At 44.0% G+C, this 60,526-nt stretch overlaps 3 protein-coding genes and 1 long non-coding RNA gene across 5 annotated transcripts; 1 reads left to right on the forward strand and 3 right to left on the reverse strand.

Annotated features, from left to right (window-relative positions):
• Window positions 1-33,962: 33,962 nt before the first annotated feature.
• LOC120968494 (uncharacterized) lies at window positions 33,963-35,044 on the reverse strand. Its single transcript, XR_005763025.2, has 2 exons — window positions 34,520-35,044; window positions 33,963-34,272 (listed from the first exon to the last, which is right to left on the reverse strand). It is a non-coding gene; the product is annotated as an uncharacterized lncRNA (long non-coding RNA).
• Window positions 35,045-37,336: 2,292 nt separating this feature from the next.
• LOC109772373 (uncharacterized) lies at window positions 37,337-42,853 on the forward strand. Its single transcript, XM_020331058.4, has 5 exons — window positions 37,337-37,488; window positions 37,565-37,854; window positions 37,969-38,229; window positions 39,544-39,774; window positions 41,327-42,853. Exons 1-5 carry the CDS (start codon window positions 37,407-37,409, stop codon window positions 42,644-42,646), a joined length of 2,184 nt encoding a protein of 727 aa, XP_020186647.1. The 5' UTR covers window positions 37,337-37,406; the 3' UTR covers window positions 42,647-42,853.
• Window positions 42,854-43,298: 445 nt separating this feature from the next.
• LOC109772379 (uncharacterized) lies at window positions 43,299-45,767 on the reverse strand. Its single transcript, XM_020331063.4, has 3 exons — window positions 45,586-45,767; window positions 44,028-44,246; window positions 43,299-43,842 (listed from the first exon to the last, which is right to left on the reverse strand). Exons 2-3 carry the CDS (start codon window positions 44,211-44,213, stop codon window positions 43,660-43,662), a joined length of 369 nt encoding a protein of 122 aa, XP_020186652.1. The 5' UTR covers window positions 44,214-44,246; window positions 45,586-45,767; the 3' UTR covers window positions 43,299-43,659.
• A 1,726-nt stretch (window positions 45,768-47,493) lies between these two features.
• LOC109772369 (26S proteasome non-ATPase regulatory subunit 1 homolog A) lies at window positions 47,494-52,854 on the reverse strand. Of its 2 annotated transcripts, XM_020331053.4 has the most exons (13): window positions 52,528-52,854; window positions 51,885-51,948; window positions 51,689-51,794; window positions 51,479-51,590; window positions 51,224-51,392; window positions 50,951-51,085; window positions 50,536-50,864; window positions 50,312-50,447; window positions 49,972-50,220; window positions 49,673-49,893; window positions 49,312-49,570; window positions 48,354-49,124; window positions 47,494-48,123 (listed from the first exon to the last, which is right to left on the reverse strand). In XM_020331053.4, exons 1-13 carry the CDS (start codon window positions 52,677-52,679, stop codon window positions 47,818-47,820), a joined length of 3,009 nt encoding a protein of 1,002 aa, XP_020186642.1. In that variant the 5' UTR covers window positions 52,680-52,854; the 3' UTR covers window positions 47,494-47,817. The 2 variants fall into 2 exon arrangements, with proteins under 2 accessions (XP_020186642.1, XP_020186641.1); XM_020331052.4 differs by having other exon boundaries at window positions 49,673-50,220; window positions 52,528-52,852.
• Window positions 52,855-60,526: the final 7,672 nt, after the last annotated feature.

Here is a 60,526-nt window from a genome sequence, read left to right on the forward strand (position 1 = left end):
CAAAGGGCAGTCACAGCTATGATCAATGAGCATGAAGCCCCCAAATGACCAATACTGTGATAAGCCAATAAGGCAGGATACCCATGTTTGAACCGCGCATCATGGCAGCAGGTCCTCTTCGGCAACCTTTAATTTTCTAAGAACTCGAACCTTGCGAGAGATAAATTCCTTTTGAGCCAGAATTTTAAACCAGATATTGAGAGCTTTCAAAGCTTTGTGGGAGATAGATTTCCCTTGAGCCGGATTTTGAACCGGAATCTTTCCGGATAACCTGGAATTCTTCTATTGAGCCAAAATTTTAGGATTGTCAGGCACTTTTTTAAGCCGGAAATTTTCTGACGGCCTTCAAATTTTCACCAATAGGGCAGTAGCCTCCGGAGCCGGGTTATTTTTCCCTCCAATGACTCGGAGTTCTTGAATTGGCTAAGTCGTGTCATTGTAGCTCCCGAGTCTTAAGACGACTCGAGGAGTTGTCTTAAGATTCTCCATATTTGACCGTGATATAAACTGGTATGAGTCATTCAACAGCTCAGTGATATAATAATCCCTTTTGCAGTAGACAACTTGTCCTGCATTGGAGAACTTGCAAGCCAGAGTAATTGATCTTTTAAAGAAAGCAATATGTAATATCAAAATATACTGGATGGATTTCACCTGATATGTCAGGCCAGAAATTATCCACCGCGGAGTTGATGATCACCACGGTAAAGCTGAAATCAATCACGGCCGAGTCGGACGCGAGAGCAGACAGATGAGTCGTTCGTGGCGTTGTAAGCCGGTGCGGACAAGAGAGTCGGCAGCGGCGTTGATGTAGAATGAAATGCGGGGGCGACGGCTCACACGCGTGTCCGTCGGGCAACGCGACACAGACAAATACCAGTGCAGAATAATGCTGGCGCGTGCTCCCTATCCGCGATAATCACCACTTTTTGTAATTGTCCTGCATAAAAAACACTGCAGGCCAACATAATTGTTGTGGAATGAATTAATATATGTGATGAATAAACATAGGAAAAATAACACCTGATATTTCCATCGGATGACTGTGAACGCTGGTGTTGGATAATGCTGGACATAGCCAGGATGAAAAAATAGCATAGGTAAATGCCAATTTGATGGGACGTGAGAAGCACGTTTGCTTGACATCACGTGGCTAGCTTTGGCCGCTTCTTCTTCGCTAACTGCTCCTCAAGCTTCTGTGTATGTTTTTCAAAGGACAAGCATTGCTCCTACTTTGCCTTCAACGCGGGACGGAAACCGGGCAGCTCGCGGTAGCAGCAAGGCAAGTCCGCGACGGCGAGGCCGACAACGCGGGACCACGGTAGTTTCATGGGACGGCGCCTCACTGCAAAAGGAGAGGCGGACGGCGACTTCGGCGAGGCTGACAGCTCGAAGCCGCTTGAAGACGGCTGCTCGGGCGAACCAGTGTGAACGGAGCGAGGCCACTCCGGCGGGTCGATCAGGTGCGGCCGGCTTGAGGCGCGCTGAGATGGCAGAGGAGGCGAAGTGCAGCTGAGTCAGCGGCGGGTTGGAAAGTGCCGGCGCGGCGGGGGCCGCGGCCGAGCGACAGTCGGAGTCGCGCCCGGCGATGGCGGCTCAGAGACGAAAACGGTGGCAGAGTCCAAGTTCGTGGCCTCATCCAGTTCCGTCGATGGCCGATCAGAGACGAAAATTGAATCCGTATTGACGTGCGGTGATAGCTTGCCCCTGATGGATCTTCCTTTTCCTTGGTATTCACATGCCAAACTCACGTACTCCCTCCGTCTAGGTGAGTAAGTCATCTTAGGTTGTCCACCATGACCAAGGAAGAGGGGAAAACGAGAGAACTTAATGTTTATTTGCTAATTAATTAGCATTTCATGCAATGAACTAACCACTGCATGTCGTGTTTGGTAGTCTAAAGTCATTAAAAGCATGCACACCCACATCTCTTATTGGTTGATATGTCAAGAAACAAAAAACGAGGTAGAAGTTAATGCACCGCGCCTAAGTGTTTTGGGATTATTTGGTTTTCGTAAGATGACTTACACACCTAGACGGAGGGAGTAGTAGCTTTTCCTTCTTTAATTCTTGACTCCTAGTAGATTCCTTGTATGCACGTAGCAATCATAGTTGACAAAAGAAAAACCGATTTGGCTTCCGGTGATGTACTAGTCGAAGGTACACTAGTACTGTATTGAAACCATTGGGTTTGATGCTTGATGTGATGGAATACTTTTAACTCATCCACAGCCACCACCGTTGTTGCTTCTGGTTTCCGCGCTGGGGAGTAGCAGTAATAGTTCCGGTTGATGCCTTCAGGAATTTGAACTGTGTCTAATCAACAAAGAAGGTTTCGGACAAATTGACTGTCTTGGCGACTCAGATGAATCCCTTTTGCCCTTGGCTTCTTGCGGCGGTTCAGCGGAAAGTGATCTGGACACGACGGATCGCCCGGTCGCGTGTGACGGTGCACACAGAGGCAACCCTAATTTCTTTTCTTTGACTTGAATCTCACGGATCGTAAAATCTGAACTGATGAACTCAAAGCTAATGCAGATCCTTCTGAGCTGAGTCTTTCTATCCGGAAAATTGTGAATTCCTCAATCCCTGAGAGAGATCCCTTCAAGAACTCAACACCACCGTGCACAGGCCCCACGGTGGGCGCCAACTGTCATGGATTTGTCACGGCAGATGTCCTAGTGTAAGGACTTAGTCGTGAGGCCAACGCATCTATGTGGTAGCTTGAGAGAGGTTGATTGGGATGAGAGACGCGAGGCGGATCAACACACAAGATAAAGATTTTAGACAGCTTCGGGCCCCGGGAAACATCATCCGGTAATAGCCCTACATGTTGTTGGGGCTAGATCTCATTATGCTCATGAGGGAGTCGCCGCATAAACCGGCTCTCCTCTAGTTGTGTCTAGACCTCAAGATTATTCCACCTGTCACCCTTGGGGTGCCCTGCCCCTCCTTATATAAGTTGAAGGGGCGGGTTACATGATTAGTCCTAGTAGGATTAGGATTACTCTATTACAAGTGGAGTCCTAGTCTTGCTTCCTTTGTAAGGGAATATTCCTTATACTTTCTCTTAAGCCTGCCCACCATAACATGAGCCGGCCGTCTGGGCCTTGGGCCTTGTCGTCCGTCTGACCCACCCACCATGTTACTAATGGTCGCCAAGATCGGGTGGGTTACCCGTAAGTCGCCAAGCTCCGGGCGGGTCACCAGTGAGTCGCTAAGCTCCGGGCGGGTCATACATCCGGCCGGGTTACACCGCGGGGTATATCCCCGACAGAGGGCTTCTACATCAACCTTGCTGCCCTTCCGATGAAGCGTGAGTAGTTTACCACAGACCTAAGGGTCCATATCCAGTAGCTAGATGGCTTCTTCTCTCTTCGATTTTCAATACAATGTTCGCCTCGATGTTCTTGGAGATCTATCCGATGTAATATTCTTTTGCGGTGTGTTTGTCGAGATCCGATGAATTGTGTATTTATGATCAAATTATCTATGAATATTATTTGAGTCTTCTCTAAACTCTTTTATGCATGATTAAGATATCTTTTCATTTATCTTTGAGCTATCGATTTGGTTTGGCCAACTAGATTGGTTTTTCTTGCAATGGGAGAGGTGCTTAGTTTTGGGTGCAATCTTGCGGTGTCCTCACCCAATGACATAGTAGGGGTAGTGAGGCATGTATTGTATTGTTGCCATCAAGGATAAAAGGATGGGCTTTATATCATATTGCTTGAGTTTATCCCTCTACATCATGTCATCTTACTTAAAGCGTTACTCTGTTCTTATGAACTTAATACTCTAGATGCATGTTGGATAGGAGTCGATGTGTGGAGTAATAGTAGTAGATGCTGGCAGGAGTCGGTCTACTTGACAAGGACATGAGGCCTATATTCATGATCATTGCCTTAGATATCGTCATAACTTTGCGCTTTTCTATCAATTGCTCGACAGTAATTTGTTTACCCACCATATGCTCTCTTCAAGAGAGAAGCCTCTAGTGAAACCTATGGCCCCCGGGTATATTTTCCATCACATATTTTCATATCTATAAACCAAAATACCAAAAAATACCTTGCTGCACTTTATTTATATTTACTTTAGTTTGCCTTTTTTTATCTTTTATACCTATCTCTATTAGATCTCACTCTTGTTCGAGACTGTGAAGGGATTGACAACCCCTTTTTCGCGTTGAGTGCAAGTGTTTGTTAGTTTGTGTAGGCGCATAGATCGGAGACTTGCTTGTGCCTCCTACTGGATTGATACCTTGGTTCTTAACTGAGGGAAATACTTATCTCTACTTTGCTGCATCACCCTTTCCTCTTCAAGGAAAAAATCAACGCAAGCTCAAGAAGTAGCAGGAAGAATTTCTGGCGCCGTTGCCGGGGAGGTTCTGAAGGAAATATGCCCTAGAGGCAATAATAAAGTTGTTATTTTATATTTCCTTATTCATGATAAAGGTTTATTATTCATGCTAGAATTGTATTGATCGAAAACCTTAATACATGTATGAATACATAAACAAACACCATGTCCCTAGTGAGCCTCTACTAGACTAGCTCGTTGATCAAAGATGGTTAAGGTTTCCTAACCATTGACATGAGTTGCATTTGATAACGGGATCACATCATTAGGAGAATGATGTGATGGACAAGACCCATCCGTTAGCTTAGCATAATGATCGTTCAGTTTTATTGCTATTTGCTTTCTTCATGTCAAATACCTATTCCTTCGATTATGAGATTATGCAACTCCCGGATACCGGAGGGATGCCTTGTGTGCTATCAAACGTCACAATGTAACTGGGTGATTATAAAGATGCTCTACATGTATCTCCGAAGGTGTTTTTTGAGTTGGCATATATCGAGATTAGGATTTGTCATTCCGAGTACCGGAGAGGTATCTCTGGGCCCTCTCAGTAATACACATCATAAGCTTGCAAGCAAACGACTAAGGAGTTAGTCACAAGCTGATGTATTAAGGAACGAGTAAAGAGACTTGCCGGTAACGAAATTGAACTAGGTATGAAGATACCGACTATCGAATCTCGGGCAAGTAATATATCGATGGACAAAGGGAATTGCGTTTGTCATAACGGTTCGACCGATAAAGATCTTCCTAGAATATGTAGGAGCCGATATGGGCATCCAGGTTCTGCTATTGGTTATTCACCTGAGAAGTGTCTCGGTCATGTCTACATTGTTCTCGAACCCGTAGGGTCCGCACGCTTAACGTTCGATGACGATTTAGTATTATATGAGTTATGTGAGTTGGTGACCAAATGTTGTTCAGAGTCCAGGATGAGATCACAAACATGACGAGGAGTCTCGAAATGGTCGAGAGGTAAAGATTGATATATAGGACGATGGTATTCAGACACCGGAAGTGTTCTGGAGGGTACCGGTACATATAGGGTCACCAGAAGGGGTTCCGGGCACCCTCGGCAAAGATATGGGCTTAATGGGTCAAGGGAGGGACAGACCAGCCCACAAGGGGCTGGTGCGCCCCTCCACCAGGCCAGCCAGCCCTAGGGAAAGGAAAGGGGGCAGGGCAAGTCCCTCCTCCTTCCCCTCCTCAAGGGAGAAAGGAAAGGGGGGCGCCACCTCCCCCTTCCTTCCCCTGGCGCCTATACAAGGAAGGGGGCGAACGAGGGTAGGAGCCCAAGTGCGATTCGGCCCCACTTGGGGTGCCCCCTGGCCTCTCCCCTCTCCCTCCCACCTATATATATGAGGAGAGGGGGCACCTAGAACACACAACATCAATTGTTAGCCGTGTGTGGCGCCCCCATCCATAGTTTACACCCCCGGTCATATTCTCGCGGTGCTTAGGCGAAGCCTTGCGCAGATCACTTCACCATCACCGTCACCATGCCGTCATGTTGACAGAACTCATCTACTTCCTCGACACCTTGCTGGATCAAGAAGGCGAGGGACGTCATCGCGTTGAACGTGTGCAGAACTTGGAGGTGTCGTACGTTCAGTGCTTGATCGGTCGGAGCTAGAAGAAGTTCAACTACATCAACCGCGTTGTCAAATGCTTCCGCTTTCGGTCTACGAGGGTACGTAGACATACTCTCCCCCTCTTGTTGCTATGCATCAACTAGATGGATCTTGCGTGAGTGTAGGAATTTTTTTTGAAATTGCATGCTACGTTTCCCAACAGGTTCTACATCAAGCCTACCAAGTACCCATCATAAACTCTCATCTCTTGCATTACATTATTTTCCATTGGCCTCTTGTTTTCCTCTCCCCCACTTCTAAAACGTTTTCAGAAAAACACAAAAATATTTGCCTTTTTATTCGCCCTTGTTTCGTTTGCCTTTTCGTTTGCTCATGTGATTGATTGCTTGCTTCGTCATGATGTCTCTAGAAAATACCAAAATGTGTGAATTTTCCAATACTAATAATAATGATTTTATTAGTACTCTGATTTCTCCCGCCACTAGTGCAGAATCTTATGAAATTAATGCCGTTTTATTGAATCTTGTTATGAAAGAACAATTTTCCGGCCTTCCTAGTGAAGATGCCGCATCCCATCTAAATACTTTCGTCGAGCTATATGATATGCAAAATAAAAAAGATGTGGAGAATGATATTGTTAAATTGAAGCTATTTCCGTTCTCACTACGAGATCGTGCTAAAACTTGCTTTTCATCTTTGCCTAAAAATAGTATTGATTCATGGAATAAGTGTGAATATGCTTTTATTTGCAAGTATTTTCCTCCCTCTAAGATCATCTCCCTTAGGAACGATATAATGAATTTTAAGAAACTTGATCATGAACATGTTACACAATCTTGGGAGAGGATGAAATTGATAATAAGAAATTGCCCTACTCATGATTTAAGTTTATGGATGATCATACAATTTTTTATGCCGGATTGAATTTTGCATCTAGAAATCTTTTAGATTCCGTCACGGGAGGTACTTTTATGGAAATTACATTAGGATAAGCTACTAAACTCCTAGATAATATTATGGCAAATTACTCTCAATGGCATACCGAAAGATCTTCCAGTAGTAAAAAAGTGCACGCGATTGAAGAAATTAATATTTTGAGTGGAAAGATGGATGAACTTATGAAATTGTTTGCTAGTAAGAGTGCTCCTTTTAATCCTAATGGTATGCCTTTGTCCACTTTGATTGAGAATAATAATGAATCTACGGATGTTATTTTTGTTGGTAGGAACAATTTTGGTAATAACGCGTATAGAGGTAATTTCAACCCTAGGCCGTTTCCTAGTAATTCCTCAAATAATTATGCTAATTCTGAAGGAAATATGCCCTAAAGGCAATAATAAAGTTATTATTTATTTCCTTATTTCATGATAAATGTTTATTATTCATGCTAGAATTGTATTAACCGGAAACTTAGTACATGTGTGAATACATAGACAAACAGAGTGTCACTAGTATGCCTCTACTTGACTAGCTCGTTGAATCAAAGATGGTTAAGTTTCCTAGCCATAGACATGAGTTGTCATTTGATTAACGGGATCACATCATTAGAGAATGATGTGATTGACTTGACCCATTCCGTTAGCTTAGCACTTGATCGTTTTAGTTTACTGCTATTACTTTCTCCATGACTTATACATGTTCCTATGACTGTGAGATTATGCAACTCCCGATTACCGGAGGAACACTTTGTGTGCTACCAAACGTCACAACATAACTGGGTGATTATAAAGGTGCTCTACAGGTGTCTCCGATGGTACTTGTTGAGTTGGCATAGATCGAGACTAGGATTTGTCACTCCGATTGTCGGAGAGGTATCTCTGGGCCGTCTCGGTAATGCACATCACTATAAGCCTTGCAAGCAATGCAACTAATGAGTTAGTTGCAGGATGATGTATTACGGAACGAGTAAAGAGACTTGCCGGTAACGAGATTGAACTAGGTATTGAGATACCGACGATCGAATCTCGGGCAAGTAACATACCGATGACAAAGGGAACAACGTATGTTGTTATGCGGTTTGACCGATAAAGATCTCCGTAGAATATGTACGAGCCAATATGAGCATTCAGGTTCCACTATTGGTTATTGACCAGAGACGTGTCTCGGTCATGTCTACATAGTTCTCGAACCCGTAGGGTCCGCACGCTTAACGTTCGGTGACGATCGGTATTATGAGTTTATGTGTTTTCATGTACCGAAGGTAGTTCGGAGTCCCGGATGAGATCGGGGACATGAAAAGGAGTCTCGAAATGATCGAGCCGTAAAGATCGATATATTAGAAGGCTATATTCAGACATCGGAAAGGTTCCGAGTGATCCGGGTATTTGTCAGAGTACCGGGGGAGTTACGGGAATACGGGAGTACATATGGGCCTTAGTGGGCTTTAGGGGAAAGAGAGGAGAAGCCACGAGGGCTGGCCGCGCGCCCCCATGGGCCTAGTCCTAATTGGACTAGGGGAGGGGCTGCGCCCCCTCTTTCCTTCTCCTTCCCCTCTCCTTCCTTCCCCCTCCTAGTAGGACTAGGAAAGGAGGAATCCTACTCCTACTAGGAGGAGGATTCCTCCCCCCTATTGGCGCGCCTAGAGAGGCCGGCCGGCCTCCCCTCCCTCCTTTATATACATGGGGAGGGGGCACCCTAAAGAACACACAAGTTGATCAGTTGATCTTTTAGCCGTGTGCGGTGCCCCCCTCCACCATAATCCACCTTGGTCATATCGTAGCGGTGCTTAGGCGAAGCCCTGCGTCGGTAGCAATATCATCACCGTCATCACGCCGTCGTGCTGACGGAACTCTCCCGCAAAGCTCTACTGGATCGGAGTTCGTGGGACGTCATCGAGCTGAACGTGTGCTGAACTCGGAGGTGTCGTGCGTTCGGTACTTGGATCGGTCGAATCATGAAGACGTACGACTACATCAAACGCGTTGTCATAATGCTTCCGCTTTCGGTCTACGAGGGTACGTGGACAACACTCTCCCCTCTCGTTGCTATGCATCACCATGATCTTGCGTGTGTGTAGGAAATATTTTGAAATTACTACGTTCCCCAACAGTGGTATCAGAGCCAGGTTTATGCGTAGATGTTATATGCACGAGTAGAAAACAAGTGAGTTGTGGGCGATACAAGTCATACTACTTACCAGCATGTCATACTTTGATTCGGCGGTATTGTTGGATGAAGCGGCCTGAACCGACATTACGCGTACGCTTACGCGAGACTAGTTCTACCGACGTGCTTCGCACGCAGGTGGCTGGCGGGTGTCAGTTTCTCCAACTTTAGTTGAATCGCGTGTGGCTACGCCCGGTCCTTGTTAAGGTTAAAATAGCACAAACTTGACGAAATATCGTTGTGGTTTTGATGCGTAGGTAAGAACGGTTCTTGCTCAGCCCGTAGCAGCCACGTAAAACTTGCAACAACAAAGTAGAGGATGTTTAACATGTTTTTGCAGGGCATGTTGTGATGTGATATGGTCAAGGCATGGTGCTATATTTTATTGTATGAGATGATCATGTTTTGTAACGGAGTTATCAGCAACTGGCAGGAGCCATATGGTTGTCGCTTTATTGTATGCAATGCAATCGCCCTGTAATTGCTTTGCTTTATCACTAAGCGGTAGCGATAGTCGTAGTAGCAATAGTCGGTGAGACGACAACGATGCTTCGATGGAGATCAAAGTGTCAAGTCGGTGACGATGGTGATCATGATGGTGCTTTGGAGATGGAGATCAAAGGCACAAGATGATGATGGCCATATCATATCACTTATATTGATTGCATGTGATGTTTATCCTTTATGCATCTTATTCTGCTTTCATTGACGGTAGCATTATAAGATGATCTCTCACTAAATTTCAAGGTACAAGTGTTCTCCCTGAGTATGCACTGTTGCCAAAGTTCGTCGTGCCGAGACACCACGTGATGATCGGGTGTGATAAGCTCTACATTCACATACAACGGGTGCAAGCCAGTTTTGCACATGCAGAAATACTCGGGTTAAACTTGACGAGCCTAGCATATGTAGATATGGCCTCGGAACACTGAGACCGAAAGGTCGAGCGTGAATCATATAGTAGATATGATCAACATAGTGATGTTCACCATTGAAAACTACTCCATCTCACGTGATGATCGGACATGGTTTAGTTGATATGGATCACGTGATCACTTAGATGATTAGAGGGATGTCTATCTAAGTGGGAGTTCTTAAGTAATATGATTAATTGAACTTTAAATTTATCATGAACTTAGTCCTGGTAGTATTACCATATCTATGTTGTAGATCAATAGCTCGCGTTTAGCTCCCCTGTTTTATTTTTGATATGTTCCTAGAGAAAACTAAGTTGAAAGATGTTAGTAGCAATGATGCGGATTGGATCCGTGATCTGAGGATTATCCTCATTGCTGCACAGAAGAATTATGTCCTTAATGCACCGCAAGGTGACAGACCGATTGCAGGAGCAGATGCAGACGTTATGAACGTTTGGCAAGCTCGATATGATCACTACTTGATAGTTTAGTGCACCATGCTTTACGGCTTAGAATCGGGGCTTCAAAGATGTTTTGAACGCCACGGAGCATATGAGATGTTCCAAGAGTTGAAATTAATATTTCAGACTCATGCCCATGTCGAAAAGGTATGAGACCTTTGACAAGTACTTTGCCTACAAGATGGAGGAGAATTGCTCAGCTAGTGTGCATGTGCTCAGAATGTCTGAGTACTACAATCACTTGAATCAAATGGGAGTTAATCTTCCAGATAAGATAGTGATTGACAGAGTTCTCTAGTCACTATCACCAAGTTACTAGAACTTTGTGATGAACTATAATATGCAAGGGATAACGGAAACGATTCCCAAGCTCTTCGTGATGCTAAAATCGACGAAGGTAGAAATCAAGAAAAGCATCAAGTGTTGATGGTTGACAAGACCACTAGTTTCAAGAAAAGGGCAAAGGGAAGAAGGCGAACTTCAAGAAGAACGGCAAGCAAGTTGCGGCTCAAGTGAAGAAACCCAAGTCTGGACCTAAGCCTGAGACTGAGTGCTTCTACTGCAAAGGGACCGGTCACTGGAAGCGGAACTGCCCCAAGTATTTCGCGGATAAGAAGGATGGCAAAGTGAACAAAGGTATATTGGATATACATGTTATTGATGTGTACTTTACTAGTGTTTATAGCAACCCCTCAGCATTTGATACTGGTTCAGTTGCTGAGAGTAGTAACTCGAAACGGGAGTTGCAAAATGAACAGAAACTAGTTAAGGGCGAAGTGACAATGTGTGTTCGAAGTGATTCCAAGGTTGATAAGCGTTGAGCATGAATATGATTTGATCATGTTTATTGCGATACGGTTATTCATTTAAGTAAGAGAATAATTGTTGTTCTGTTTACATGAATAAAACCTTCTATGGTCATACATCCAATGTAAATGGTTTACTGAATCTCGATCGTAATAATACACATATTCATAATAGTGATGCCAAAAGATGCAAAGTTGATAATGATAGTGCAACATATTTGTGGCATTGCCATTTAGGTCATATTGGTGTAAAGCGCATGAAGAAACTCCATGCTGATGGGCTTTTGGAATCACTTGATTATGAATCACTTGATGCTTGCGAACCATGCCTCATGGGCAAGATGACTAAGACTTCGTTCTCCGGAACAATGGAGCGAGCAACTGACTTATTGGAAATAATACATACTGATGTATGCGATCCAATTAGTGTTGAGGCTCACGGCGGGTATCGTTATTTTCTCACCTTCACAGATGATTTGAGAAGATATGGGTATATCTACTTAATGAAACATAAGTCTGAAACATTTGAAAAGTTCAAAGAATTTCAGAGTGAAGTGGAAATCATCATAACAAGAAAATAAAGTTTCTACGATCTGATCGTGGAGGAGAATATTTGAGTTACGAGTTTGGTCTTCATTTGAAACAATGTAGAATAGTTTCGCAACTCACGCCACCCGGAACACCACAGCGTAATGGTGTGTCTGAACGTCGTAATCGTACTTTACTAGATATGGTGCGATCTATGATGTCTCTTACTGATTTACCGCTATCGTTTTGGGGTTATGCTTTAGAGACGGCTGCATTCACGTTAAATAGGGCACCATCTAAATCCGTTGAGACGACACCTTATGAACTGTGGTTTGGCAAGAAACCCAAGTTGTCGTTTCTTAAAGTTTGGGGTTCCGATGCTTATGTGAAAAAGTTTCATCCTAATAAGCTCGAACCCAAATCGGAGAAATGTGTCTTCATAGGATACCCAAAGGAGACAGTTGGGTACACCTTCTATCACAAATCCGAAGGCAAGATATTCGTTGCTAAGAATGGATCCTTTCTAGAGAAGGAGTTTCTCTCGAAAGAACTGAGTGGGAGGAAAGTAGAACTTGATGAGGTAACTGTACCTGCTCCCTTATTGGAAAGAACTTAGGCGAAGCCCTGCGTCGGTAGCAACATCATCACCGTCATCACACTGTCGTGCTGACGGAACTCTCCCGCAAAGATCTGCTGGATCGGAGTTCGTGGGACGTCATCGAGCTGAACGTGTGATGAACTCAGAGGTGCCGTGCGTTCGGTACATGGATCGGTCGGATCATGAAGACGTACGACTACATCAACCGCGTTGTCATAACGCTTCTGCTTTCGGTCTACGAGGGTACGTGGACAACACTCTCCCCTCTCGTTGTTATGCATCACCATCATCTTGCGTGTGCGTAGGAAATTTTTGAAATTATTATGTTCCCCAACAAATTCCTACAACAATTCTTATGGAAATTATAATAAAATACCCTCTTATCTTGAGAATAATATTAATTATTTCGTTAGTTCTCAAAATAATTTTAATGCTATGATAGAAGAAAAATTGCTTAAGATAGATGATTTGTCTAGGAACGTTGACAGAATTTCTCTTGAGATTGATTCTTTGAAGATTAGATCTATGCCGCCCAAGAATGATATTAATGAATCTCTGAAAGCTATTAAAATCTCTATGGATGAATGCAATGAAAGAACCGCTAGGATGCGTGCTAAGCGAGATTGGTTTGTAAAAGCGTGTTGTTCTAGTTTTTGCGAAAATAATGATGAAGATCTTAAAGTGATTGGTGTGACTCCTATTGAATCTTTGCTTTCTAATATAAATATTGATAAAGATGGGACTGGAGATGAGTCAACTTTAGCTAGAAGGCGTCCCAATGATTTGGAGTTTAGAGATCTTAATGAAAAAATTGATAAAAGTGGGATTGGAGAGGTCGAAACTTTAAGTAGCGATGAACCCACTCTTTTGGATTTCAAGGACTTTAATTACGATAATTGTTCTTTGATAGATTGTATTTCCTTGTTGCAATCCATCTTAAATTTACCTCATGCTTATAATCAAAATAAAGCTTTTCTAAACATATCGTTGATGCTATGATGAAATCTTTTGAAGAAAAACTTGAGTTGGAAGTTCCTATCCCGAGAAAGCTTTATGATGAGTGGGAACCTACTATGAGATTAAGATTAAAGATTATGAGTGCAATGCTTTGTGTGATTTGGGTGCTAGTGTTTCCACTATTCTGAAAACTTTATGTGATGTGCTAGGTTTCTGTGAATTTGATGATTGTTCTTTGAATTTGCATCTAGCTGATTCCACTATTAAGAAACCTATGGGAAGAATTAACAATGTTCTTATAGTTGCGAATAGGAATTATGTGCCTGTAGATTTTATTGTGCTTGATATAGATTGCAATCCTACATGTCCTGTTATTCTTGGTAGACCATTCCTTAGAACAATTGGTGCAATTATTGATATGAAAGAAGGAAACATTAGATTTCAGTTTCTGTTAAGGAAGGGCATGGAACACTTTCCAAGAAATAAAATTAAGTTGACATATGAATCAATTATGAGGGCTACTTATGGTTTGCATACCAAAGATGACAATACCTAGATCTATGTTTTATGCCTAGCTAGGGGCGTTAAACAATAGCGCTTGTTGGGAGGCAACCAATTTTATTTTTTGTTTTTTGTTTTTGCTACTGCTTTTCAAAAAATACACATTATTACTTCTGTAGTAATTATGTTTTGGTGTTTCAGTTAGTGTTAGATCCAAGTAAGACCTTTGGGATGGTCTATGGTGATAGTTGATTTGATCTTGCTGAAAAACAGAAACTTTTGCGTCCAGTAGCAGAATTGTTTAAAATCACAGAAGTGTGATAAAATTCTGAAGTTTTTACACAAGATTGATATACAAATTGCCTAGGTTGTCCTAATATTTCATAAATTTGAAGTTACAGAAGTATACGAAATTTCCAGATTACTACAGACTGTTCTGTTTTTGACAGAATCTATTTTCTTTGTGTTGTTTGCTTATTTTGATGAATCTATGGGTAGTCTCGGGGGGTATGAACCATGGAGAAGTTGTAATACAGTAGATATAACACCAATATAAATTAAGAGTGAGTTCACAACAGTACCTAAAGTGGTGATTTATTTTATGATACTAACGGACCTTACGAGTTTTCTATTGAGTTTTGTGATGTGAAGTTTTCAAGTTTTGGGTAAAGATTTGATGGACAAATGAATAAGGAGTGGCAAGAGCCTAAGCTTGGGGATGCCCAAGGCACCCCAAGGTAATATTCAAGGATAGCCAAGCATCTAAGCTTGGGGATGCCCCGGATGGCATCCCCTCTTTCGTCTTCAATCCATCGGTAAATTTACTTGAGGCTATATTTTTATTCACCACATGATATGTGTTTTGCTTGGAGTGTATTGTATGATACGAGTCTTTGCTTTTTAGTTTGCCACAATCATCCCTGCTGTACACACCTTTTGAGAGGGACATGCATTAATCATGAATTTATTAGAATACTCTATGTGCTTCACTTATATCTTTTGAGCTAGGCAGTTTCCTCTAGTGCTTCACTTATATCTTTTTAGAGCACGGTGGTGGCTTTATTTTATAGAAATTGTTGAACTCTCGTGCTTCACTTAAATTATTTTGTGAGTCTTAAACAGCATGGTAATTTTCTTAGGTTATGAATTTAGTCCTAATATGATGGGCATCCAAGAGGGATATAATAAAAACTTTCATATAGAGAGCATTGAATAGATAAGTTTGATTCCTTGCATTTGTTTTGAGATACAAAGATGGTGACATTAGAGTCATGCTAGTGAGTAATTGTGGATTGGTAGAAATACTTGTGTTAAAGTTTGTGATTCCCGTAGCATGCACGTATGGTGAACTGTTATGTGATGAAGTCGGAGCATGATTTATTTTTTGATTGTCTTCCTTATATTATGGGTGGCGGTCGGGGACGAGCGATGGTCTTTTCCTACAGATCTATCCCCCTAGGAGCATGCGTGTAGTACTTTGTTTTGATGGCTAATAATTTTTTACAATAAGTATGCGAGTTCTTTATGACTAATGTTGAGTCCATGGATTATACGCACTCTCATCCTTCCACCATTGCTAGCCTCTCTAGTACCCCGCAACTTTCGCCAGTGCATTAAACCCACCATATACCTTCCTAAAAACAGCCACCGTACCTACCTATTATGGCATTTCCATAGCCACTCCGAGATATATTGCCATGCAACTTCCACCGTTCCGTTTATTATGACACGCACCATCATTGTCATATTGATTTGCATGATCATGTAGTTGGCATAGCATTTGTGGCAAGGCCACCGTTCATATTTTTTATACATGTCACGCTTGATCATAACACATCCCAGTACACCGCCAGAGGCATTCATATAGAGTCATATTTTGTTCTAATATCGAGTTGTAATTCTCGAGTTGTAAGTAAATAAAAGTGTGATGATCTTCACTATTAGAGCATTTTCCCATGTGAGGAAAGGATGATGGAAGCTATGATTCCCTCACAAGTTGGGATGAGTCTCCGGACTTTACAAAAAATAAAAGAGGCCAAAGAAGCCCAAACAAAAAAAATGAGAGAAAAGAGAGAAGGGACAATGTTACTATCCTTTTTCCACACTTGTGATTCAAAGTAGCACCATGATCTTCATAATAGAGAGTTTTATATTTTGTCACTTTCATATACCAGTGGGAATTTTTCATTATAGAACTTGGCTTGTATATTCCAATGATGGGCTTCCTCGAATTGCCCTAGGTCTTTCTGAGCAAGCAAGTTGGATGCACACCCACTTAGTTTCTTTTTGAGCTTTCATACACTTATACCTCTAGTGCATTCGTTGCATGGCAACTTGCATTGATATCAATTGATGGGCATCTCCATAGCCCATTAATTTGCCTAGTTGATGCGAAACATTCTCTTTTTTTGTCTTCTCCACAACCACTGTATTCTCTTCCACCCATAGTGCTATATACATGGCTCACGCCCATGTATTGCCTGAAAGTTGAAAAAATTTGAGAACACCAAAAGTATGAAACAATTGCTTGGCTTGTCATCGAGGTTGTGCATGATTAAATACTTTGTGTGGTGAAGATGGAGCATAGCCAGACTATATGATTTTGTAGGGATAACTTTCTTTGGCCTTGTTATTTTGAGAAGACATGATTGCTTTATTAGTATGCTTGAAGTATTATTGTTTTTATGTCAATATTAAACTTTTGTTTTGAATCTTATGGATCTGAACATTTATGCCACAATAAATAAGATTACATTGATAAATATGTTAGGTAGCATTCCACATCAAAAATTCTGTTTTTATCATTTACCTACTCAAGGACGAGCAGGAATTAAGCTTCGGGATGCTTGATACGTCTCCAGTGTATCTATAATTTTTTATTGTTCCATGCTATTATATTATCTGTTTTGGATGTTTTATATGCATTAATATGCTATTTTATATTATTGTTGGGACTAACCTATTAACTTAGAGCCCAGTGTTAATTTTTGTTTTTCCTTGTTTTGAGTTTTATAGAAAAGGAATATCAAACGGAGTCCAAACAGAATAAAACTTTCACGATGATTTTTGTTGGACAAGAAGACATCCAGAGGACATGGAGAGGGGCAAGAAGGTTCGTGAGGAGGTCACAAGCCTGCCAGGCGCGCCCTAAGGACTTGTGGGCCCCTCGGAGGTCTTCTAACCCTAATCTTTCCACTATAAATTCCCAAATATTCTCAAACCATCAGAGGCATCCACCAAAATACTTTTCCACCGTCGCAAGCCTCTATTCCCGTGAGATCCCATCTTGGGGCCTTTTTTGGCACCTTGCCGAAGGGGGATTCGACCACGGAGGGCCTCTACATCAACCTTGCTGCCCTTCCGATGAAGCGTGAGTAGTTTACCACATCCCTATGGGTCCATAGCTAGTAGCAAGATGGCTTCTTCTCTCTCTTTGATCTTCAATATAATGTTCTCCTTGATGTTCTTGGAGATCTATCCGATGTAATATTCTTTTGCGGTGTGTTTGTCGAGATCCGATGAATTGTGTATTTACGATCAGAGTATCTATGAATATTATTTGAGTCTTCTCTGAACTCTTTTATGCATGATTAAGATATCTTTGTATTTCTCTTCGAACTAGCGGTTTGGTTTGGCCAACTAGATAGGTTTTTCTTGCAATGGGAGAGGTTCTTAGTTTTGGGTTCAATCTTGTGGTGTCCTCACCCAGTGACATAGTAGGGGTAGCGAGGCACGTATTGCATTGTTGCCATCAAGGATAAAAAGATGTGGTTTATATCATATTGCTTGAGTTTATCCCTCTACATCATGTCATCTTACTTAAAGTGTTACTCCGTTCTTATGAACTTAATACTCTAGATGCATGCTGGATAGCGGTCGATGTGTGGAGTAATAGTAGTAGATGCAGAATATTTTCGGTCTACTTGTCACGGACGTGATGCCTATATTCATGATCATTGCCTTAGATATCGTCATAACTATGCGCTTTTTTCTATCAATTGCTCGACAGTAATTTGTTTACCCATCGTATGTTTTCTTTCAAGAGAGAAGCCTCTAGTGAAACCTATGGCCCCTGGGTCTATTTTCCATCATATATTTTCATATCTATAAACCAAAAAAACCCAAAAATACCTTGCTGCAATTTACTTATATTTACTTTAGTTTGCTTTTTATTTATCTTTTATACCTATCTCTATTATATCTCACTCTTGTTCGAGACCATGAAGGGATTGACAACCCCTTTTTCGCGTTGAGTGCAAGTGTTTGTTAGTTTGTGCAGGTGCATAGATTGGAGACATGCTTGTGCCTCCTACTAGATTGATACCTTGGTTCTTAACTGAGGGAAATACTTATCTCTACTTTGCTGCATCACCCTATCCTCTTCAAGGAAAAAATAAATGCAAGCTCAAGAAGTAGCAGCTACCCCCAAGAGATAGGTCACGTGCTTCCCACCCATCCAATTTAATATACATGCACTCTTCTGCAAGTCACTAGTGCAAAACTGGGATGTATCACCGGTTCGTAAGGGCCTTTAGTGCCGGTTCGGCAACCGGCACTAAAGAGTGGGGACTAAAGGTCCCCCCCCCTTTAGTACCGGTTAGGCATGAACCGGCACTAAAGTGCACCCACGTGGCACGAGCCAGCGTCGGGGGCGGGGAGCCCTTTAGTACCGGTTAGTAACACCAACCGGTAGTAAAATATTTGAGGGGGTTTTGGTTTTTTTTTATTTTTCCTTTAATTTTGTTTTTTCCATTTAATATTTTTTTGTTTGATGGTATTTTACGATACTACATATTTTACACGTTATGCATATTTATATATATATATATAAATAGAATTTCTCGTAGAACCGATCATATATATATATATATATATATATATATATATATATATATATATATATATATATATATATATATATATCATCGAATGTCTCACAAACACCATTATAATTCACACATATACACATGCATGTATATATTTATACAATTAGGTATATATATACAATTTCTCCTACATGTTGCCTTGGTGCCTTCGGAGTACGATGACAAGTGGTTCATGGGGGCGGTAGCGGGTAATAGTATTCTCCTTTGGGATCTATGACCTGGTCGAGCAAAAATCCCGCTATTTCCTCTTGAAGTGCTCGTATGCGCTCCGTTGGTAGGAGCTTCTCCCGCACGTCATGGAACTGTTAAGAAGGAGATCAATATCGATAATCATGTAAAAATTATGAATAGTGTTCTATGAAACGTACCCATTGCTGTCTATCAGATCTGCTCCTTTCGGACGTCATCATGCGAATGTTCTCGCAAACATAGAATGCACACACATCAGTCCCCGGCGCCTGCTTCAGGGCCTTTACGAGAATTGAATTTAATCAGGTAATAATTAATCAAGCATGATAATTAATTAATGGTATTGAAACAAGAATTAAAGAGATGGTAGCTAGCTAGCTAGTACTACTTAATTACTTACCTTGGGTCGATACCAAAACAGCTTTTCTGCCCATTTTCCTGGAGTCACCTTGATGAACTTTGCCCAAGCCCTGCCCGCCGGCAAAGAAAATTAATAAAGGGGTTATTAAATAGTTCATATCAGGAAATGACGAACTAAATAGGCCGAGATATAGTTCATAATGATTGAAATTACCTATTGACTATCCCCTTCAAGATGGTGTAGTCACTTTCTTTTTTAAGTAGTGAGTCCAGTACTTTAACTTTTCCTTCGTCAACTTTAATGTCTAACAAGATCCAGTGGAAACTGCATGCGCACATGTTTGCATGTCTTAATTAAGCGGGCATGTGCATAACACTAATAAACTACCCTAAACCATATACACTTAATTATTAACATCTAGCTAGCTAGTAAGCAAAAACAGAATTTGTAGTACAAGACAGTGTGACTCACAGGAAGTTGTAAGGAAGTAGTATATCTTCATTGGTATTGAGGCGCTTCAAGAACTCTAGCATGCTTTCCTCTAAACTTGCTCGACAACTTGCAATTTTCCATGTGTATTCATTAACGGTATTTGGGTCAATGAACCCAATGCCATAGCGTCCAGATTTTTTCATTTCATACATCTTCATCCTGCATAATACCACAGAAAAGAATATAGTCAGGATAATTACAGGTAATGATTGATCAAAATGATCACTACAGCTAGCTTGAGACTTAAATTGCAGAAAGAAATCACTTACAGACAATAGCAACTAACGATAGATTTGTCGAGTGCATCTTGATTGAATAACTGAAATAGTTCTGAATACTCAACGGACACAGCTTTCTCATGGAAGTAATGCTCCTCCTTGACATTCACCATGAGGGACTCTCGATTGGAACTCTTGGTAATGTTCATGTACCACTGGTGCAATTCATACATTCTCGTTGGGAGGTTCTTGACCTCATCTGGCTCGACCAAAGGTTGGCCCCGGACATATTTCCGTTTTATTTCCTCCTCTCTAAGCGGAGACATGGGCTCGATCTCGAGGAGTTGTCCAACAGTGATCTTGAGCATTTTAGCCTGCATTATATGCTCCTCGGTTATTACCACATTGCCTAGCTGGGGAACATTACCGGTTTGCCCACAATAATATTGGGCGTGCGTACTCTCATGTGTTGTTGGCACAACAAGCGGGGGGATCGATTGCGCCGCCTGTTCTCCCAGCTGGGGAATAGTTTTCCCGCATTTTTTGACAGCTGCTTGTTGGCTCGAGCTCGAGCTCGCTTCTTTCTGTAGTCGTGCTCGATGTACCTTCCTGATTTGGAGCTCATAGTCTGAGTCAACAGGCTTGGGAGCTGGTTTTCTTGCCATATGAATAAAGTGGTCAATAACTTTCTCAGGCACTTTCTCCCTTGGCAGCGGTACCGGTTTTGGTCCAAAATGGGCGTCCACTTGGGCCCGCACTATGGCATCGTTTTGCTCCTCGGTCATGTCGTAAGGCCTCTGAGGAAGAGAAGCGAGGCTTGGACCATATTTATATCGCTTGCCTCCGCCTGTACCTCATGTACTACCTCGACTCGTACTGCTACGCACCATATCTGCGGCATGTCTCTTCTGCGATTGCTGAGGCGGCGGAGACGGCTGATGTGGCTGAGTTGGAGCAGGAGTCTGCTCACGCATTGGTAGACTTGGAGGAGCGGGAGTCTGCTGAGACGGTGGCAGACTTCGAGGAGGAGTCGGCTCACGCGTTCGTGGACTTGGAGGAGCGGGAGTCTGCTGACACGGTGGCGGACTTCGAGGAGGAGTCGGCTCACGCGTTCATGGACTTGGAGGAGCGGGAGTCTGCTGACTCGGTGGCGGACTTCGAGGAGGAGTCGGCTCACGCGGTGTCAGTGGCCTTCGAAAGATGATGCAATCCTTTCTCCATAGGATGATATGATGTATGGCCTCTCCCAGTGTGTGCTCGTCGTCACCTCGAGGAATGTCAAGCTCTAGCCCCGAATATTGGTCCACCACCTCATCAACCAAGACACGAGCATAGCCTGCTGGAATCGCGTTGCAATGGAAGGTTGCTTCGGGGGGATTTGTAAAAGCAACGGCATCCGCCACCTTCATGGATATGTTCTTCATTTTGAAGTGTAGCTCACAGTTAGTGTTCTCTATGATGTCATCCACAGGGTATCTATCCAGCAGTGCGTCGCCCGGGGCGGAACCAACGCTGCTTCTCGGCATGGATGGGACGGTGCTATCCAATGCTAGACGATCATCCGCTAGCTGCTGCCGCTACTGAGACCCCCTTTCCTGGCTAAGTGAGTCGATCTGCTGCTGCTGCCGCTGGAATTTGAGTGCCAAGTCCGCGTGCCTTGCTTCTTGGCCTTGAAGGCGTTCTACGTCCTGCTTCCTCTGTTCCTCCTCCAGCTTCCTCTTCTTCTCCTCCTCCATCTTCTTTCTTGCACGGCACCTGTAGTCGTCATTCCATTCCGAAAAGCCCTCATACCAGGGAATAACGCCCTTGCCTCGTGTTCTTCCCGGGTGTTCAGGATTTCCCAGGGCGCGCGTAAGCTCGCCGTTCTCTCTGTTGGGCGTGAACACCCCCTTTCGAGCATCTTCTATTGCTTCAAGTAACTTTTGTTCGGCTCCTTTTAGACTTGCCTTCTTCGAAACCAGGCATGTCTTCGGGTCCAACGCCCCCCCCCCATGCGCATAGAACCAAGTTCTGCACCTGGGGGCCAGCTCCTAGTAACCGGAGTGACCCCTGCATCCTCCATCTCTTGCTCAGACTTATCCCACTTAGGCATTGCCACCGCGTAGCCACCTGGACCCAGCCTATGGAACTGCGTCTTTTTTGCGGCATTGGCCTTGTTTTTTCTCGACCGTTCCTTAGATAATTCTGATTCCTTGAATTTCACGAAAGCGGGCCAGTGTTCTCTTTGCTTCTCCAGTGTTCCCTTGAATTCTGGAGTCTTCCTTTCTGCATCGACGTAGTTGGCCCATACAGTTTTCTTGTGGGTGTTGAATGCAATTGTCATCTTCTTAAGAGCAGCGTCCTTGACTTTCTGCACATCTGCATCAGTGAAATAATCTGGTAGGGTGAAATGTTCCATCAGAGATTCCCAAAGCTTTTCTTTTGCTCTGTCGTCGACCCAAGTAACATCTGGACGTTTAGTTTTTGGCTCTTTCCATTCTTGAATGGAGATCGGGAGTTGGTCCTTCACAAGAACTCCGCACTGACGAACGAACTTGTTCGCAATGTTCTTAGGCGTGAGGGGTTCGCCACTAGCTTTGATGGAATCGATGTTGTACTTTACACCCTCCTTCAACTTTTTGCCTGGGCCTCGCTTTTTCCTGCTGTCTGTAGAAGCAGATTTGCTCGATCCGGAGGGCTGAAAGAAGAAAGATCGATTTGTTAATATATCTTCAAATCAAAAAAACATGTGATGATCACGAGATGCCTGCTTATATGAATATACCTCGCTGGTAGTCTTTGTTATTTCAAGATCAACATTGTCTGCGTCATCATAATCATAATCATAGTTCATGACTTCATCAGCTCGGTCGTCGAGATCGAATATCTTATCATCACCCTCCCCGGTATTGTTCAGATATTGGGAGCCGTCATCTGCTTCATTCAGATCATCTGGCCTGTTAGGGCCGCGTATGATCTCGAACAGGGCCTCTTCTCCCTCTCTGCCGGTATTGTCCGCCGTGGCTTTTATTTAACTAATCCAGAAGAAATATAAAACAATTTAGTATTCAAATTACAATGCATGGATGCAATCAATAAGGAAAAACTGAATCATATAGTACATAATATGCATCGTCTCGAATAATATATAATCTCGAATACATCGTCTCGAATAATATATAATCTCGAATACATCGTCTATATAATCTCGAGTACATCGTCTCTAATAATATATATAATCTCAAACACATCGTCTCGAATATTATATATTGAATACATCACTGGCTAGGTAGCTAATAAAGATCGAATACTACAGAAGAATCTAGGCCACTCGCGGTTCCTGGGGCGCGGGCGGTGGACACCCAAAGAGAAGGAACCATCACAGGATCATATCTCCGGTCACCTGCCCAAAGAACCTGCCAGGTATTGGAGAACCTGACGTCCATAGCAGCCATGTAGCGATGGAAGTGCTCGTCCTCCTCCCTGACACGGCGACGCACCACCTCCGGCGGGGCCGGCTCCCTCTGCACCGGATGTGGCCCACGCGAACGCCACCAAAGGAGATCATGGTCGACGACGGGACCCGAGGCCGGGTTCCTCACCAAGCGATGCGCCCCTCCAGGTAGCACCTCCCAGTGCTAGCCCGGCGAAGCCCAGTCCCGGACATGGGTCAGCCGGACGTCGTCGCGAACGGGTCGACGGCGAGGATGCGGGCCGGGCATCGTCGAGAACAAATACTATATGCCCGCAAAAGTAACATTTTTTAAATGATTGGATTGTGATAACTACAATTCTATATGCAAATTCTAAATTTTTCAATAACTAAAATTATAACATCGATCATCGTCTAACAATTTGACATTAATCTAATTCATCTAGCTAAAACTAATTCTAAAATTTATAACATTTCTATATAACTAACATTTCTAATATTTCTATAACTAAAAAACAGAAAAATTCCTAACATTTCTATAAATATTTCTATAACTAAAAAAAGAAAAATTTATAACATTTCTATATAACTAACATTTCTATAACATTTAATATTTCTATAACTAAAAAACAAAAAAAATTCTAACATTTCTATAGATATTTCTATAACTAAAAAACAGAAAAATTTCTATAAATAAAAAACTAAAAAACAATGTGTGTGTGTGGACATGGCAGCGGGCAGGAGCTCACCGGCGGCGAGGCGAGGCGACGGGGGGCGGCGACGGGGACGGCGACGGGTGGTGACGACGGGGATGGGGACGGGGCGGCGACGACGGGATGGGAACGGGCCGGGTGGGGACGACGCGCGGGACGACGGGGCGGGCGCGGCGACGGGGACGACGGGACGGGGACGCGGCCGGGGCGGCAACGGCGACGGACGGCGACGGCGACGGCGACGGCGACGGGGGCAGCGACGAGGGGCGGCGGCGGGGACGGCGACGGGTGGTGACGACGGGGATGGGGACGGGGCGGCGACGACGGGATGGGAACGGGCCGGGCGGGGACGATGCGCGGGACGACGGGGCGGGCGCGGCGACGGGGACGACGGGACAGGGACGCGGCCGGGGCGGCAACGGCGACGGACGGCGACGGCGACGGCGACGGCGACGGGGGCAGCGACGAGGGGCGGCGGCGACGGGGCAGAGGAGAAGAAGCAGATGGAGAGATGAGAAACTGAATTTTTTTGAAGTGTTTTCTTATATAGAACCACCCTTTAGTACCGGTTGGAGCCACCAACCGGTACTAAGGGTCTGTTTTGGCCAGGCCAAGCAGCGGGAAGCACACCCCTTCAGTACCGGGTGGTGGCACCAACTGGTACTAAAGACCCCCCCTCCCTTTAGTACCGGTTGGAGCCACGACCCAGTACTAACGGGGTGCGCTGGCGCATGTGCGGTGCGGCAAGGTTAGTCCCACCTCGCTAGCCGAGGGGCGTCCGCACTGGTTTATAAGCCCCAGTGCGGTAGCTCTCTCGAGCTCCTCTCCAAAGCAGGCCTACCTGTTCTGTGCTGCCCTGTGGGCCTACTGCGCCTTTGCGGGACTGCATCCTGGCCCAACAACACGTTCGGTTTCTAGTCGTATGCAGGCCGCCGCTCTGGCCCAGTAGGCGGGCTTTTTTATTTTCTTATTTTTTTGCTTTATTTATTTTTGTTTTATTTATTTTTGAGTTGTTTTTTGCTGTATTTAGAGTTTCTTTGTGAATATTTTTGCTTTACGTACAAAAAGTTACAAACTTTCTGTTAGTGCCGGTAGTTTTCAAATTTGAATAGTTTAAATTTTGAATTATTTGAAATTTATGTGAATCACTAGTTTGTGAATAACTTAACTTTGAAAATAGATTTTCCAGTAATTCTTTTTTCTTATGTTTAATATTAGTGTGTTTTATCATTATTCAATTTGATAATGCTTAGATTATTTAAAAATGAAATGCCTTTGTAACAGATGAGTTTTCGTCCAAAACCCTGATACTTCGAAAGAGATTGTCCATTTTGTACACGAAGTGCATCCAGTTTTTGCGGTAACCCTCTCTACTTTTTTGCACATGCTATGTGGGTGAAATTATGATACCATGCCAACTTTCAACCTTTTCTGAGTTCATTTGAAATGCTTTTCAATTTCAGGGTCATTTAGCTGAAAAAATCAATAAATGCATGAAAGAATTTGTTTGCACATAAAATTTCTTCGCGTTTCAAATGCCAAAACACATAACTACCCTAACTATTACAGATATTCCCTCCTGGGTGTGAAACACAGAAGAAAGTGATGATAGTGAAGCTGATCAGATCCCAGATCTTTGCGTGTGAAACATTTTCTTCGCGTGTGTCCCTTTGCGCCATAGCCATGGAAAATCTTCATCATTTAACTGGATGCTCGGGTCAATATTCACTATGAATGGAGCAATTTCATCAAACTTTTCATAATCTTCTGACATGTCTATCTTGTCATCCACTCCCACGATGTTTCTCTTCCCAGAAAGAACTATGTGGCGCTTTGGCTCATCGTATGATGCATTCGCTTCCTTATCTTTTCTTTTTCTCGGCTTGGTAGACATGTCCTTCACATAGAAAACCTGTGCCACATCATTGGCTAGGACGAATGGTTCGTCTGCATACGCAAGATTGTTGAGATCCACTGTTGTCATTCCGTACTGCGGGTCTTCCGTTACCCTGCCTCGTGTCATATTGACCCATTTGCACCGAAACAAAGGGACCTTCAAACCACGTCCATAGTCAAGTTCTCATATGTCCTCTATGTAACCATAATATGTTTCCTTTCCCGTCTTGGTTGTTGCATCAAAGCGGACACCACTGTTTTTGGTTGGTGCTCTTCTTATCTTGGGCGATCGTGTAAAATGTATTACCATTTATCTCGTACCCTTTGAAAGTCATTATATTCGAAGATGGTAACTGGGACAGCGAGTATAGGTCATCTTCAATAGAGGCGTCATGCATGGTACGTGTCTGCAACCAGCCGGCGAAACTCCTGGTTTGTTCACGTGTAATCCAGTCATCAGACCGCTCCGGGTGTTTGGAGCGTAGAAAATTCTTGTGTTCGTCCATATATGGAGCCACCAAGGCGGAATTCTATAGAACTGTGTAGTGTGCTTCAGTGAGAGAATGTTCGTCCATACATATTAGTTGATTCCCTCCTAGCGTGCCTTTTCCATCCAGTCTGCCCTTATGCCGCGATTCAGGAACACCAATCGGCTTAAGGTCAGGAATAAAGTCAATACAAAACTCAATGACCTCCTCATTGTCATGGCCCTTGGAGATGCTTCCTTCTGGCCTAGCACGGTTATGAACATATTTCTTTAAGACTCCCATGAACCTCTCAAAGGGGAACATATTGTGTAGAAATACAGGACCCAAAACGTTAATCTCTTCGCATAGGTGAACTAGGACGTGCGTCATGATGTTGAAGAAGGATGGTGGGAACACCAACTCGAAACTGACAAGACATTGCACCAAATCATTCTCTAACCTTGGTATGATTTCTGGATCGATTACCTTCTGAGAGATTGCATTGAGGAATGCACATAGCTTCACAATGGCCAATCGAACGTTATCTGGTAGAAGCCTCCTCAATCCAACCGGAAGCAGTTGCGTCATAATCACGTGGCAGTCATGAGACTTTAGGTTCTGGAACTTTTTCTCTGCCATGTTTATTATTCCCTTTATATTCGACGAGAAGCCAGACGGTACCTTAATACTGAGCAGGCATTCAAAGAAGATTTCCTTCTCTTCTTTGGTAAGAGCGTAGCTGGCATGACCCTGATGTATGCCGTCTTTTCCGTGCATACGTTGCTGGTCCTCCCGTGCCTCAGGTGTATCTTTTGTCTTCCCATACACGCCCAAGAAGCCAAGCAGGGTCACGCAAAGATTCTTCGTCATGTGCATCACGTCGATTGCGGAGCGGACCTCTAGGTCTTTCCAATAGGGCAGGTCCCAAAATATAGATTTCTTCTTCCACATGGGTGCGCGTCCGTCAGCGTCATTCGGAACAGGTTGTCCGCCAAGACCATTTCCAAAGACTACCTTCAAATCCTTGACCGTATCATGTACGTCAGCACCAGTACGGTGGCGAGGCTTCGTCCGGTGATCCGACTCACCTTTGAAATGCTTGCCTTTCTTACTTACGGGATGCCTGCTCGGAAGAAATCGACGATGTCCCAGGTACACATTCTTCCTACAATTGTCCAAATATATACTGTCGGTATCATCCAAACAGTGCGTGCGTGCGCGGTATCCCTTGTTTGTCTGTCCTGAAAGGTTACTGAGAGCAGGCCAATCATTGATGGTCACGAACAGCAACGCCTTTAGGTCAAATTCTTCCTGTCGGTGTTCATCCCACGCACGTACACCTGTTCCATTCCACAGCTGTAAGAGTTCTTCAACTAATGGCCTTAGGTACACATCAATGTCGTTGCCGGGTTGCTTAGGGCCTTGGATGAGAACTGGCATCATAATGAACTTCCGCTTCATGCACAACCAAGGAGGAAGGTTATACAAACATAGAGTCACAGGCCAGGTGCTATGGTTGCTGCTCTGCTCCCCAAAAGGATTAATGCCATCTGCGCTTAGACCAAACCATACGTTCCTTGCGTCATCTGCAAACTCCTTCCCGTACTTTCTCTCGATTTTTCTCCACTGCGACCCGTCAGCGGGTACTCTCAACTTTCCGTCTTTCTTACGGTCTTCTCTGTACCATCGCATCGCCTTGGCATGCTCTTTGTTTTGGAACAAACGTTTCAACCGTGGTATTATAGGAGCATACCACATCACCTTGGCAGGAATCTTCTTCCTGGAGCGCTCGCCCTCGACATCACCAGGATCATCACAGTTGATCTTATAGCGCAATGCACCGCATACCAGGCAAGCGTTCAAATCCTCGTACTCACCGCGGTAGAGGATGCAGTCATTAGGGCATGCATGTATCTTCTGCACCTCTAACCCTAGAGGGCAGACAGCCTTATTTGCTTCGTACGTACTCTCGGGCAATTCGTTATCCTTTAGAAGCATATTCTTTATCATTACCAGCAATTTTCCAAATCTCTTGTCAGATACACCATTCTCTGCCTTCCATTGCAGCAATTCCAGTGTGGTGCCCAACTTTTTCTTGTCAGCTTCGCAATTCGAGTACAACAATTTCTTGTGATCCTCTAACATGCGCTGCAACTTCTTCTTCTCTAAATCACTTGCGCAGTTTCTCTTTGCATCGGCAATGGCCCGACCTAGATCATCAGCGGGCTCATCTGATGCCTCTTCTTCAGCTTCTTCCCGCATTGCCGGCTCAGCTTCTTCCCCCATTGTTGTATCATTGTATTCAGGGAACCCATGGGCAGGATAGCTGTCGTCATCCTCTTCTTCTTCATTGTCTTCCATCATAACCCCTCTTTCTCCGTGCTTGGTCCAAACATTATAGTGGGGCATGAAACCGGACTCAAACAGGTGGACGTGAATGGTTCTTGACTTAGAGTAATTGTGATCATTCTTACTCATTCTTACAGCCAGCACATGGAAGGCATAAAACCATCCGCCCGCTTGTTTGCCTCTGCCGCAAGCAGAAAAGTTTGCACGCCATTAATGAACTCGGAAGAGCATCGGTCATCGTACATCCATTGTCGGCTCATCTTCATTACACAACACCAAAAAGACCAAATTAATACAAGTTCATACATAAAGTTCATACAACACTTAAATGCAACAAACAAATAACTCTCTAACTAAAGCATTTAAATGCAACAACAAATGCTATCAAGATCGCAACTAAGATAACAATTGATCCAACAGCATTGTGATACCAAGCCTCACTATCAATGGCATATTTTCTAATCTTTCTAATCTTCAAGCGCATTTTCTCCATCTTGATCTTGTGATCATCGACGACATCGGCAACATGCAACTCCAATTCCATCTTCTCCCCCTCAATTCTTTTCAATTTTTCTTTCAAATACTCGTTTTCTCTTTCAACTAAATTTAACCTCTCGACAATAGGGTCGGTTGGAATTTCCGGTTCACAAACCTCCTAGATAAAAATATCTGTCAACTTGATGGGCATAATTTGTCATAAACACGAAATGCAAGAACTAGTTTTATAAGAGAATATACCACATCTGAATCATAACAAGGACGAGGGTCGATAGGGACGGATATCAAAACCATGGCACTATGTATAACAAACAACGTACGGATAAGATAATTATACGAGTAACTATATATCCAAATCACACAAACATCAATTTTTTATATAAAACATTCATGAACAAGAGGCTCACCACAAGGTGGTGCTGGCGACAGGACGGTGCCGGCGATCGACGATGGTTACGACGGAGATTTAGAAGGCACTAAGTAAACCACACCTACATATGCAAACTAAGTGTTATTTTTGACCTCAGATTGCATATAAATCAAATATTAGCACATATAATTCCTCCCAAATTAATCGCTATATAAAGCATTGCAAGAGATAATCTAGCAATGAGAGATGAAAGGACAAAGTTGCTAACCTTTGTGATCATTTGAATGGATGAGGGCCTTCAAATCTTGACATTTTGGGCAAAATGTGGGATGAGCTCGAGAGGAAGAGGGGAAGAACAAAGAGGAGAGGGGAAAGGGAAGAACAGAGCGAGCTCGGGTGGACGAAGGGTTTATGTAGGACGACCTTTAGTACCGGTTCGTGACACAAACCGGTACTAAAGGTCCTGGAGGGGCCCCAGACTGACAACATCCTGCCACCACACACTTTAGTACCGGTTCGTGGCACGAACCGGTGCTAAGGTTCGCCACGAACCGGTACTAATGAGAGCGGGCGGCTAGCCGTTGGAACCGGCACTAATGGACACATTAGTGCCGGCTCAAAATCAAACCGGCACTAATGTGCTTCACATTTGACCCTTTTTCTACTAGTGAGTATCCAATCTTCCACATGCAGTCTGCTACCGAATACAGGCACACCCAGATATTTAATGGGCCATTTCCCTTCTTTGCAATTCAGCGTCTCAGCATACCTTTTTTGCTTTAGATCATCATGTGTAAACATAATCACTTCACTTTTTGGAAGTTAATTTCCAACACAGACATTTTCTCAAACAGATAAAGCAATAACTTCAGATTCCTCACATCCTCCATCTTATCTTGCAACAGGATGATGGTATCATCAGCATATTGTAGGATGGCAACCTCCTTATCAATCAGGTGAGGAATAAAACCAGTTATCTTACCATTCTCCTGAGCCTTTTGAACCATTCTTTGCAAACAGTTTGCAACTATATTAAAGAGTAAAGGAGACAGGGGTCCCCCTGCCTCACCCATTTATAATTGCCAAAAAGTCCCTACACGATCATTTACTTTTACATTGAGATTTCCCCTTTCACCGCAGTTTAGAACCCATCCCATCCATTTTTCATTGAGTCCCCTATCTCTCGAGCACCGGAAGATGAATTGCCAATTAACTTTATCATATGCCTTCTCAAAATCCAGCTTCAGCACATCCCCCCCCCCCCCATTGTTTCTTAACCTTAGCTTCATGAACAACTTCATGTAAGGACATAACCCCATCCATAATATTTCTCCCTCTAATGAAAGCATTCTGACTTATTTATATGAGCTTTTCATATATGGTTTGACTCTATCACCCAATGCTTTAGGAACATCTTGAAGAACACTGGCAGCCAAAAGACATATAGGCCTAAATTTTTGTATTGAGTCAGCATCGGCTCCTTTTGGTAGCAAGGTGATCACTCCAAATTTTATCCTATATAAATCTGATCTCCCTTCATAGAAATCATGGAAACATATCATGATATCATATTTCACAATATCCCAACAAGCCTAGTAGAATTCAATTGGGAACCTATCACACCCTGGAGCTTTATTCTTTTTAATTCCATCAATCACCCCTTTGATCTCCTCTTCACAGAAAGGTCGACATAAATTAGCCCTATCCTCTTATGTTAATTTCTCGGCATCTGTCCACACATCTTCTCTAATACAACATTTAAACCCTTTAGCAGGACCAAAGAATTGCTTATAATAAGCAGTAGCATGGTCAACCAGAGCCCCAATCCCTTGAATCATTCTATCCCATGCTTTAAGGAAAAGATTTTCTTCCTCTTTTTTCTCCCATTAGCAATTCTATGGAAGTATCCAGTGTTATTATCCCCTTTCAATAACCAGTCCTCACTTGATATTTTTTGCCAATATTCTTCCTCTTCTTCCAATAGATTACACGAGGAGCTTTGTATAAAGCTTCTTCTCTCCATCTGTTCTCTTGTTAGAGTTTGGATCTCTTCCAGCTCTTCTAGATCTTTCAACTCATCAACCCATTCAGCTTTTGCTCTTAGTGTGTGCCCCCTTGTATTTCTGCCCCACCCTTTCAAATAGATGCTAACTTCCTTTAATTTTTTCTGCATTACCTCCAAACTGTCTTTTGCACAAATGGGTCCATTCCATATTTTTCCAGTATCCCCATGAAATCCACCCTCTACAACCACCGAGTCTCAAATCTGAAGGATATTTTTTATTTCCTTCTCCTCCATTGTATCCATAATCAAAGGATTATGATCGGAAACAATTCTTCTTAGTTTATGCACATTTATAGGGGAAACAATTGTTCCCACCCTTTGCACATGAGTATTATGTCCAACTAGTAAGATGCCCGTGCTACGCTACGGGATCACACAAGATTAGGTGGACTTAAGTTATAGTCAGGAACCCCTACATAAAAAGAATACATACCGAGACATGGTCATGAACCTTCATGAACCTGTATGTTGCTATGGTAATAAAGAAGTATATATACCGAGACATAGTTAGGAACCTGTATGATTTTATGAATAATAAAATTGTACCGAGACACTGCCTTTACATTGATCAAAGTGATGTTAACTTTCCGATAGATACACATCAAGCACAACCCTAGGCGACACGGGGGGCGGCCACGGCGCCTGCCTCCGGCCCTACCACCCCTCGTCCCCTCCCTCCCACCGACGCTAGGGGTCTTCTCGGGCGAAGCCCGGGCGCGGTGACGGCAACGGCAGGGGCCTTCTCCCTCGTGTGGTGATGGCGAGCTCCCCGGTGGCGGTGACGCGTGGACCGGTGAAGATTCGGCGGGGAGGAGCGGCGGGATCCCGACGACGAGTGCGATCGAACGGTGACAGTGGAGTCACAGCCTCCCCGCGGCGGAGGCGCCCCTTTGTGGTGGCCGGGAGCTTGGGTCTCGCGTGGCCCAGATGGGCTTGGGCGTGCTGGTGGTTCGGGGGCGCGACTATAGGCAAGTGCGGTGGGCCTGACGACGCCGATTGCTAGGCACCATGGTGGTGTCGGCAGCGAGCCAGACGGCGGCCGACTGGATCCTCACCGTCCAGCCCCCGACAATGATTGGTGGTGGCCCATGTGCACGGTTTTTGATGGAGGTTCTTCGAGCAGATCCGGGTGAAAACCCTGATCTCGGCTAGTTGTGAAGATAAATGGCAGAAACTAGTATATCTAAATAACATACATACTATAGTTTGAAAACACAATTATGAATGGTTCCAGGAAAAACAAGAATGAAGTAGAAGTGTTTAACAGAATGATTTGCTAAATACGCACAAGAAAAATGAATCTGCCTACAACACTACGATGAAGAAAAGAAATATTCTAGACATAACTCACACAGCTAGTTCCACTTAATTAGTTATATACATTAGTCATCTATCAGGATCAGGCCATAGAATCATTTGTCAAGCATAGTATACCCTTCTTGCTCAAACATATATGCCAACAATATTACTTATGGGGTTTTCTCTTCATTTATATGCGCACCTAAAAAGACATTAGACAACCACTATTGTTGGCGTCGACAATGTCGTATGCTGGTGAAGATGTGGTCGCAGCAGATCGTGGTGCAGCAGCTCGATTGGATCAATGCACACTGGTAGGCGCTATCTTCAAGGAGATTCACGCCCTCGCCGTGGTTCACGAGTTAAACGGTGGCTCTCGTCCAAGATACAACGATCTCGTATCTCCTGTTGTGCACTCAAGAGGAGATGAACCAGCAGGTTCTCACCAACGTAGCTCTCTCTATGCCAAGGTTCAGATGTATGTGGAGGAACACCAGATGAGATTGATGCAGAGGACCTACCATACATGGCTTTATATGTAGACTCATCCTTAACAAGAAGATCTTATCTCTTGGCCAGCAAGTTTCAAAGCTATCAAGCTCAATTCGTTGGCCAAAATATTAGGACATATTTGAGTCCTTATGTAGCACGTACAGCTGAAAGCAAAGCGATTCAAACAACCAAAGCCATAACAAAAAATGAATAGAGGATCATGTTGAGAGGCATCCCATCAGAACAATCGCAGAAGATATACCTGTCCAGCTAGCCAAACAAAAACAGAGGATACAATCTCAACGAATAACAACCAAAATTTACAAGAAGTTCCTTTGTAACTTTCTTCAGAAAAAGGAACACTGAAAGCCTGAAGAAAACTAACACTGCAACAAGCCTGAACCTTACTGAATTCCAACAACTACTGCATACAAATCGTCTGTGTTATATTCAGAAAAAGGAAAATAAGCTGAGTCTGTAGAGGGTATGTAGTATATTTAAACGAAGCAAAAAAGAACATCCCTTGCAATATATTTTGTACCAAGCAAAGAAACAGAATGTACATACACGCACATAAAAATTGTACTGGACCTCTTGTAACTTTCTAACATCAACCAGGTTTCTGCCAGAAAAAGATGTCGATCACACACAACAAGGAAATAAATATTTGGGGTCTGACCTGAAATTTAGATTTGGAGCTACCAAACAAAGGAGAGGCGTCGATGACAAAGAGACCTGTTATAATTGTCATCCAAAAAAATTTAGTAGAGGGAGTAAGAAAGAGAATTACCAAAAAATAATTCAAACACACATATACATTTTCTTTACAAAAATATCATAAACACTAAAGTAAGTATCTAAGTTATTTCCCTGAAAGCCTTCTGCACAAACTTCAGAACCATACATGGGAAGCAATTTAAATGACTTACCCTAGTTAGATATATTGAATTTTTACAGTCACCAAACTGTACTTGATTCATACCTTGGACTGCACACTGAGAACTTTTTTGTAGACCATTTCTTTGTAAATTTTGTAATGGAGTTGGAGTGGTCTTCCTTTTGCTTATTCGGGACAGTGGAGCTCGTGGGTAGTGCTCCAGTTGCAAACGGCATAGAGGTCCTGGGGAGCAGCTCATACTCGAATTAGATGGACGTGGAGCGCATCCATGGGAAGGAGGTGAAGCTGGTGGGCGCCGGCGCTGCTGCATGAGAGCCATTGCTGAATCAGGGGGCGGACGATGACGGTGACGTACTTGCCGGTGTCGGCGCCGGATGAGATGCGGTAGGGGGAGATGGCGGGCGGAGGGGCTTCTGCATCAAAGATGGAGACAGAAGAGGTGTCGCCGACCTCGGGGACAGACGGCGCCGGCGGCGTACATGCCGACATCGGCATCGAAGGAGACAGGGTAGGGGGAAGAAGAGATAACAGGCAGGAGGGGGAAGGAGGAGGTGGAGGTGGCATGAGTGGTGGGGCTGCTGCCGAAGAGGAATTGGTAGCGGCCGGCGCCGGCGGCGTGTGACCGACAGCGGCAGTTGGCCAGTTCCATTGTGTTCTCCCATCTTCGAGAAGGATCGAATGCCTCTAGTTTCCTGGGTGAGGTGGGGATCGATGGAGCAGGACACAGAGGACAAGGGTTCTTTTACAAATGTGAAGTGGGGCTGCCTCCCATGCGTCGGATACAGATCTGAAGGTCGAAAATTATAGATGGCAGGCACATCATCACCACCAACTCAGAATTTTATAGGAGTAAGATTTTTCCATGGTGGGATTCTGTTGATATTGGACCAAGTAAAATATCACCTCCTCCTAGGTCCATTTACCTTAACTCATATAAGTTGATAATGGGGTTGAATGTATCTACATGTCTACCCCCATGAAAAGACTTCTTTTTCTCTTGAGAGGATCTCAAAAGGTTAAACCCCCCCCCCCCCCCCGCGCCTATTATCACTGGGATTCTTTGACCAAAGCACATTGTAGCTAGTTCAGTAAGGAACTCCTGCTTGTGTTCATCTTGAGCAGCTCCATACATTATCACCATAGCCCAATGCAATAGTAGTCTAGTATCAAACACTTGGATTTTTATATGAAAATTCCCTTGAGATGATCATGTGATGTCAAATCTACAGGATTTAACACCACCAAGGATCCCTCTAGATCTCCTGTTAGTAGGTATCCAATGCCATGAAAATTGACCAAGAGGGTCAATCTTCCTAAAAAAAGCTAGGAGGATATTTTTTTTCGTAGTTTACTGGAGCCCTACAAAATCCACATCATGATCCCTCATATTTTCCTGCAAATATGTGACCAATACTTTTTTCCCACATCCCGTGCAGTTCCATACAAGACCTATCATTGAGAATTGGTACTTTTTTTCTTTCCCCCTCTCTTACTAGCAGTAGCCCCCCCCCCCCCCCCCGCCTCATGCAAAGGATGAGAGGGTCCTTTTATCAGACCTTCTCTAACCATTCCCCTGATCACCATTCCCCCATTTTCCACAGGCATGGTCTTGTCCTTTCTCATTTTCATCCTTTCCATCTTCTTCTGCTTTTTGAGGTTGGATCTAGATAGCATCACAGTAAAGACACCTTCCTGCATTTATTTGTCTTCATTCTCCCAATCTAAAAACTTGACATAACTCTTCTCTCTCTTCTTATCCAACTCATTTTATTTTCAATGTTAGCCCTAGAATCTCCAAATCACATTAACAGTTTCTAAATGCAAAGTATTAACATCAATCCCTAATTCAAGAGCCTTAAGTACACCATCATGATTGGATAAAACAATAAAAGACTTGTCATCGTCTTTTCATACCTTCCCCTTCTTGTTGAGATTTTCTTGTCTCGGCTTTCTTCCTCATGTCCTCAGCACCATTATGCTGGTCTTCAATCCTTGAGCTCCTTCTTGCTGGGCAGTAGGTGTTTCATCTCTCCCTACTGTGACATTTTCCACCATCACATTTTCAACCTCCTCCTCCCGTGAATCAATAATGGCGGGTTGAGAGCTATGAAGAGGTATTGACTCATGTGAGTCCAGAATCATGTGCACCCCTTCCACCCCTACACCATCAATCACACTCGGCATAGTTTGTTCCTGCTCAGCATCGTTGTGATCAGATTCATCTTGTTTTTCTTCTCATGTTCATTTTCATTATTTTTCACATCTTGATCCCCCTTCTTCCATAGTCCCCAAGATTGTTTTATTTCCTTTTCAAGTTATCACATTTATCACTATTGGTCTTGGCTATTTGTTTGATGAAATTTGGGAATGACATCTTATCACCAGGGTTTATCACACCTCCCATGCCTTGTTGTATGGTAGCCAAGGCACTCACTTCCCTATGGACCTCATCCCCTCATCCAATTCATTCTTGTTGGTTGTCATAGATTCAACTAGTGCCCCTCCAGGTATATGAACAGATGGGGAACTGTCACTCTGAGAAGAGTCCCCCTGTTTTTCCACCTCCATGTCACGAAGTTTCCCATTGGAAGGCCAAATTCACTTTGGCTCCAAATGATATACTCCCTGCAGCAGCCCCAAATACCTATCTATTTCTATTTCTGGCATCCGTCATGAATCCATTTCCTCTTCTATTTTGATCCTTCCTTTTTCCTAAGAAGATGACATACATGAGCTGGTATTGAAAAATACTAGATGGGAAGGTAGGCCAGTGTGCTTTGAGATTGTAACGTCCACGTGTCTTTCATCGGAGTGGGTCTAACTCCCTGACAAATGAGACCTGGTCTCACAGATATTTTCTCTGGCTAGTAAGATGCAACACTACGGGATCAGCTAGCGTTTATAGTCGACAACTCACGTTTATCTCACGCACGCGCAGCGGCACAACATCAGATCCAGCAAAACTCCCACCATGGAGTTCCACTTCCGCGCCGACGACGAGCGTTGTCCGTCGACGGGGACCACGGCTATGTCGGCCAACTCCGAGAGTGCAGGTGAACTCTCCTTGCTGATGACGGCTCTTTGGCTCTTGATGCCTTTCTTCCGCTGATCTTATTGCCTTTGGTGAAGCCACGCGCGTGCATGTCGGACTCGGCGGCGGCGACGGCGTGGGGTACCATGGGGAGAGCTCACCACCACTACTGTCGGATCTGGACGAGCTGCGACGCCGAGCGGGGAAGGAGAGGATAAGGGAACGGATCCTGCGGGAGGAGGCGGAGGCCATGGCGCTCGAGGCCGAGGTCCGTCGTGAGCTCATGGAGGAGCGTGCCAGTTTGCTTGCGCGGCTGGCCGGCGGGTCGGAACATAGGGCGGCGCCCGCGGTGGCATCGCAAAAGACGGTGGCGCCGTACTTTCATGAGGTTTGCTAATCTGGGGATTCAACCTTCTGCTGCTCTGAGGATTCGACCTTTTGAATCTAGGTCTCCAGCTCTTTTTTATCCCCTAACGATTCCAAATTATGTGTTCTTCTTCAGTCTGTGCAGGCCGGGTCAAAAGTAGAAGTGTCTGCTGCTGCGCCAGGCAAGCGGAAAGCCCCTGATGTACATGATACATCTGTTGTTTTGGCGGCCACGGGAAGCAAGAAGCCGAAAACAGATCTAACTTGCACGGTGTGTGACATCACGGCAACCAGTGAGGTTGCCCTACAAGAGCACCTCAGAGGGAAGAGCCACGGGAGGAAGGCCACTAAACTTGCGCAACCAGTGCGTGGAACAGGTCAACCGGTGGAGGATGCGGTAATAAAATGCAGAATATATACACATTTCAGTTTTATATCTCCGTACTGAAATACAAAATTCGAAGTGTTGTTTCCTTTATGATGTCCAATATCTAATTGGTCGAACACAATTTGAATCTTGTTCTTTAGGTGAAAGAAATTTGGAAATAACACTCAAGCGTTATGATGTTAAAAGCATCATAATATCTTGCTATTGCATAAGTTATATGGATCTCCGAATCAAACTGTCCTGAATTGTGTTTTCATTTGTACTGTACTAGCCTTACATCTTCATATTCAAGTATATATGAATTCGTGTTTGTTTTGAATACATGAACACGTATGTTGTCTGGGCTTGAGTCCATAGCCGAGGATACTGCAATTCTTGTTTGTTGACGCCTTGATGCCCTACTGATAATGTCGTTTTATTCAGTATTCACTAGTATTCTTGAATTACCTACATTTTACAGCCTAGCTAGTTATAGTGGCTTGGTTAGATGTAACGGGTGACACTAGTAAATCACACCATCTTGAGGAAAATAAATAGGTCTCAACTGCTTCTGATACTATGAATACATACAACAATTCTATATATCTAGAGAGATGTATATATATGTCTGGTGGTAAGACTTGCAACAATCCAAGATCAAGCTTTACATGTCATCTTGTTACCAAATACAACTAGTTCGTACTAACCTTCTACAAGTTTTTCCCTTTCAATAGTAAAAGAGATCCACTGATGGTGGGTCATTCGGGGGCATTGCCCCCCCCCCCTCTGGCTTCTGTCAGATATAGCTTTGAGATCTGTGTAACATCTTACAAGTTCTTAGCATTAAGTAGTAACAAGGTTAAATGTTGATACTATGTATATGTATGGATCTTTTTTGAGTTCATGGGGAACTTCTTTTAGGCTAATAAATCTTAATCACCAACCAACTTTTTTGTACTTTTATAGAAAGTTTGTAACTTATACTATTTTTATACTATTAGGGAATCTTTTTGGTTAAGTATTCATGACCTGACATTTTGATACCACTAGTCTGACACATACTCTGTTGGAACCATATTAGTGTGATCATTAGCATGCTTCATTAACTGAATCCCGATGAAGGAATGATGATAGCATAGTGTTCGCATGGATCATGAGGCATGCATTGAACGGAGATAACATGGGGTGGCACTGCCACCAGAGGGGTGGCATAGTCACCGGTATTAAAAAATCCACACTAATATTATTTATTTATTTATATATATATAGTTTTTGTCATTTGCAAGAGATAAGATTATTTCTTATATGTGTCAAAGAATTGACCGGTGTTTGTGTTTGATGCAGTTCATCTTGAAGGTAAATGGGTCGGCAGCCTTACCGGCCAAGGGGGCAAACCCTGGTGTTGTTACCGCTTCGATGGATCTTGCTGAAAAAAGTTGTGACAACTTGGGCTTGAACTGCACAGTTTGCGGCATCACAGCAAGCAGTCAGAAGAACATGCAAGATCACCTCAAAGGGAAAATTCATATGAGGAAGACTGCCATGCTCGCGCAACCATATCCTAAGGAGGATGGGGTAAGGAATATGGTTTGGACTTTGCCAACCCTACCCAAATTCAACAAAACAATATATATGTGTGTTTTACTGTAGCGTGGTTAACTATAATATTGATAAGTTCATATGAAGCTACTTGAATCGGTTGTCTTTCCAACTCATTTATTGACCACAATACTGCCTCCTTACAAATATGTAATACCCCCTCAAATTATGAGCCTAACTTTGACTAATAAAATCTGCGTTGTATGCCATAGAAAATATATCACTGATTTTGTATCTAAAAGAAGTTTCAAATGCTATAGTTTTTGTGGCATATAGCTGATATTTTATTAGTCAAATTTATTGTTGAAGTTAGGCTGAAAGTTGGAGAGGGTCTTATATGCTTGAAAGTAGGTATTATTCTGACCCTATTAGTGTAAAGTGCTCGTTCTTTTGTATACAAAAGGGCCCAAACTGCAAATCTAGTAGTAATACATGGCCAAAGTGTATCATGATTTCTGGAACATAAAGAGGTCTCAAAGGCTATTTAAGCATGATTGCTGAGAAACCAATTTTATATCTCCTTACAAATGTCTTTGGTGCTAATTTCTAGTCTAGTAAAATGTTTGCATTCTTCCATTATCTTTGAATATTAAGAGGTGCGAGAAGCACGGGAGCTTGCGAGAAGAGATTTTCTAAACCTAGGGACGTATGAACCCTATAGCCTTATGAGGCTAAAGAAGTTTGATAAAATACAAAATAAATCATGCTCATAGAGGATGGATACACCGCATGAGACATGTGGTTAGCAAAATCAAAATACATAGAGGATGGATGACAAGTATATGCATCTAAACTTTAAAACTTAAATATGACCTTACACTGTTCCTTGTTCATCTAGGTCTCGTAGAGTCCTATTTAAGTTTTAAAGTTTGCACGCGCATACTTGTATCCTTTCCTAATTGCACGATTTATGTCATATTTTGCTGAAACTTATGTGCATATTTTTAGGGTTTACAAGGTTCAGATGTACTCCCTTCATTCCATAATTCTTGTCGTGGTTTTAGTTCAAAAACATAGATTCATCGTCAATGCCACTTCAAAAACTTGGTATTTCAGGAAATTCCACTATCAATGTTGCAGCGAGGGATGTGCCACTAGTGTCTATCCAAGTTTTGTGCTAGTGCCATCTCAGTCTCTTTCCAATCTCTCCTTCCCTGACCATGTTATGTTTCGGTTTTGCACCCTCCTTCAAACCTTGGTTGGTTTCATCCGACATTATATTTTGACATCTTATCATTTCTCAAGACGTTATTAGGAAAAACCAGCCAAGGTTGATCGATTTGAACAGCTTGAAAAGCCAGCAAAACATGAAACATCACATGGTCAGAGAAGGAGAGTGACAGAAAAGGGACTGAGATGGCACTAGCACAAGGCTATGAAAACATTTCACCCGCAAAAAAAAAGGAAAAAGCTATGAAAACATTAGTGGCATGCATATGTCTGAATACACCATTTTTGTTTCGAAGCGGGATTTTGCCTCCGTAACATCACATGGTCTGCTTAGTGGAGTTTGTGTTTTTTCATGCAGGTCTGCTCAAAACCATATGCATCAGCAGCCGTGCTACCGGCCAAGCGGAAGAACTCCGACGTTGTCCCTGCCGCATCCACCCTTTCAGCAGGGCCAAGCAGCAAGAATCAGAAGCAGGATCACCTCAAAGGGAAGGCTCACATGAAGATGGCGGCCTCGCTTGCGCCTGGGGAAGCGGAGGAAGAGGCAGAGGTGGAAGGCGGCTACACGCCGTGGAAGTTCAACATGGTGACCGAGTCCGGGACATTGTGCGAGGTGGTGCAGCTGAACGGCTCCATCCTCTGCGAGGTGTGTGACAAGCAGGCCCCCGACCGCGTCACCATGATGTGCCACCTCCAGGGGACCAAGCACATTTCCAAGCAGGCCAAGCAGAAGCAATGCGAAGCCGTGGAACCACCGGCAACCGTCGCTGCTGATGGCGATGGGCCAGGATCAGAAATGGAGGCCAATGGCGTGGGCCGGGTGGACGGTGGCTCCCTGCTGTGCGAGCTCTGCAACGTGAAGGTGGCGTCGGAGTGCGACATGGAGTCTCACCTGTCCGGCAGGAAGCACACCAACAAGGCGAAGGTGGCCGCAGTTGGTGTCGGTGCATGTGGCAACGGGTCAGGATTAGAAACTGTGCCCATGGAGGCCAATGGCGGCGGCATCCTGCTGTGCGAGCTCTGTGACGTGAAGGCCCCGTCGGAGTGCGTCATGCGGACTCACCTGTCCGGCCGGAAGCACACCAACAAACTGAAGGCCGCCGCTGACGCCGGTGCAGGACAGGAGGTGAAGAAGGCTGCCGCCGTCGCCACGGTCGGCAGCTCATCCAAGGAAGCCACCTCCATCGTTGTCAACAGCAGCGATGACTCCGTGAAGAAACCAGCAGCGGGGGAGATGGAGGTGGTAGTGTCATCGGCAACGCCTCAAGTGGACGTCGCCGCCCCGGTCTGCGCCCGTGTCTCCTCCGTGGCGCCCATGGCCATGGAAGTAGACGAAGGTGCAGAGGCCGGAGATGGTGCTGCCAAAGCTGAAGAACAAGAGAAAGCTGATGCCGAGGAAGAGGGAGCCGTGGAGATCGACGGAGGCCCCGCCGTGACCGGCGAGAAGTATTACATCAAGGCGGAGGGCAAGCTGTTCGTCACGCTGCGCCAGGCGGACGACAGCCTCTCGTGCGGCCTGTGTGGCGTGCACGGCTGTGACAAGCGCGGCATGATCAATCACATCTACACCAGGGATCACTGGCGCAGAGCCCGTATCGCCGAGGAGAAGGGGCGGGCAGTGAACAACGCCGGCACCGGCATCCCAGTCACCGACGGAGCGGCTCAGGTCGACAACTGACGGCAGCCGTGCGTGAATTTGGGACGGTGATGTGTGCTGAAGTTTGTTGTGATGTACCTTTATGTGTGTATGGACCTGTTGAGACTCCAGTACAATTGTTGAACCCTCGTGTGGGTTAAGTCTCAAGTGTGAGTGAACTTGGAACTATCTGAGCATTTTCTGCCAGTACAACTTGTTTTAGACTTCAGTACAATTTCTTTCCAACTATTTTCTGCCTGCATCTTTTGGTAGTAGTACAGTACTATTTACTAACTTGTTTTCAAATCAGCCATACTAGCAAACGATGCCTGGAGAAGATCGCTCCCAGCCACACCATTATCATGATAACATCAGTTTGATCAATAATCTGGCTGCTGATACAGCGCCCATCAGGAGAAGGGAGAAGTTCAAAACAGCAGGGTTACAGAGGCAGGCATGCAAAAGGATGTACTCCCTCCATTCCTAAATATAAGTCTTTGTAGAGATTTCGCTATGGACCACATACGGATGCACGTAGATGCATTTTAGAGTGTAGATTCACTCATTTTGCTTCGTATGTAGTCCATAGTGGAATCTCTACAAAGACTTGTATTTAGGAACGGAGAGAGTAAATGAATAAACAGAACTGCAGAGCAATGCATGAAATACTGCCAGCGAGAAGGGCCAGGGAATGTGCAACACAAATCAACACGCAGTGGGTATTCAAGGATGGCCTGTTCTCGATAACAAGATGGTGCTGCCTATTCAGCATGTCTTCATAAGGACTACTGCATGACTTCAGATGAAAGCTAGAAAAACTTTCTGCCCAAAATAACCACATCTTTTTTTACATGGTTTAAAACCTTTCTGCTCTACTGGATTTATTGACGGTAAACAGAGCACATTATCTGAAGAAAGAAGTGCAAAAGTACAGTACATGTACCCTCTGTTCAACAGGCCAACAGACCGAATGACATAGACTAAAACGTGATGTGATACATAACCCCATCACATGAGTTCATCACAGTAGACTGAATTGTCGAGGAATGAATTGTTTATAGAATGCTTGCTAGTCCTTCCTTCTTGGCAGCCGGCCTGTTCCCAGGGAATGCAGTGCGGGATACATCAACGAGGGCCTTGAAGCTGTATGGCTCATGCATCGACAGCTCCGAAAGTACCTTCCTGTTGAGTTGGACATTCTCCTTCATCAGTCCATGCATGAAGTTGCCATAGTTCACCTGGGCAGTAAGTTCAGACAATACATCAAACACATGTGTGTGTGCGTACGGTAGCAAAACTAGAAACCCGACAACTTATACTTTGTTATCGTATTCTGCTTGGTTTCTTTGGGGAAAAAATTAACATGAGAATGTAACAAATTCATTTCATTGTCAAACCTTGAATGTAAATAGATACTACATACCCCATGGAGTCGTGTACCAGCATTGATGCGCTCGATCCAGAGAGACCGCATGTCCCTTTTCTTGTTGCGCCGATCCCTGTAAGAATATTGCAATGCTTTTTCTACACGCTCCCTGGCGATTCTTATGCAGTTTTTAGCCCTTCCTCGGAATCCCTTGGCTAACTTAAAAATCTTCCCCTTGTTCATCTTTGAGCTCTTGGCTCACACAGTATTTCCTCCCTGTATTCACAACATCATAGTAAGAAAATGGAGCAAATTATGAATTACTGTAATGAGATAGAAGTTCAGAGTACACGCCAAATACTTCAGACATTTATTCCCCGAGAAGGGAATGCATATGAATAAAAAACGTACTTAAGGGCAGTTATTTTCGGCCTAGACTTCTTCAGGAACCAGTTTAAGCTTCTCTACCCACAGGAGCTGCGGCACAGAGAAGTCTATGGACTGTAAGTGTCAGATCTTCTGCCCCTTAGTTTATTTTCTGATGAAAAATCCATGGACTGTAATTGTGTGAATCTTAACTTATATTGTGTAATTTCTTGCTGTGTTTATCATAGATATTATTAACATCATAAAATAAATATTACAACAAAAATAAGATGTCATTGGTACTTAACAGCAAGTCAAATAAAAAGAGGTTGTGGAGGTATTACAAGGTTTTCTCCCAAGAAAAGCAGTCACAATAAAAACTACTCCCTCCATAAAGAAATATAAGAGCATTTAGATCACTACTTTCGTGATCTAAACGCTCTTATATTTGTTTACAGAGGGAGTAATCATCAAGGTACGACACTAGCAGCAATAGCATCACGAACTGTGCCCATAGTCCTTTTAGAATGAGTCATCTATTTTTGAATCGCTTACACTCATAATTTCTCTTTGTGCGCTCGAACTTGCTTATCGAATTAACATGCCCAAGTAAGTTGAAACATCCGGTGGGATGGTTATTTACATGTACTTCTTTGATACAAAAACTATATGGGTCATAGGATCCAAAGTTACTTTCGCCGATTTCCCATTCTCATCTACTCCCTCCGTCCGGAAATACTTGTCCTATGAATGTCTGTATCTAGACTCATTTTAGTCATAGATATATCCATTTTATTCATTTTTTTGGACAAGTATTTCCGGACGGAGGGAGTATGATATGTGACAAAATGAATGTTAAAACTGGATATGTGCTCATTTGTTTAGTGACTACCAGAGATGAAAAAAATTGCGCTCAAATAGGACCGGGTACTGCATACTACTGAATTAGCCGTCAGATTAAAAAATAACATGAAAATTATAGCAAATGCAAGCAGCAGTAGATGTTGCAAATGCGTGATGTGCTTGCTAATTCAAATCCTGCCACCAACAAAGAATCATTTCCAACCAATCCCGCACTATCAGGTGGCAGGCAAGGGGCGTCAAGGGATTCGGACGGTCGCGAGCTACGGCAAACAAGCACGCGGATTCAGGAGCAGGAGCCGGGCCGGTCATGCCGCGCGCGGTGGGATCATACACACCTCGCACGCGCGAGCGGGAGATGTACATGTGTGTGCAAGCACGTACGTACCGAGAAGCAGGGAAGAAGAGCGTAGTCGTTCGGGGCGGAGCAGCTCGGGGTAGAGGGAGGCGACGGAGACCGGCGTCGGCGGCGGGCGGCGGCCGGTGGAGTGGGAGCTCGCGGGCGCGTGAGAGGAGGGAGAAACCTAGCGCTGCGTTTTCTGTGGATCGAGCGAGCACGGGTGTGGGCCGAGTCATTTTCTTGGGTGCCAATCTGGCCCACAAGACGTCGATAGCACCCGCGCCGCTCACCAGGGGGCCCGTTTAGCTGCCGCGCTTGTACATCACTGGTCTGACACGTTCAACGCTACAATAGGCCAGTCCATAAAATTCACCTCGGACGTTTGTAAATAAAAAGGACAACGCTAACGCCCACACGTGTGGTGAGAGCCAAGCCCGCCCACACGCTCTATAACACACAGAGTACGCCATGTCACTGCATGCATGTGAATTTTTTTTTGGATTTTTTGTTTTTAAAATGTTTTATCTCTTAAATGAAAAACCCGATTGAAGATCCGTTTTCACCATTAAATTCCTTGCGACGAGATCTTCAAAACTAGATCTCATATCAATATATTTCGACAAAAAAAATTGGTTAAAAGTTGCCGTGTCTATTGCATATGAATTATCATGATGTTTACACTGAAGTTGTCATGATATGTTTCAGCTATTTTCTTCTACATTTAAAAGTAAATTTTGACATATTATAAAATGGGGAATTAAGAAACTAGACTTGCCATGCACCAAAAACTAAAATTGTCATGGTTCATAAAAAAATATTTTCATGATCAAAGTACTGGAATTGCCATCATCAAAAAACTAAAATTGCCATAATCTACAAACTAAAATTGCCACATGGCAACTTTAGTTTAAGCACTATGGCAACTACGGTGTAAACATCATGGCAACTTTTGGGTAAAAAAAATTGTCGAAACATATCAACATGGGGTCTAGTTTTGAAGATCTCGTCGAGACGGATTTAATGGTGAAAACGGATTTTTAATTCGGTTTTTTAATTAGGAGATAAAACATTTTTAAGCCGAAAACCAAAAAGATTTCTGTTGATGTCATATGTTCATATGTGGCAAAATGACTGGTGATAGAGGCGTGTGGGCGATGTGCAAACGCCCACACGTGTGGACGTTAGCTTTTCCGAATAAAAAAAGGGAAAGCAGACAACGCTGTGTGCATATTGAAATAATTAATTATTTTTATATAATCAATAAAAGTATAAGCAATGATTTTTTTATGGAATTAAAACTGTGTTTCATACTTTTACATAGTGTTCATGTAATTTAAGATAAGTTTTCTCATACCTTAAAAGTATTCCTGAAATTTGTAAAAATTGTTCACATATTTTTTAAATAAATCATGAAATTTAAAAGGTTCTCGTACATTTTAAAAACCATGTACTCCCTCCAATCCGAATTAATTGACGCAAGCTCAATACAATGTTAGTAATAAAGAAATTGTTCCCATTTTTAATAAAAATGTTCATGTGATTTTAATAAATGGTGGCTGTCGTGGCCACGGGTGCCGCCCAAGGGGCTGCTGGAGGAGGCCAGGAGGAAGCTGCAACAGAGCAGGGACTGCGCGAGCCAGATACTCAAGGCCGCCATGGCGATCAACATCGATGTGCATGCTGAGATGGAGATCCCGGAAGTGTACTTTGAGTCGTTGCCAAAGGTAAACACTTCCAAGTTTTCATCCGTTTCCAAATGTGTTATGGGCAGTTTCCAGACTTTTCTCATTTCCTCTCTATAAGTGCTCTTTGTTTTGTGTAGGCCACAGTAGCATGGTGTGAACCCCGCAAAAAAAAAAAGTAGCATGGTGTGCATTTTCCAAAGCATCCCCACATATACTGCAGACTCCAGTTCAAATCTTTTTTTCTGCTTATTCTCTTTTATTGGCAGCGTGATTATACAAAAGATCAAACAGTGGATAACTAGCTCAATGAAGGGACCATACAGATTATCTCAATTTGGAAGCAAGTATAACTTTGATACTTGTATTTTTGAAAGGAGAAATAACTATCAACACCTCGAGGAGAAACTTCTGATTCTAAACAGCTAGATTCTAAACTTCTGATACAGGCGATTCTCATTCCAGCTAGATTCTCAACTTCTGATGAAGCCATGATTCTAAACAGTTTCCGACGAACAACAAATTCCCGCACAATACATACTACTGGGAAAAGGGAATAAGAAATGTATATACAGGCGATGCTCTCTCCTATCATGAATCAGGACAGGTACTCGAAAGGTTGGGGCGGCTGGGGCTCGTCGTCGACGGCCATGGCAGAGGCACCCGGCACCGGCTGCCCTGTCGCGGGGGCATCGGTTAGCACGACGAGCTCCTCGGCCTCGCTGGGCTGCGTGTCTCGTAGGAGGATGAACCCGCCGCAGGGGGCGGGCCTCACGGGGACGTATCGGCTGCCCTCGATGAACTTGATGAACTTCTCCTGCAGGGGGACGACGCGGGCTGGGTTCGTCAGGATCTGGAAGGCCGGTTCTGGCTCTGCGGCCTTCTTCTCTGCAGAGCTGTCCACCTGGGAACAAAGATTGAGAGAGACGGGTCAATCCAAATGAGGCCAGGGACTGACTGGGGTTGGTTCATTAATGAGCAGCTAAGGGCTAGCCATGCTCAACTGTGCTGTGATGTCTAGTTGACTAGCATATGGTTTAATTAATTATGGCCTGAACCTACCAAAATTTGCAAAATTCTTGCGTGATGGGAAAAAGTTGAAGCCAAGCAAATACAGTGAGGTTTTATTCTTACCTGCATTGCATCAGCTGCCTTGCCAGAAGTAGAACCGGAAGCATCTTCCGTTGACTTCTCCTGGTTAGCAGCTTTGCTTTCTGCTTCTGCTGCTGTCTTCTCCTGGTTAGCAGCAGCTTTGCTTTCTGCATCCTTCTTCGCCCGAGATTTTGCCTTGGCATAGGTTGACAAAATGGCTGTGGGCAGCTCGACAGCCGAAGTTGTAGCCTGCTGAGTCGTCGGTTTCGGATACTCAAAGAGGGACGGCTTAGCATGCGACATAAATTCAAACTTCGGCACTTCCAGATTCGAGTTGAGACCGATGATGGCCGTTGGCGAGAAGGCCAGGCTGATGAAGTATAGGAGAGGATACCAGTGCCAGAACTGGGTGAAAACAGCGAGGCCAATCACAGCAGTGAGCTTGTCATGCTTGTTCCTCGAGCGAAGTTTGATTGTGACGTTCCTGCCACCGGCATCTAGAATGCCAGAAGCAAGTATGGCGCCCATTTTGCTCATGGTGTCCTCGTGCTTGTCAAGAATGATCTTTTGCAACTGACGCCTGAATGTTCCAACACGAGAATCAAAGGACTCATTGGTCTGGATCATGACGATTGCCATAGCAATTAGAGCCCCCTGGCGTACAAAGTCAACAACGTCCGATGTGAGAGGCTCCAACAAGGAAATGGCGTCACTTAACCCTGTGCCTGCACAGGATATCCCAACAGCTAGAGCTGCACCATAACGAACGTGTGGGTTGTACGATTCAGAGAGCAGGGACACAATTCTTGGAGTCTGCATGATCAGAACAGAAGATGTAAGTTATGGATCAAAGCTATTGACAAGGTGTGGATCAAAGCTATTGATGATTTTTTATTTTAGCTTTTTTTCTATTAGATGGCAAAGAGATGCAGCAGCATAAATGCATAATGAACAGCAGGTCTATGTTGTTCCTTGGAATAAAATTGAATAGAGGGCAGACCTGCTCAGGTTCGTTGTATAGAACAAATCCAAGACCCATAACTGCAGTCCTACGAACATCATCACTGACGTCCGATACAGCGAAATGCAGCAGCTGATGGATAGCTTTGTTGTTTGCAGTTCCTCTGTACGCTAGAGCCAATGCATACATACCACCATAACGTAGTATGGGATCTTGATCTCTAGTCATTTGTTCGATCAAGGTGTCAGCTTCCTCCTCCCTGCCATACATTGTCAATGCGATGCCAAGTGCCAAACCCCTGCGGAGAGAGAGAGAGAGAGAGAGAGAGAGAGAAAGATGTCAGAAACATGAGCTAGATGCATCTTCAGAAATACCGCAACAATTATTAAACAGAACTGACCTGATAATCTTTTCATGCTGTGTATCATGTGCATAAGCAAGCATCTCACCGGCCTTCTCACTGGCTGTCCCAACCATGAGCAAACCCATGCCAATACCAGCTGCTTCACCAGCTACTGCACTGTCTGTGTAAAGGACATTCTTTATGTCCTCAAACACTTCCTCATCTGCTGTCCCGAGAGATGCAAGCCCAAGTCCCAAACAGGCACCATGCTGGATGACCTGTATAATACGGTTTTGATTAAGAAAAGTCACAACATAATTAGCATTACGCGAGAAGGACAAGGAACAAAATGTCACCTCTGCACTGGTGTTGCGAAGGCTTTCACGGAGGAATTGTTTGATTCCTTCGCCATGGTTGGCATGAATCAAACCTAAAGCATAGAGGGCACCACCTTCTGAATATGGACTGCCACCACCAACTGCACCATTTTGAGGTAGGTACGGGGCCATCAAAGCTCGACCTTGCTGAAGGTGGCCTCTATGAATGACACCCAGTCCAGCTGTCGCACTAAATTTAGCCCAATTGGTTGCCTTGCTTAACCATTCCTAAAAGACAATACCAAAATGAGACATTACAGGGGCAAAAAAATAAACACTGGATGACAACAAAACAACCAGATTTTTTTTATTTTTTTACCAGATTCTCTCTTAAAAAGGTATCTACAGTTGTTCCTGCATGCATGATCGCATTGGAACAAATAGTTGCACTATGGCAAACATTGCCACTCGTTTCCACAGCCTGCTTTATTGTCTTCAGAATTAGAAGATCAGACCTACGAAAGAAACAAATCCATCAAGGTGATGTCAGATATAAAAGTTGCAAGAGACCAAGGTTCAACGTTTAGGACATAATAAGTGTACCTGTTGTGGCTATACAAAAATTGCAGCGTAAGCTGAATAGACTTCTCCCCTGACAGTATCCCTTTAAGTTTTGCAAGCCTATCAGCATGCGCTGCCTCCTTTGGATCCACTGGGTGAGCATTTCCATTTGCCGTAGTTGTGTCATCTCCCATCTGAACATCACCCGCTGGTTCTGTGCTAGTTGTACCCGCGTTAACAGTCTGATCAACCGGTAAAGCTGACTGGCCAGGAGTCTGTGAGTCCAGGCGATTCCCCACATTCAGAAGGAAGGCCTGATTTTCATTTTCCACTAGATCAAAAGCAATTTGGTATGCAATGAGAGCATCATCCTGCATAATGAACACAATATCTCAAGTAAGCAACAGAGACCACAATGTAAGTAGTGTGGTGGGCAGAGTAAAGAACAAACATATACCTGGCTTCCAGAAAGTAGTGTGTCCAATATATCCGCAACAGTTTCAGGCTCGCCCAGAACCATAAGGCACTGGCAGATGCTCAGATAATCTGGATGCGGCAAAGTCTGGTATATTTTAACAAGACAGCGAAGAATCTGGCAAAGATCAACACATAAAGAATGTTAATTTTTGATTACTCTAAACTAATACTACTTGCTTTTAACTTAATAAACCAACCATACTACCAAATAATATTTAACATAAAAAACTTAGGATATATAACATGCCCCTACCTCAGAACGATATTCACGGTGACTAACATATTGATGAGAAAGGCTGATGCAATAGGAAAGAACCCCGTGAATATTAGCACACTGAACAATTGCTTCCTCCAGCTTATCCAGTCTCCTGCATTCAACAGCCATGCCCATGGCCTGTTGGTATTTCCCATCAAGAATACACCTGCAGCAAAGAGTAACATTAGCTAAATACTCCATCTGATAAATAAGAGGATATGTGCAAACGGTAGGATATATATATTATCATACCTCTCCAACATCCTCTCCACTATGGTCTCTAGTCTAGGATCCACATTCTCTAATTCCTCCATAGCTTTAGAAGCTCTTGTCTTGAAACTCGCATATTCATCTAATGCTTTGGCTGAAAGAAAAGAAGCACCAATTCAACACAATGAGCAAAAGAAATTCATGTGAAATAACAACATCCAGAATGATTGAGAAATTAAGACAAGTCCTCACCTAAAAGAGCCTGAGCATAATCTGAATCCTCAGAAACGTCAAACAGAGGTCCAGCACCAAGTGCATACGACAGTGCATCATTTAACTCGCCCAAGTAGTAAAACACCTACATGATAATGATACGCAGCAGTCATCAATATAAGCAATGCAAAATACGCCGCTTCTAGAAAAGGTATAAAATAACATGAGATCCTACCTTAGAAACAACTAGTGCAGCTAGCTGTCTCTGGTCAAATTCGTCGTCTTCATACATGCTCTCGCTGCAGGCAAAAGGAAACAAATTATTGATTTGCTTCCTTGGAAATTCAGACAAGAAATTTATAATCTGAGCTTGGGTAACAAACAGTAGATTGACTTCAAAACATGTCATCCTAAACTATTGCAACTTTGCAAGTAACAGTTCAATGGTCAGTCTATCAAAGATCTTTCAGGGCAGGCATTACAACTGATTATAAGCAACTGGGCGAATCAAACTCGTAAAACAACTTGCACCAAACTGAAAGTTCAAAGCTTTCTGAATTGTCTCCCCTCCTCAGTACACACCTCACTCCTACAACTGTCAGTTATATCTATCAAAGTGCAAAGAGTTGAAATTTTTACGATTGCTACCAAATACAGTACAATCGTTTTGTGAATTCGCTTAGAACTCTCACGGAGGGCACATCCGCGCACTCGGACCGGACGAGGCAAACGAAACGAATCGCGCGACGGCAACAGCATCTAGGGAAACTTCTCTACTACCGAATCCTCGTCAACCGGCCGGCATCTAGTGCGCCGGCCGAGAGGCGGCGGCAACTAGGTATCGCGGGGAGGATACGGGAGGGGGGGAGGGGTCTCACATGGCGGGGATGCTGGTGGAGATCTCCGGGTAGAAGAGGTGGACGACGGAGTTGAGGCTGGCGAGCGCGTGCAGCTTGAGCTCCTCCGCCGGCTCGTGGAGCATCGCGAGAATCCCGCCCGCCGAGCTCACCGTCGCCGCCGCCGCCGCCATGGCCGCGTCGGCGAAGAGGTCGGGGTGCGCGTGCGCGACGGTCTGTGGTTCGGTTGGGTGCGGGGCGTGTCGTGAGTTGGCTTGCGGACGATGAGCACGCGAGCCGAGGTACGCCGGCGTTGCGTTGCGGGCGAATATAAAGGGGGGACGGCCGCGATGGGTCGGTCGAGTAGGATAGGGAGTCGGGCGACCAGTCCGACGCCAAATCCTTCTGCGCTCCGTAACGAAACGGGCCGGCCCACTTAGCACTGGTGTAGGAGTGGCCTGGCCGGTTTCTTTTGTGTGTTTTCTGTTCGTTTTCTGCTGGCGTTTGTCCATTTTTTAACTTTTCCGTTTTCTATTTATTTTCCTTTTTATTTTTCTTCATTTTACTTTTTCAAAAAAAAATAAGTGAAAATTACAAATTCATGAAATTTTTTAAATTCATGAACTCTTATCCAAATTCATTAAATGTTTTAAATTCTTGCTATTTTTTAAATTCATGAACTTTTTCAATTTTGCGAAGTTTTTTCAAAACCCGTGAACATTTTTTTTAATTCTATGCTTTTTGAAATCACATGAACTTTCTCGAAAAAGAAAATGGTCAACAGTCTAAGTCAAAGGTCAACTTATCGAAAAGTGAACCAGTCAAACCATCAACCCGCTCAGCCACTCGCTCATCCGCACCATGTGGTGAGCACCAGTTTGTTGGGCCGGCCAACAAGCCCTCTCACGCGAGCACCGTTTGCTTAACCAGGGCAGCAGGTGCTGAGGAGGAGGTCTATAGTCCTACTACGTTTGTTGACTTCATTCGCGATCAGGCGGAAGAGTCAGTTTTCGTCCGCACCTGGCTGAAGATGACGTTTTCGTCCAAGCATGGGCCAAAGATGGGCTCTTTGTTGCGGCTCCGGGCGAAAATCATCTCTTCAGTCAAAGTTAGACCGAATAGGGCTTCTAGGTCCACCTCTTCACGTAAACTGCCAACAAAGTTGCATGTCGTTCTTAGGGCGGACGAAAAGTTGCTCTAGAGAAACAATTCGAGGTTTCACGGAAAATCCAGGGGACAATGTCCTAGTGCCGACATTGGGGACGAGTTTTGATACTTTGGGAGAAGCCTACGACTTTTACAACATGTACTCTTGGGAGAAGGGATTCGGCATTAGGTATGGAAAGATTTGACTAGGCCTCCTTTGGTTTGGAGGAATTTCATAGGAATTTTAGAGGATAGGATTCTTATAGGGTTTTTTTCCTTTAGAGCCCTTTGGTTCATAGGAATGGATTCCTATTCCTACATAGGATTGGTTCCTATCCTCCACATTTCATAGGAAAATAAAAATGAGCCTAGACTCAATGGAAAAATTCCTTTGGTGTCAACCAAATGACATCTCGTTTCTTATTCCTACTCATAGGATTTGAGATACATGTCATCTCATTTCCTACAAAATTCCTATTCCTACGATAATCCTATCCTATGAACCAAAAGAGGCCTAAATGTTGAGAAGACGAAGAGCATGCAAGAAGTTGTTTGTGGGTGTGCGGTGAGTACATCTTACTATAATGTATGATGTGTTTGCACAAAAAACTGGACAGAAAAATGAACGGTAAATATTTCGCTAACGTTTGAATGTGGTATTCTTGTTCATGGTAAGGAGGGGTGGAGAACACAAGGTCTTGCCGTTGCGAGTGCCTTGCACTGATAAGGTTGTTGAGATCAAAGGACAATGGCTGGTACATAGCAGAGCACCATGAGCAGCACACTCATTTGTTGTCCCCGGCGTATGGGCAGACAATACACTGGCCGTCTGGCCATCACACTGAAGGAAATATGCCCTAGAGGAAATAATAAAGTATTATTTATTTCCTTATATCATAATAAATGTTTATTATTCATGCTAGAATTGTATTAACCGGAAACATAATACATTTGTGAATACATAGACAAACAGTGTGTCACTAGTATGCCTCTACTTGACTAGCTCGTTAATCAAAGATGGTTATGTTTCCTAGCCATAGACATGAGTTGTCATTTGATTAACGGGATCACCTCATTAGGAGAATGACGTGATTGACTTGACCCATTCCGTTAGCTTAGCACCCGATCGTTTAGTATGTTGCTATTGTTTTCTTCATGACTTATACATGTTCCTATGACTATGAGATTATGCAACTCCCGTTTACCGGAGGAACACTTTGTGTGCTACCAAATGTCACAACGTAAATGGGTGATTATAAAGGTGCTCTACAGGTGTCTCCAAAGGTACTTGTTGGGTTGGCGTATTTCGAGATTAGGATTTGTCACTTCGATTGTCGGAGAGGTATCTCTGGGCCCACTCGGTAATGCACATCACTATAAGCCTTGCAAGCATTGTGACTAATGAGTTAGTTGCGGGATGATGTATTATGGAACGAGTAAAGAGACTTGCCGGTAACGAGATTGAACTAGGTGTCGAGATACCGACGATCGAATCTCGGGCAAGTAACATACCGATGACAAAGGGAACAACGTATGTTGTTATGCGGTCTGACCGATAAAGATCTTCGTAGAATATGTAGGAACCAATATGAGCATCCAGGTTCCGCTATTGGTTATTGACCGGAGAGGTGTCTAGGTCATGTCTACATAGTTCTCCAACCCGTAGGGTCCGCACGCTTAAAGTTACGATGACAGTTATATTATGAGTTTATATGTTTTGATGTACCGAAGGTTGTTCAGAGTCCCGGATGTGATCACGGACATGACGAGGAGTCTTGAAATGGTCGAGACATAAAGATTGATATATTGGACGACTATATTCGGACACCGGAAGTGTTCCGGAGAAGTTTCGGATAAAACCGGAGTGCCGGAGGGGTTACCGGAACCCCCCGGGGAAGTATTGGGCCTTAGTGGGCCTGAGGGGAGAGAGAGGGCAGCAGCCAGGAGGTGGCGCGCCCCCTCCCATGAGGAGTCCGAATTGGACTAGGGGAGGGGGGCGCGGCCCCTCTTTCCCTCTCCCTCTCCCTCTCTTTCCTTCCCCCTCTCTCTTCCTAGTTGGACTAGGAAAGGGGAGTCCTACTCCTACTAGGAGGAGGACTCCCCCCTCTCCTTGGCGCGCCCCAAGGGCAGCCGGCCTCCCCCCTTGCTCCTTTATATACGGGGGCAGGGGGCACCTCTAGACACACAATTGATATACAATATTTTAGCCGTGTGCGGTGCCCCCCTCCACCATATTACACCTCGATAATATCGTTGCGGAGCTTAGGCGAAGCCCTGCGTCGGTAGAACATCATCATCGTCACCACGCCGTCGTGCTGACGAAACTCTCCCTCAACACTCGGCTGGATCGGAGTTCGAGGGACGTCATCGAGCTGAACGTGTGCTGAACTCGGAGGTGCCGTGCGTTCGGTACTTGATCGGTCGGATCGTGAAGACGTACGACTACATCAACCGTGTTGTGATAACGCTTCCGCTTTCGGTCTACGAGGGTACGTGGACAACACTCTCCCCTCTCGTTGCTATGCATCACCATGATCTTGCGTGTGCATAGGAAATTTTTTGAAATTACTACGTTCCCCAACACACACAAGCATATAGATGTCTACAACCGGGATTTGGTGAAGAAGCTTCGGCAGCAATGTCAACCTTGCAAAGGTGTACAACATTATTGGCAGCTTCTTTGGATCCATGGAAAAGGTCCCTTTCACAAAGAGGGCGTTGAAGAATCTGTGTGGTAAGATAAGCCATGAGCAGGCAGAGGATGATGTAAGGAAAACAATGGAAGTTATTGCCGAGATTTTTGCGAGAGATCCACACTTGCACCCTTCACCATGTGCAAGCTGACAAGGGCGGTAGGGTCACATCGTTGATGTGGGCAAATGGAAGTAGTAGAAAGCAGTACACCTTCTTCGACAATGTTGTTATGTTTGACATGACTTACAATACAAACCTCTATAATACGCCCTTTGGGCTTTTCGTCAGAGTTAACAACCATTTTCAAAGCATAATACTCGCGGGGGTGCTAGTCCGTGATAAGATGGTGGAGACATTTGAGTGGGCTATCTCTGAGATCGTTAGGATGATGGGAGGCAATGCGCCAAAACAATTTTGACAGGTACAAGTTTATGCACATGATAATGCTAATTGCAATCAGATGAGGTTAGCACGCACACGAAGAGAGAGAGAGAGAGAGAGAGAGAGAGAGAGATGGTAGCCGTTTGGAGGAAGAAGAAAGCCTCGATGTTATCCTGAAACTCTTAGATTGGGAGTGGAACGAAGAATTCATCTTTGGTTTTTTCAGGGGTAGAATTCATCTTTGGTGCTGCCACGGACGAAGACCGTCTCTTTGGCCCAACAGGCCATGAGGATACCTCTTCGGTCGAGGAAAGGGTCTTTTCGGTCCACGAGGGAACGAAGAGTGATCTTCAGTCATGGCATGACCCATGAGGTTTAATATAAAAAAAGTCCAAAGACAAATTTGTCATGGAAACATCATAGCCTAGAGTTTTTATGGGAGGATGAGCCCCCAGACTTCCTGGTTGAATGCCTTTCAAACGATGTAACTATATTACCTATGCAATAAGGTAGCCATGATGGCATTCCCCCCAAAAAAGATATAATAAATTATACACTCTCGAAACTTCCACGTTCCATCAAGATATTTATCAGACCATATGTATTTCTAACAATATATGCATGAATAATAAGAAAAGCGCAAACATATACATATACCTATGATACATCAAAGTGTCAGAAAATTGGTCAATGGAGGGCGTAATTTTGTTTAGTTTGTATCTTTATGTGGTCTAGGTGGAGCTCCCATATTGCCTAAGTTTTGTACGAGGAAATATCTCGAGAGTAAAAATTAACATGACTTTCCTTTTAGAATATTATTTAAGCCTGGTGTACAATAACATCATAGTTGAATATTCAATTGTTGTATTTGAATATTTAAATTTACAATTATATTTTTAATTTGGCTAAAGATAATAGAAATATACCATTTAAGACAATGCTTAGGTGCATTTATTTAGTTATAAAGTGGTAAAAAATGTTCAGCTTGGTGCGGGTGTGTGGCGTCGCGAGTTCGGTTGCGGACGATGAGCACGGTTGAGGACGATGAGCACGCGAGACGATGTACGCCGGCGTCGGAAGGTGCGGGCGAATATAAAGGACGGCGCGATGGTCGACTAGGATAGGGAGTCAGACTAGTCCGACGCCAAATCGCCCTCGGGGCGCAGACACCCCCGACCGAAACGGGCCAACCCACTTCATACTGTACCGGTATGCGGTTTCTAGTTTTTTTTGTGGCCGGTTCTTTTGTGTTTTTTCCTCTCTTTTTTGTTATTTTTTTCTTTCAAGTTTTGTCTTCATTTTTCCTTCATTATTCATTTTTATTTTCATGAAAATTTCTTTTCCAAATTCGTGATTTATTTCAAATTTGCAAATTTTGTCCAAATTTGAATGTTTTCAAATTCATGAATATTTTCCCAAATTCATAAAAAAATCAAATTCATGATTTTTTTCAAATTTCAAAGTTTTTCCAAATTCACAGTTTTCCCTAAATTTCCTGAACTTTTCAAATTTGTTAACTTTTTAAAAAACCCATGAATGTTTTTTTTCTGAATGCTGCAATTTTTAAAATCACATGAACTTTTCAAAAAAAAGTCAATGGTCAAGGGTCTAAGTCAATGGCCAATCTGCCAAAAGGTGGACCAGTCAAACCATCAGCCCGCTCACCCGTGCGTGTGGTGACCACAGGTTTGTTTGGCCAGCCCACAACGCTCTTTTGTGCGAGCACCGTTTGCTTAATTGGCGCACAAGCGCTACGAAGGAGGTCTCTAGTTTGAATGTGTTTGTCAACTTCATTCGCGGCCAGGCCGAAGAGCCAGTTTTCGTCCACACCTTGGTTAAAGAGGACGTTTTCGTCCACATATAGGCCAAAGACGGGCTCTTCGTTGCGGCTCCGGACGAAAATCATCTCTTCAGTCATTGTTAGATTGAAGAGGGCTTCTAGGCCCATCTCTTCGCGTAAACTGCCTAACGAAGTTGCATGCCATTCTTAGGGCGAACAAGAGTTGCTCTTCCTTTCTGTTGAGGAAGAAGTCTTTTTTTTCGATTGCCCTTCATCATTCCCTCTCACGTCCTTTTCCTTCCCACCATCCATCTCCCGCTCATTCCCTTCTCGTCATCCCTCTTCTACCCATTCCCTTCCAGCCGTCACCTCTCACACGTTTTTTCTTCCCGACATCTCACTCATCCTCCCATGTTCCTTCCCACCCTCTTGCCTCGCTCATTCTATTAACACCCCCCCTGCTTGCTGTCTCTGAACGTCCCAAACTTATCATCCATTGTCCTCTGCTTAGCCTTCACATAACGAATTTCATAGTTATATCTTGCTTTCACCGCATTTTGGTGTGCTTCGCTTCCATGTCTTTCTTCTCCAGTATCTCATTTATACATGAGTTGTGTTATGAGAGTTGAATTCAGGTTTGGATGATCAACTAGAATGTTTTTTCTCACATAATTATATGGAACAATATTAGTGACAACCCAGTGCACATTTCACTTGAGCATGTGGTCGTGCACCTTGTCGAGAACCATTTTAAGCACATTTCAAAGTTATAAGTTTGTTTGACTTGATATGTGTGTGTGAAAACCCTATGCACCGACATAGCCCACTCCACTATGTCACTTCATTCTTCTGTTGTTTCTTTATGGCATAAACAACGCCTATTTGGACTTGGTTCTAATGATATCCCCATGCAGACTCATGGACTTCCATCGATTCATGGTCAGGCCGGTTGCGGTTGAGAGGCCCTGATTCCTCCTCGTCGTCCTCATCCTCACTTTTTTTTAGAATGAAGACGCTAGGAGCGTCCGGCTTTAACTGAATAAAGCCCACAACAGACAGCGTACACGCGAATAAAGTCTTACAACGCAACAGAAACCCTCAAAAGATCAAGCGAGATGAGGGGAGCAAGTTTTGGATTACAAGCCGAAGACGGCTAGCACAGAGCACGCAGGCTCGCAGCAAAGGTGCCAAAAGGTGCCTCACATCCCTACGGGGGTGGCGCAGGAGCTCTCGCCAGAGCGTAGACCTGACGAAGACGGGCAAAAGTGAGCTGCAGGAGATCAACGTCTTGGTGTCTTTCCAACGACGCCCAGTCCTCATCCTCACTCACCTTCATCTTCTTAAAAATCAGAATCTAGATCATCCGCCAATCCATTCTCATCCTTCTCTTCCATCATCCTTTGCATTTTCTCCGCTTCCCCGTCCCCATTAGCCAAACCACTACCAACAATTACCGCTGACTGACTGCTCAACCCTGTTTCACGACAAACGGCGATGCGTGACATATAATTCTACTATTCATCGATTGTGACCCAGGTGGATGAATCTCATTAGCCGACTGACTACCCTGGTCGGGTTCATGCACCCGGCCGCCTTCCAATAAATTCTCCTCCTTCGGCACAGGGATCACTTAGGCATATGAGTGAATCATCCGTTTTCTGCAACGCCTTAACCAGGCCAACCACTTATGTCTCCTATCTATCATGTTCAACTCCCACAAAACATTTTTACCAGAATTGGTCCATGCTGCATAAATACTAACGGAGCACTCGTTGGGATCAGACCCAAGACTTGTTGTCAACCAGTATTTCAACTTGTTGCCATATTAAACAGTGCAATCCACGGACTCGGACATGCCACCTGCCATACAACTCCATATTTGCCATTAAACACATTGAGCAAATAGTCACTCCTAACAATGGTAACCAACAGGGGTGCCCGCGACTACCCCCTCGAGCAGCAACCGCAATGACACCCTTCCTCCCAACGTGATATGGATGAACAAGACAATCACATCCCTGGATCTGTAGAAAGGGCTTC

Source organism: Aegilops tauschii, chromosome 1, assembly GCF_002575655.3.
Source record: "Aegilops tauschii subsp. strangulata cultivar AL8/78 chromosome 1, Aet v6.0, whole genome shotgun sequence".
NCBI classification, from domain to species: domain Eukaryota; kingdom Viridiplantae; phylum Streptophyta; class Magnoliopsida; order Poales; family Poaceae; genus Aegilops; species Aegilops tauschii.

Excerpts from the sequence above, each read along its gene's own strand:
- LOC109772373 (XM_020331058.4), top strand. The coding sequence starts at position 37,407 with ATGGAGTTCCACTTCCGCGCCGACGACGAGCGTTGTCCGTCGACGGGG. Across the intron at positions 37,855-37,968 it reads TGGCGCCGTACTTTCATGAG|TCTGTGCAGGCCGGGTCAAA; the intron begins GTTTGCTAATCT and ends GTTCTTCTTCAG. Across the intron at positions 39,775-41,326 it reads CATATCCTAAGGAGGATGGG|GTCTGCTCAAAACCATATGC; the intron begins GTAAGGAATATG and ends TTTTTCATGCAG.
- LOC109772379 (XM_020331063.4), bottom strand. The coding sequence starts at position 44,213 with ATGAACAAGGGGAAGATTTTTAAGTTAGCCAAGGGATTCCGAGGAAGG. Across the intron at positions 43,843-44,027 it reads CTGGTACACGACTCCATGGG|GTGAACTATGGCAACTTCAT; the intron begins GTATGTAGTATC and ends CTTACTGCCCAG.
- LOC109772369 (XM_020331052.4), bottom strand. The coding sequence starts at position 52,679 with ATGGCGGCGGCGGCGGCGACGGTGAGCTCGGCGGGCGGGATTCTCGCG. Across the intron at positions 50,221-50,311 it reads CCTTTTTAAGAGAGAATCTG|GAATGGTTAAGCAAGGCAAC; the intron begins GTAAAAAAATAA and ends ATTGTCTTTTAG. Across the intron at positions 48,124-48,353 it reads AGGCAGCTGATGCAATGCAG|GTGGACAGCTCTGCAGAGAA; the intron begins GTAAGAATAAAA and ends CTTTGTTCCCAG.